At 32.9% G+C, this 72,089-nt stretch overlaps 3 protein-coding genes, 1 long non-coding RNA gene and 1 other non-coding gene across 8 annotated transcripts; 3 read left to right on the top strand and 2 right to left on the bottom strand.

Moving 5' to 3' along the window:
* The first annotated feature begins 10,462 nt into the window (after positions 1-10,462).
* Positions 10,463-12,308, top strand: LOC107904021 (peroxidase P7-like). The gene is given in 4 exon segments (NM_001326929.3): positions 10,463-10,745; positions 10,858-11,049; positions 11,528-11,640; positions 11,643-12,308. Coding segments are annotated over 4 exon segments (948 nt in total). The 5' UTR covers positions 10,463-10,538; the 3' UTR covers positions 12,079-12,308.
* Positions 12,309-15,587: 3,279 nt separating this feature from the next.
* Positions 15,588-16,903, top strand: LOC121227958 (uncharacterized). Its single transcript, XR_005925474.1, has 2 exons — positions 15,588-16,117; positions 16,443-16,903. It is a non-coding gene; the product is annotated as an uncharacterized lncRNA (long non-coding RNA).
* A 705-nt stretch (positions 16,904-17,608) lies between these two features.
* On the bottom strand, positions 17,609-19,685 carry LOC107902398 (disease resistance protein At4g27190-like). The gene is made up of 2 exons (XM_041110928.1): positions 19,621-19,685; positions 17,609-18,879 (listed from the first exon to the last, which is right to left on the bottom strand). Exon 2 carries the CDS (start codon positions 18,162-18,164, stop codon positions 17,622-17,624), a length of 543 nt encoding a protein of 180 aa, XP_040966862.1. The 5' UTR covers positions 18,165-18,879; positions 19,621-19,685; the 3' UTR covers positions 17,609-17,621.
* A 5,030-nt stretch (positions 19,686-24,715) lies between these two features.
* LOC121227957 (uncharacterized) lies at positions 24,716-26,489 on the bottom strand. 4 transcript variants are annotated; one of them, XM_041110923.1, is made up of 3 exons: positions 25,854-26,489; positions 25,252-25,376; positions 24,716-24,947 (listed from the first exon to the last, which is right to left on the bottom strand). In XM_041110923.1, exons 1-3 carry the CDS (start codon positions 26,301-26,303, stop codon positions 24,782-24,784), a joined length of 741 nt encoding a protein of 246 aa, XP_040966857.1. In that variant the 5' UTR covers positions 26,304-26,489; the 3' UTR covers positions 24,716-24,781. The 4 variants fall into 4 exon arrangements, with proteins under 4 accessions (XP_040966857.1, XP_040966859.1, XP_040966861.1 ...); XM_041110925.1 differs by having other exon boundaries at positions 25,252-25,348; positions 25,854-26,487; XM_041110927.1 differs by having other exon boundaries at positions 24,716-25,348; positions 25,854-26,487.
* A 17,243-nt stretch (positions 26,490-43,732) lies between these two features.
* On the top strand, positions 43,733-43,839 carry LOC121228452 (small nucleolar RNA R71). Its single transcript, XR_005926028.1, has one exon. It is a non-coding gene; the product is annotated as a small nucleolar RNA R71 (small nucleolar RNA).
* Positions 43,840-72,089: the final 28,250 nt, after the last annotated feature.

Genomic DNA, 72,089 nt, shown 5'->3' with positions numbered 1-72,089 from the left:
TCTCGACCTTGCACCTAAGTAATTCGATTTACCAAAGAGAATTCCTTCTCTAACTAGGACAGTGCATAATTCCAATAATCTTTATATCAATCCGATACTTTACTGGCTCTGACTTTACTTATCAGCTCATTTTCAATCTCTGATCATACTTATAATTATTCTATCACTGAACTCTTTGGGTTCTCAACCGGAAACTTATTCAATACAAATCTCATGAAATTCCATTATAAGTACCACTTTGGTAAGGGGGAGGGGTTGTAGGACCTCTGACTCGACTTTCTTATACATACACATATGACACAACTTCCATCATCATAGTAACATCATCAAAATCATGTCATTCATTCATGTTGGCTTACACCAATTTTCCTATTGTCCCATTTAGACAATATACTTATGCATACATTCTATGTTTCCTAGACAGCTTTACTTATCCATTCATTTAATTTAATTAATTCATGCTCATGACATTATATAAGGCCAAACAAACATAGATATTTGCATCAAAATCACAACTTTCATTTCGTGCATCATCATGTACATATCATTACAATCATATAATTCAGTCCAACAATTTAACATAGATAAGTTCATTTCATTATAATCCTTTATCTCATAAAAATTATATATTATTAACATTTATCAACATACGACGTCCAAATCAAGACAAGGACATTTTCACTCGTATCATAATATTATGACCTTTATTCATACCTCTACTACTTTCTATTTATTCCGTTCATCTTATCAAGTAAGCCACATACACTACATCATATGAGCATTAAGCAAATATGAATATTTATCACATATGTATCATAAACCTTTATTCATACTTTTCTGAACCGAGACTTATCATAATCATAATTTTACTCAAATACCTTCACATAACATTGAACATGGTCAGCACAGCTCGGTTGGAGAGTACCCTGTCTTAATAAGACGGTACTCATACGCGTCGGAAGACATCACACTATCACAAATCAGTGGCATGTATAGCTAAACTTTTACACATGCTCGGTTAGTCCGAGAACCGACTAAACCTGCTCTGATACCACTAAATGTAACACCCCGAACCCGATACCGTTGCCGGAGTCGAACACGAGGTGTTAACGGACTTAATTCATTAATTAAACAGCTCATACAATTCATTTTAAAATTTCCAGACAAGCTGGCTAACTGCATCACAGTCGCTTTAAAAATCATATATCGAGTTACGAAACTCGAAATCCAATTCCGTAAATTTTTTATGAAACTAGACTCATATATCTATCTACTAATTTTTTCTAGAATTTTTGGTCGGGCCAATTAGTACAGTTTATTAGTTAAAGTCTCCCCTGTTTCAGGGTTTGACTACTCTGACCTCTGTGTATTACGAATCAGATATCTCCCTCTACAGAGCTTCAATGACTATGCCGTTTGTCTCTAATAAAACTAGACTAAATAAGGAATCTGTACATATAAATCATGACTTCTAATTATCTTTGTAAAATTTATGGTGAATTTCCAAAGTCAGAACAGGGGATCCAGAAATCACTCTGGCCCTGTTTCACAAAAATTTAAACATCTCATAAAACATAACTCATATACCTGTTTCGCTTCTTCCATATGAAAATAGACTCATCAAGCTTCAATTCCATAACTTATTCATTATTTAATTCCATTTCTACTATTTTTAGTGATTTTTCAAATTCACGTCACTATTGCTGTCTAAATCCATTTTATGGTAAATTTTACCTATTTCATGGTTTCCATGGATTAGCTAGCAAATTTGACATACATAACACCAAATATGATCATGATTAGCCATTCCAATGGCTAATCATTACCAAGCATTTCCATACCACTCAATAACCATATCATAAGACCATATATACAAAATGATTATAATGCTATACATGCCATACTCAAAATATACAAGCCATTATGCCAAGATGGTATACGGATAGTGTGAGTGGGCCTCCGACCGTTCCCGATTTCCGAGCTGGCTTGTCAAAACTACAAGAAATGAAAAGGAGGGAGTAAGCATAAATGCTTAGTAAGTTCACATGCAAATAGCAAGTAACATAACTATATAAGCAAACATAAAACATCATTTACATAATCATCACCGAGACATTCATATCACATTTTCTAGATATCATTCATCATCTTACGATCTTACCGTTGTTGTATCTATTTCCAACCCGAGGGTTAAGAACATACCTGTCTAAAGTGTCCATTTCACAACACTTACCAATACGTCCCTTTCATCTCGAGTATTCCTCCGCTTGAGTAGAATTTTACCCGTTGAACACATCGGAATATAATTCGGATACATGGAAAGTTTGCACATAAGTGCCACATATGTAGCCAAGCTACCATGTAACCCGCCCATAAGCGAACTCGGACTCAACTCAACGAGCTCGGGCGTTCGCATCCATAGGTGAACTCGGACTCAACTCAACGAGTTCGGATGCCTAGTTACATCTCTCGAACTCGGACTCAACTCAACGAGTTCGGACATTTGCATCCATAAGTGAACTCGGACTCAACTCAACGAGTTCGGATGCTCAACAATCCTAGTGACATGTCACTTGTATCCTAATCTATTCCTAAGGTTCAAACGGGATTTTCCTCGAACACATCTCCATGCCATCTTCCGTAAAATACCGAAACCAATACTCGGTAGCACTTTATATTTAACAAATAATTCACATAATTTGCATTTTATTCGAAAATAACCACAAAGCATATATTTCATGATAAAAATCAGCATATCATATAATTAACATTAATAACTTAAAAATAACATTTATGCTACATTATTTACACATGAACTTACCTCGTATGCGAAAATGGCTATTTTTACCATTTCGTCCACAACTTGGTATTTTCCCCATTTTAGCCCGAGTTTCAGTTTTCCTTGCTAATCGAGCTTGGAAGCTTGAAAAACCCTAGCCATGGTTTCTCCTTGCTATATTCGGCCATGGGGTTGAAGATGAGCAAAATTGGCTTTTAATTTTGTATTTTAATTCATTTTACCCCTAAATGACCAAAATGCCCTTACTACTAAACTTTCCAAAAATTCCTTCCATGTCCTAATTTTGTCCATGAACTTAAAATTGGTAAAATTGCTATTTAAGACCTCCTCATTAATATTTCAAAACAATTTCATACTAGAAACTTCTAGAATGCAAGTTTTGCAAATTATTCGATTTAGTCCTTAATTTAAATTTAAGCACTTTATGCATAAAATTTCTTCACGAAATTTTCACACAATCATGCAATCATATCATAGACCTTAAAATAATCATAAAATAATTATTTCTATCTCGGATTTTGTGGTCACGAAACCACTATTCCGACTAGGCCCAAAATCAGGATATTACAGTCCCCAATGTGTAAGCCCAAAACAAAGAAAGATGGTTACTGGACTTCCCTAGTGGCGTGATCACTTATGATAGTATAGTCGGGTCGTCCACCTTCACTCATAATAGTGGAAGACTTAAAAACTTTCATTCTAGCCTTTTTTGTTTCTCCGATTTAGGATATAGACATCGTCATCTCACAAAGTTCTATTGACACCGAGTCAAAAAGAATTTATTGATTCAGTATTGATAGACTTATAGTTGGAAGAACATATATGATTGTTTGTCGTTTTGGTCTACCGTAGAACAAAAGGGTGTGTCCAATTAAGTAGTTTGGTTGGATCCATTAACGAAAATAGCAATTGGATATAAACGACTCGCGCGATTGAGTCTGTTGATTCGAGTTCTTCTAGTTCGTAAGGCTATCATAAAGTTAAATTATGGACACATGGTTTGTGGTTGTTCTTTTGGTAAGGGTTAGTTGTTGGGCATTTAATTAATTTACACACAAAAATAATGTTGGTTTGAGGTCCCTCGATCACTATAACTGTAACAACCTGATTTTGGGTCTTGTCAGAACAATGGTTTAGGGACCACAAATTCGACGTAGTAAAATTTATTTTTATTATATTTTATGGTCTACAATTTTATGGAATGATTTTGTGAAAATTTCGATGTTTGGACACTCAATTTAGTTCAAGTGACTAAATTACAAAAAGTGCAAAATTTGAGTTCTATATGTTAAAGGTGTCAAATTGCTATGAGATCTTAAATTAGAGGTCCTTAGATGGTAATTAGACCATTGGTTAAGTTGGTGGACAAAAATGGACATGAATTAGAAACAAAATAGGTGTGTTAAAAAAGGGCATTTTGGTCATTTGGTAATTAAATAATTAAATAAGCCAAATAAAGCCAAAATCTTGTCCATATTCTTCTCCCATGGCCGAATATCACTAAGGAAGACATAGCTAGGGTTTGTTCATCTTTCAAGCTCGATTGTAAGTCCGTTCTTTCCCCGTTTTTCATGATTTTTATGTTTTTGAAGTTGTCTCAACCTAATCTAGCCTTTCCAAGGACTAATTTGAAGAGGGATTAAAGTCTAAAATTTTACCCATGTTGAATATGTGTGTATTTTGATGTTTAATGGTAGATTATGCAAATTTGATATTGGATAAACAACTTTCACTAAGTGATTTTTGATGAAAATGCCTAAAAAGGACTTATTTGTAAAACGTTATAAAATATGTAGTATAAGTTTGATTAAATGAAAAATGTGGGTTGGTATGAGTATGAAAATGGTTTGGCTAGGTTTGTGTATTAAAGAAATTGAACACATTTCATTTTACAAGCCTAGGGGCTAAAGTGTAAAATGTTGAAAAGTTAGGGACAAAAATGTAATTTTTCCATAATATAATTTTTAGGCTAAATTGAATAATTTGATTATTAAATGAGTTAAATTTCTATTATAGATCAAGAAAAACGAGGTTTGGGCCTAGATCGGGGGAAAAACAAGGTGTTTGATAATTAGGTCTATTTCTACTATTTTTGTACTGAGGTAAGTTCATATGTTAATAATTCAACGTTACATTGTATTTATAATGTTTTGATATTTCATGAATTGTATGATTGGCTTTATGGATGTAATTGACAAAGTTTCGACAAGCGAGAAAATCTCGGTGAACCTTAGGAATAGATTAGGATACAAGTGACATGTCACTAGGAACCCAAGTGAATATGTAATTATGTGATTTATGTGTCGCGGGTGCTGGTCTTGTACGTCATAACGGTGGCTAGGTATACTGGCATGTGTTGTGGATACCTGACAGTTTGTGTGAGCAGCACCGTGTAGCTACGTCTTTACTGACAGCTTGTGTGAGCAGGCCCGTAGATAGCTCGAGAGCAAGCCTATATATGTTATGAGATTTTTGGTAGCTTTGGCTACATATGTGGCACTTATGTGCAAAGTTGTCTGTGTATCCAAAAGTATTCCAAGTGGTTCAACGGGTATGTTAAAGATGAGAAAGTATTATGTATGAAAAACTCAAAGGAAATAGATTCGGTATATGATGAACTATTGGTAAGAATATGATTGAGTAAGTTATGCTCATGAAGTTTTAATGACATTTATGTTGATATATGTTATGTTATTCGTACGACAAATGTATAATTAATGTTGTTTATTATTTGCATATGAACTTACTAAGCTATATAGCTTACCCCATTTCTTTCCTTTATCTTATAATGTCACCAAGCTAGCTCGGGATGGGAGATCGTCGGAGATCCATTCACACTATCAACCATTATTTTGGGTACCAATGAAATGTCAATATTTTGAGTTATGGCATGTATAGGGACTTGGTCATTTTGTTATATGTGCCATTATGATTTGACCAAAAGTATTGGTTTGTAATTGATAAGTGTTTTATTTTGTATAAGGCCTTGAAAGATGGCCTATCTTGGTTAAATGGGTTGTGCTTGTGGTATGTTTGTGTTTGGTAAATTATGATGTTAAAGCATATTAGATGTTAGCATGTGGATGTGATGTTAATGCCTTGGTTGTGATTGTTTTGGCTGGTAGTATATGCTTGAATTGATGTTATATGATGTTGTGTAGGTATGAGCATGGAAGGGTGGCAAATGGCTTGGTAAATAGCCTTATTTTTGTCCACACGGGTAGACACACGGGCGTGTGTCCAGGCCGTGTGTGACACATGGCTTGCCCCATGGGTGTGTGTGTATTGGCCGTGTGTCTCCTGCACCTTAATTTTGAGAAACAAAATGTCCAGAATTGACTACACGGGCAGAGACATGGGCGTGTGTCTCAGCCATGTGTGCTACACGGCCTAGAACACGGGCGTGTGTCTTGGCAGTGTGAAACCTGCACCTAATTCGAATTAAATTAATTTACCACATGGCCTAGCACACGGGCGTGCAGCACGGCCGTGTGGCATAAGTCAGAGAGCACCCTAAATCGAACACTGTCTGAAGCACGGGCGTGTCCCAAGGTCACACGGGCGTGTCCTAGGGTCACACGGGCGTGTGAGCCCTATTTCTAGCAAAAATTTTCTAAGTTTTATAAAAACTCCCTAAGTTCTTGGTTTAGTCCCGGACCACTACTAAAGCATGTTTTGGGTCTCGTGGGCTCGTATTAGGGACTTTATGATTGAATATGAATGGTTTTAATTTGGACGCAAATTTATGACTAGATTTATATGATTGTTTGTGATGAAAGTTCGGTAATGCCTCGAGTCTATTCCGGCATTGAATACGGGTAAGGGGTGTTACAATAACTGACTTCTCGGTTGAATGAGAAGACTTGTTATCAATGGTTGGTTCGAAACCGGAGCAAAATCAAGCTTGAAGCTAGAATATCATATTAATTTATTTAATTTAATTTCGTTTCTGCCTATTTCACTATTATTTTGATTTCAATTATTGTTACCTTTATCAGATTTAAACCAATCTTTTTATTTTTGCACAAACCGTCACACATCATAGACACGACGACGTCTACCTAGACGCGTAACCTAGTTAAAACAAACAACAATTTTAGATATCTCATTGACCCTACTCCTTGCACTATTATTTATTTATTGTTTAGATGTAAAAATATTATTTTTGATGGATTTGACACCTATCACTGAACATAATAAATTTTAAATATATTATTTTGAAATTATAATATTCTAATTAAAAATAAAGAAAAATACAGAGTTGTCCACGTGACAATAAAATAAATTGTCCACATGCCAATTAAATAACATGTCCACATCAATTGGGATTTTAGACCTTATAATATAATATATATATATCAATTTTAAAATATAAGTTGATATTTTAAATTTTATTTTAAAATGATTTATTTGCATAAATAAAATTCACTCATGTATGAAATGAGAAGTAAACTAGTTACAAAAATACTTTTAATACTTTTTAATATTTAAATAGTAAAATAAATTTATAATTCCAAGTCTAAATTTAAAAATACTTGTGGAACCAAGCCCCGGAGAGATCTCATATGAAGTAGACAGATATATTGGAAGAATTTTTTGTAAGGTGAAAAATATTGAATAGCATGATGAATGGTTATCCTTCCCAAATGACTGTCGATGTTGAGAACTGAGCTTTTTCTCAAATCCAACTTGGAATCACAGGCTCAGTCATGAGCTTGTTGCATATCATTAATGCTCATCTACCTCTCTCTTTCACAGCAAAATGTCAATGTTTTGAGTTATTCAATTTTAGTTAGCTGATTTATATTAATATTATATACAACACAATTTGTATACTTCTTCTTTAACTTGTGAGTAATTTGTAAACTTCTACCTCTCAATTTCAGGTCCGCTTTTGGAGATAATGTTTGAGAGTACAGCCGCTAGGGCCCAGGACTAGAAGAGGTTTAACAATTTTTTTTGTGCATTTTTTTTCAGCCTAAGCTTTATTGCAGCAGGAAAATAAAAAGAAAAACATAATTAAAGGGGCCCAATTTTATTTTATTTTATTATTAGTTTATGTTTTTATTTTATTGTATTATATTTTATAATTTTTTTAAAAGTGCCCTAATTTATTATTTTGTCTAAGGTCCAAATATTTCAAGAACGCGCTTCTTCACATTCTCTTATCATAATTTAATTTTTTTAGAAACAAATATATTTATTTAAAAATTTCATAAAAATTAATTAATTCTTTGGTTATAATGGGAAAGTTAATTATTTGTTATGTGTGGTGTGTCTTGGGTTAAAATCTTTATTATGATCGAATTTTTGTTGATTTATTATATAAAAAAAAAGACAAAAACACTTTCATACAAATATAACTTAATTTGTAATGAAAGGGTATTTTAGTAATTTCATAACTAAGTTGGTTTTTATCACACGTGTATGTATGTAGAGATTACAAATTTAAAATATAAGTGTGCTTTTATAAATAACATACAATAAATAATGAAACGTACAATTTGAAACTAATAATAATACATACGCAATATACATATACAAAATTAAAATAAAAATAGTTAAAATTGTGAGTAAAAGGAAATTTAAATAGGTAAATACATCAAATTAAGAATATTAAATGCACTGACTTGTTTATCATGACATTTCATTTTTCTTAAATTGGTATTGAGTTGACTTATGACATCAACTTAGTCTATGACATTATCAATATACACAAACCATGTGGGTCAAACAATTTGTGCAATAACATTAAAATGTATAAAAATATTAAAATAAAGCTTTGGTTGATTTTATAAAGAGAAGATTTTATAAATGTGGGTGATATTGAGTTAGTGTCACCTATTAATCAAATTGAAATCAATTAGGAAAATTATAGAAATATCCTCTCATAATTAAAATTAGTTATATTCAAATAAAGTATGCATACTATGGTATTGGAATCTACGTCAATGGAATTGGTAAAACTTTAAATTTATCACTCAACTAAAGTTTTATTTTAATGTGTTCTATATGTTTTTATTTTAATATGCATAATTAGTTAATATTGTGCATATTTCACATGTTATTATAATTAGTTAGTTTCAAATTATACGTTTCATTATCTATGATAAGTTACATTCGTGTTCTAAAATCTTAGTTTTCTCACTCATAATATTTCTAATTTTAAATAGATATATATATATATTTGTAAACATGACGAATTTTTCATTTATATTAAAGATCACGTGTCACATATTTTATTTTCATTAAGTAATTTTTTAATTAATAAAATGAAAAAAGAAGAAGAAAAAGTTCAGAATTGTAAGTTTTAAAACCTTCGCTTTCTATTAACACCGACCTTGATTTCATTTAAAAAAACCAGGGACTTCATTGGTCCATCTTTTACTATAGGGACTTATTTGCTTACTTCTTCACAGTGGAGGGATTTCCATGTCCTTTTCACCAAATCCAAGCTATTGTTTTTTTGTAAAAGGATTAAGAGAAGTCAAACTCGAAGAACTTTTCAAAGTATTGTTCAATTATAGTTAACAATCCCCTCAATAAATTGGTATTATTTTTAGGTTAAATCAAAGTTTTGTCTTTCTACTTTGATGAAAGTCTGAGTATATTTAAAGAGGTCAAAACGAGAGCATCGAACTGCGTATGGCATGTGACCACTTATTAAGGGGAGATGACTGTTTGTACATGGTGAAATTTGAACCTTTTACCTTTTATATAGCATCTAAGGACACATATACTTCCACTTGAGCATAATACTAATTTGTTGAGAATTCGTTCGATTCCAACTCTCCATAAAAGAAAAAAAATGGAATTGGATTGGATGATAAATTATTGTAAATTGAAATGGAAATAAATATGAATATTGAAAATCTCAAAGTCATTTTGTATAGAAAAGGACTGAATCAAGTTTTCCCACAATTCCTGAAAAACAGATATTAGTTGATATGGATTTTGTAATAAGTCAATCATGCATTGATTAGTACTTTAGACTTTTGTTTCGTTTGCATGCAAGTCCCTTGCATATGCATACCTTTTCCCTCAAAGTAAACGCATCTAGAACCGCGTTTCGGTTCGCAGCAAAGTTTGAAACTTTAGGTACAATAATAGGTCTGATTATGCTTTCACTTCAATTTTAGTCCTTTTTAACTTTTAATTTTTGAAGTTTAATGTTTCTATTTGTTCGATTCAAAATTTGATGTCTAATTGATAACAATGTTAACTAAACTCTTTTAAATCTAAATATATATTATTAATTAGATTTTACTTTTTATATCAGATTTTTAAAATTTTGAAATGACACAAATTCAAATTTAATGGGAATTTATTAAACTTTAAATTTCAAATCAGATTAGTATAATGATTAAATTTTTGAAAATAAAAGTTGAGAATTTGAGGCTCTAGAAATTTTGAGATCTCATGTTCGAGTCTCATATTATATAAATGTGTGAGTTCTCTCCCTAATTTATTTGGGTTAATTAATTAGTTGTGAAGTTAATTTTTCAATATAATATTTATAATAAAAAAATAAAGGGACTAAATTTTAAAAGTTAGAAGAGTACAGCGACTACAAGCATAATTAAACCCATACAATACAAAGCAGGATGCCACTAGCCAAATTATTTTGGCTATATATACCAAGTCTCAATGCATGGATTATTCACCGCTACCAAAGAAATATCTAATTGATCATATTTTATCTATTTCACTTTGACAGCTGCTGCTTTCTTTCTTTCTAATGGCCTCCACAATTCCCATTGTCACACTACTTATTGTGCTGCTTTCTTGCCATGCTGCCAATGCTCAGCTTTCTCCCAACTTCTATGCAAGCTCTTGCCCCAACCTGCAAACCATCGTCCGGAATGCCATGAGTCGGGCCGTTAACCGAGAGACCCGAATCGGGGCCTCTATTCTCCGTTTGTTTTTCCATGACTGCTTTGTTAACGTAATTATGTTTATTGATTTTGAAGCATCATCAACATTATGATAAATATGTACATTGCTAATAGGACTGATGTGTGGATTATTTTGTGTTTGTATGTGTTATGTTAATGCAGGGTTGTGATGGATCGATACTGCTGGATGACACGGCGACGTTCACGGGCGAAAAGAATGCAGTGCCGAACCGAAACTCGGCTCGAGGTTTCGAAGTGATCGATACCATAAAGACTAATGTGGAGGCTGCTTGCAGGGCTACTGTTTCTTGTGCAGATATATTAGCACTTGCTGCTAGAGATGGTGTTGCCCTGGTTAGTGGTTAATAAGCTCTCCCATGCTGCTTATAGTAGCTATATCCATATGCATGCACTTTTAACAATTTTATATTAAAAAGTAAACTCTTTTACTTTCCAAATTTCGACCATACACTCTACTTCTTTTGCACAACTAAATTATTAAAAAAATTCTATCCATAGTTTAGTTGTAAAAAAAAAATGAATTCAAATGTGTTTGAATACAATTTTTTATTATTTTAAGAATTAAGAAAGATTAAATTGATTGAATTTTAGTTTAATTGGCATAAATATTGTTGTCAATATAAAAGACGTGAATTTGAGTATGTTAAAACGTACTATCCTGTTATTTACGAGTTGAGAGGAACTATAAATAATTTTAGTTACATATAAAAAAAACTGATATCGCATAAAAAAAATTATAACCCGTGTCAAACAACATACATTTCCTTAATTGTCTTAAATAAAAACTTAGTTTTATATAATATGGTGGCAGCTTGGAGGACCTACATGGCAAGTACCCCTAGGACGGAGAGATGCAAGAACAGCCAGCCAAAGCGCAGCCAACAACCAAATCCCATCACCATTCGCCAACCTCGCAACTCTAACCTTTCGTTCGCCGCCAAAGGCCTAAGCACACGAGACCTGACCGCCCTATCCGGTGGCCACACGATCGGGCTGGCTCGATGCACCACTTTCCGTGGTCGCATCTACAACGACACTAACATCGATGCGAATTTCGCAGCCACCAGACGGGCCAACTGCCCTGCTTCCGGTGGTGATAACAACTTGGCTCCTCTTGATATACAGACTCCAACTCGGTTCGACAACGATTACTTCCGTAACCTCGTGGCTCGAAGAGGGCTGCTTCACTCGGACCAGGAGCTCTTCAATGGGGGATCACAGGATGCTCTTGTTAGAACCTACAGCAACAATCCTGCTACTTTTTCGGCTGATTTTGCTGCTGCCATGGTGAGGATGGGGAACATTAGTCCTCTTACTGGAACACAAGGGGAGATCAGAAGGAACTGCAGGGTGGTCAACTGATTGTTATGCCCATATCCAATTATCGGTTATTTCAATAAGTTCCATGGAATGAGTTGAAGACTAAATTATAATGGTTAAATTCTGGTATTAGTCCATATACTTTAAGAAAGTTGTGGATTTCATTTGTGTACTCTAATTTGGTTATTTTTAGTTACCATAATTTTAAAATTTTAAAATTTTAGTCTTTATCAAATGATAATTGTTAAATTTATTAAGTCCTACTATTTCTCTGTTGGAACATTTTTAAATATTTATAGTATTGCAATAACTATAAATGAATGTGTGTAATTAATCAAAAGATGAATATTTTGGTCATTGGTCAAAAGTTATATCATTTAATTTTTGAAAAAGAATTATATCTATTCAAACAATATTACTTAAATAGTTATAAAAAATTAAATGAATAATTATTATTATTTATTTATTCATAAAGACACCTATTAAAAGATGTCTTTACGAAAAGACATAAAAATTCCTATAAATAGGAATGAGATTTTATTTGGAAACCGCATCAACAAGTTCTAAAAGTTGTTTCTATCATTCCTTATTTTTTAATATTATTAGATTGTTCTATAAATAGTTACTGCAGAAATTCTTTGTAGAAATTGAGTTTTTTTATTATACATGGCTTAGTGCTTAGTGGACTATTCTTGTCAATGCAAAATGCAAATAGTCATTGGCTTCATTGTATCCTCGAGGTTAATTTGCTTGGAACTCATTTGCACACCGAAGATAGCTGGGGCGAATATAACCTTAATGATAGTGGCTTGATACACGCATTAGAGTCTTGTCCTATTTCTTCTTTTTTCTATTCGAGTTCCGTTCGTGTGTTCAAGATTTTCCTCACCGGAGATTTATACTAATATTCCCAAATCTGATGAGACAAATATATTATTATATGTTTAATATCATGTCAGCTTGTTATTCTCATATATTACTCGAATATAATGAAGAAAAATTGATCGATGGAGGTGGCTTATATCAACCTTTGAAGACATAAAATCTAAAGGTGACCGAGAAATGAGTCTCTCTTAATCTTTCTCTTTTGTTTTATTTAGAATTGGTCATGTATTTGAATAATTTATAAAAAGAATATAAATTTAATTATAGCAAACAATAATAATTTTAAAATTTTAAGTAAATAAAAATAAAATTATATAAGTATGATAATTTGTATAAAATATGAGCTCGATACAAAAACAACTAAAATATCACATAATTTACAAACTTGAAATATTTATATTAATAGAAGAAGGAACACGAGTTTGGACTCTGCATTTTTTAGAAAAAAGTAATTAGAGAAGCAACAGCTTTTTGCTCCTCTTATTGTGTTTGTTGGTTAAGGTCATAGATATATATGTTCACTGGATGTTGCTTAAATGGATTCTATTACCCAATTGTTTTTCATGCAAATTTTGTTAACTTTCATATTTTGCTTTTTGTTCCTTTCCTTTTTTTATGATGTTTATCACTGTCGGTCTTCCAGGTTATGTGGAATGAAGCCTTATTACATACTTGACTTGTGAAGCTGAGGTGAGCCTTTGTGTTTGTTTATACCTCTTCTCTCTTCTGCCCTTTATATTTCATTCTTTTCATCAACCTCTTTTAAATATATTTGATTGCTTTTCTAGCTATGAGAGTCTTATGATTTCAGGAGATTCAAAAGATTGTAGTCTTCAAAGGTGTGTCGTAACCATTTTTTTTTGAAAACGGGAATCGACTTGGTTTGAAAGCGAAGATTAAAACGGGAGTCGCCACCGATTTTTATTAGGTGTGATCGGATCACCTTTGTTTTAATAAATCAATTGTAGTTTACTAAAACAGTGTCTTTGGTCTACGAAACTTGAGAGAATGAGTTCGGGAGTCGGTTACGTGCGAGGAAGGATTAGCGCCCTCGACATGCCCAAAAATTGGTACCGAATTGATTAGTTAGTGTCTTAATGTCGAAAATTGAAAATCGGGAAGGGATTTGAAATGCGATCTTTTCTATTAATATTGATTTTAAAATTCTTGAATTAGCTTGAATCGATTGTTTAAAGATTTCCTTATTCTCGAGATATCGGAGTATCACATCCCGTACGTTAGGACACAATACCATGAATTCCCGAGCACAAGGTCGTCTTTTGATTTAAATGAGAATTTCATGTGTTTTAAAACTCGAAAAGGATATTTAGCTATTTAGAAACAACGAGAAAATCGAAACCCCGTAAGTTAGGGCACAATTCCTCGACATTTCAAAATGCATAACATTGCCTTATTTGGAAAATTTTGTTTTTGAATAGTAGTGAATACAATATTTAAACGACGTGTATTTGTTAGATTAAAATAAAATGATTTATTGGATAAATGTATTGGGCTTAACGTATGATATGACTTGGGCTAGATAAAACAAAGATATATCGTAGAGCATGGGATAATACAACATGAATACAATGTTATACAAGCAAATGACAATGATGAAAATACGAATAGACCAAATATAATACACGCAATGGTAATATTCACATAACATATATCGCTTAGATACTAATCATTAATAATCAAAGACAAATGAATAAAAAAAATATTATAAAGCGAATTAAAATGAATAAAACGTAAAGCAAATTTAAAAATGACAAGAAATGAATTTAAAATAACTAATAAAAAGAAATATCAACGATGTGCAAGCCATTTTAAAAGAAGAATATATGTATAAGAGATTTTAGAATAGATATTACAGACCAAAATTTAAAATAAATAATATATGGGAAAAGCTTAAAAATGAATAATGTGTAAAATAATTTAAGATAAATGATACCTAAACAAGTATAAAATAAATATTATGTAAAAGAAACTTAAAATATGTAATACTCAAGACATCTAAGAAATAATTAGTATGTATATGTGTACAAAATAGATATAACGATTTGAAATTGATAATACATATAAAATTTTACAATAAACAATTTAAAACGAATGATGCACGAAGCAAATTTGTAAAATATATAATGTAGAGAATTTTAAAATCTATATTACATAAAGCAAATTGAAAAAGATTCATACGAATAATTTTAAAGTAAATAATATATATATATATATGTAAAAGTATGAAAAAAATATATAAAAATATTTTAAAATAAATAAATAGGGTTATATAAGGCATGAGAACAGTTTTAAAATGAACGATGTGCATATAGATTAATTTAAAAATATACATATATACATAGAGATGAAAACTTGAAATAAAAGGGGGCTTAAAGAAAATAATAATAGTAATAATATATACAAAACTGTCACTTTGTTATATGTATAAAAAATAATTGGAAATAAACTATATGAATGATATGTGAAAAGTATCAAAACCATATAATATAACAAAATAGCCTAGTACATTCAATATACAAAAAAAAAACGTTTAAAATGGATAATAATTCAATTTTTAATAATCAATGTTAAAACAAGTTAAAATAAATCATATACATAAATAATCTAGTAGCAAACAGTATGTAAAATATTTTAAATAGTACATAATAAAACATTCTAAAATTAATAAACAATAAAAGTAACAAAAAGGATGCAGGACGTGATTGAAAGTGGGCCAGAATTCAGGGTATCGATTGCAAATGAAAAGAGAAGGTCACTGGGGGCTAATTCGAAACATGCTTAAACTCGCGGGGATTAAATGGGACAATACCCCAAACCCAAGCATATGTGTGCAAAACGGCACTGTTTTGCATGGCTATTAAAGCCAAATTTTTTTGTTTATTTTTATTTTAACTTCATTTTCTTTCAAAAAAGGCAGAGAGCCTTCCTGCTCTCTCTCTCCCTCCTCCCTCTTCTCATTTGGGTAGGGTAATATACCCATCATCGCCGGACCACCGCTCCTCCACCGTAGACGGTGGTCGGGGAGACGTAAATTGGTCCCCTTAGCCTCGTTTGAAACGCCTTTGAAGGCTAGGCTACCAAAACTCAAAGAATCGAAGGAGAACCTCAACCCCCCCTTTTGGGTCCGATGTCGGCGATGGAAAAGTGTTCTCCGACACGCGACCAAGAGATCCAAGTGAGCCCCTCCCTTTTCTTTTTTATTCTTTATTTTTTTATGCTTAAAATAGATATCTAAAAAATGAAATAAAATGAAAAAACGAGAAGATAAAAGAAACAAAAAATATTAAAACAACGACCTTTCTAATTTTTATTTTGCGTTTTGCTTTCTAATCTCCGTGTTACAATCTTTCTTTTTGTAAAAAATAAAAACCCCCCTTTTCAAAATACAATCCCTTTTCTTTCAAAATTTCTCCCTTCGGTTTTATAACCGATTACAATAACAATAAAAAATGCTCTTATTCCTCTGTTGTGGCTGCTGTTTTTGTTGTTTGTGTTTGCAGGGTATGGGCGTGTCAGACGCATGGAGGGAGCATATGCTGGTGGTGGTGCGCGAGGCGGCCATTGGTTGGCCGAGTGTGCTGTTGAGGCTTGAGGGCTGCTGCTGTTTTCTCTTCTCTGCAGGGGGCTAGGATTTGGGCTTTAGGGTTTGTATTTAATTGGGTTTGGTCTTTTAGTTTGGGCCGGGCATAATTGGGCCTATACAAGGTGTGTTTGATAAAAAAATTTAGTATAATGGAGGAGGAAAGAGGTTCTGATGGGTGTGGTCATGCAGGTGGTTCATCAGAATCAATTATCGACCTCATTGAACTTGTTTTGGCTTGTTTGCTGTTAGAGCAATTATTTTATTTTCCTTTTTATTTTTTTACTTCTGTACATTCGGTTGAATGTTGGATGTGTTCATTTCAACTTTTGTAGTGAATATTCAACCTTTATTTTAATTTTAATTTTAATTTTAATTTTATATTTTATCTTTTTAGTTGTATTTAAAGCATAATTTCTATCCTTATTCATTGAAAATGTTTATGAAAATATATTAATATTGAAATAATAAAAAATATAAAAAATAGCCTTAGATGTGTCTATCCCAACATTTTATAAGGATGACTTAGACCTATTTATCTCAACCTATATAAGGTTGCCTTAGGCATGTTTATCCCAACCTTTTAAAGGTTGCCTTAGACGGGTATATCTCAACCTTTTAAAAGTTGTCTTAGACGGATCTATCCTAACCTTTTTAAATCACCTTTAACATGGACATGAGCCAACTCTTTAAAGGGTTTACATATTTATGCTTTATTCCGACATTTTTTTCGTTGTCTATTTCCACCTATGCCAACATTTTCTAAATGTCGACTTTGACTAGGTTTTTGCCAACCCTTCAATAAAGGTCGGCTTATGTTGAATTATGCCAACACTTTTTCAAAAGCGTTGCAGAACCTATACCAATTGCACTATAGACGGCATTTTCGGAAGCGTCGGGATGACCTATACCAACTTTTTTTGCGTCGTCTTAAGTAAAAAAAAAAATTGCGATAGACTTGTTTTATTGTAGTGATAAAATTCCTTTTTGAGTTGGTGTCACCCTCAACTGGGTCACTAATTCAATTAGGGAAATTAGTAGAATGTCATTCTATACTTAAAATATGTTATATTATTTGAGGGTGTTTTAGCTTTTTCACTTAAAAAACCAATAAAGATTTATCATTTTCTTCATTAACATCTTCAATTTCAGTTAATCTACTATCTTTGAGTCTCCGATATGCCGCTTTCCACTCGTGACAACTTTTACCTTTCAAAGCACTTCCCAACGAAACTATAGCAATGGGCAAACCTTGGCATTTTCTGATGATTTTAGTTGCCACCTTTCTAATAGCGTCATCAGCAGAGCCATTTAGACTTGCTTTCATTGCAAACAAATTCCAAGCTTCATGGCCATCCAAACAACCCAGTTGTACCACCTTTTGACAATCCATAGCAAGACATACTTGTTGACGGCGTGATGTTAAAAGAACTTTGCAACCTTTATGATCTTCGCCAGTCGGAATTCCTATCTTCTCCTTTAAGTTGATATTTGTCCAAATATCATCAAGGATAATAAGAATCCTCTGTTCCTTCTTCTGTCGCAACCATAGATCTTGCACTGATCTTCTTTCTTGTTCATTCTTCATATTAAAGTCTATGAATTGTGCAATTTGATCTTGAATTACTTGGAATTTTGGCATTTGAGACACAGTTGTAATCACAACTTTATTGAACAAATTCAGCTTTTCGGCTTGATTTCCAACTTCTCGAGCCAAGGTGGTTTTGCCCACACCCCTCCCATCCCCCACAATCCAATCATGCTGATCTTGTCATCTTGTAGGGCTTCAATGATTTGATGGAAAGCAATCTTTGAAGATTCCGAAACCACAAATTCCTTAGAGCATAGGAATTCTATGGTGGGAAGGGTACTAGGAGCACGGTAACCGACTCGTCCAGGTTGACCAAATTTGTTGATCTTCTCCAAAAGCTCAGATATATCCAGAGTTTTCTTCATTGCTTTCTTACTTAATCGTTATCTCCAACCCCAATTAGGATACCAGTTGAGACACCTCTTATTCTGTTGAATTTCCATTTCCAAAGTTTCCACATTCGATAGGATTTCCACTGCCTTCATTTGCAAATCCCGTACATCATCTTCAGTATGTAAAAGCTGCTTTTCAGCAACCTCAGTCTTATGCTGCAGAAGAGTTCGTGCCCTTACAAGTTCACCTTTTTTTTCCTCAAGCTTTTCAACATTGTCATGAAAGCGGCGGACATAATCAAGTTAACGTCCCACCGGCTTTACCACATAGTCCGCAACTAGTGTTCCAACGGAGTTAGCAAGAGCAGACTCGCAAATTCACAACCCATTGTTGACAAGCTCGATTGAAGAATACGATTTTCCAAGTTCAAACACTGTAGCAGATCATAAGAGTTATCTATTGAAGTTGGCCTGCATGCAGCATGTGAAGAAGCCAAAGTGTCAAGAAGCAGCCCGAGCCATGCATGCAGCTGTAAAAAAAGAGATCAAACTGTCGTACTATTACAGGGTGAAGTATGCATATTGAACCAGAAAAGGTAGACATGCAGCTTGAGACCAATAGACAGAAGCAGAAGCTTACTGATGCTGTCCAATTTCAACTCATTTTGGTTACCTTAAATTCATAGTTTGTAACTTAGTTCTTTTAGAACTTAGTTGGTAAACTTCTTGATGTATTTTAGATGTTGATTGACTGAAAGTTCAGCAAAGCAACTTGTGCAAGCTAGTTTAGCAATTTTCAATGTTTTAAGTGATGTTAGGTAAATGTTTAGGTAGCATTTTGACTTATAATGATCATCTCATGTTTGATATATGTAATGGCAATTTGCCAATGTCAAATTAATGAAAAATCATCATCTTTTTCATTCAATATCCTCTCCATTTCCTTTACATATTTTCTTTGCTTTTCAATTCTGTTTTTGTTTTGCTTAAAAACTCCAGACCTGATTCTCAAGTTTTCCTCATTCTTCATCCGGATATATTACTCTGTTGTTTAAGATCCAAATTGAAGTTCATATTTCATTCGGATAAAGAGTGTCAAACACCAACATTATCATTAGAAAAAATATTAAAGAATTAAAAAATGTTGAAGATGAACACCTACGTCTTAGACATACCACGCAAGGTGAAAGACAATTCCAAGTATGAAAATTAATCGGCTTTTATTCGATTCAGTCCAGCTGCAGACAAAACACAAAAAGTGAATACTGTGATAAACTTATATCGACAGTAGAATTGATATGATGCAAAACTAAAAATAATTTTATACCATAGAAATTTTGTAAGTATGGTACAGAATTGGTGAGATAAGTAGTAAGAAAGAAGACTTAGTTGAGAAGCTTTTATTACATTTTATTTGTTGCTTATCAATTCATACTAGTTGACAAAATCAAATATATGAGTGTAATGCCATCTAATTTTAAATTAGAAAGATATTTTTAATTACACATAGAGAAATATAATTCTAAAGTTTTTTTTAGCTGCCCCTTGAAAATGCAAAATTGTAAATTAATATATAGTGATATTGTACTTTGGCCTCAAAAAAAAAAAAAAAAACAAAATTTTAATTTTTTTTTAAAATGATAAAATTATATTTTAACATTTCAAAAATTCATAATTAATTTTCGATCCTTCCTAAACAAATTTTTAGATTCGCGGTTCTACACCAATATTATAATTCAAAAGTAATAAAATATTTAAAGTTGATGCTATTTAAATAGGTAATTCAATATTCTTTAAAAGTTTACCCTCACACACACTAATATTATGCATATAACAATGGAAAACATAATAAACATTCCCCTCTTACCTCTTCAAAATGAAAGTAATAATTCCAAGTATGTGAGTGCAAAGAAAATTAATTCCTTCAAGAAAAAAAACATAGTAAGTGATTATTAGATCAAGAAATATATATATATATATAAACACAATTCAAGAAATGAAGCATATATAAAAGACCTTTACCTCACTTGGGAACTTGAAAATCAAAGCTGAGAAAATGCTCCACTAGTTGAAAATAACCAAAAGGATTTGAAGATTAGGTTTTTTTTTTTGGAGGACTAATTTGGAGTAAAAGAAAGTAAATAAAACTGAACACTTTATTTTTTCTTTAAGGAAAGGGGAAATAGAAAACAAGAGAAATGTAGGTAGCACTAAAATGATGAGAAAACTTGACAAAGAAATTGGAGTTTATCTGCTTGCAAAATTCCAACACTCAAAAATATAAGCTAGGATTTCTTAGTTTTGGTTTAGCCAAAGGATTTGTGTTATGAGATTACTGCAATTGTAAATAAAGTTTCAACAAACAATCAAGATTGGGTCAAATTATTGGTATTTGCTTTAATCAATTGTTTATAGTATAGTGGATTGGCAAGGCAAGAGGATTTTACTTTTGCAATTACTGGGTAATTTCTTTTACAATTAATACCCAGGACTTGGAATGAAAATCAAATAAAATATAACTCTTTATATTTAAAAATAAATGAAAGTCTTGAGAAGAAACTTGTGCCGTGTACATAATATTGTAAAGCAGACTACAAAATGATAAGTCTTTGCTCTCACACTTTTCTTGAAATTTCAATAACCGATGTTTCAATTTTTCTTTTTTCTTTCTTTCTTTTTTTTTTATTTAAGATTTTCACTGCATTTAAAAATATGTATTTTCTATTGACAAAAATAAATCTATTTTCTTAATTTTCATTTGCTATGGAATATGAAAATTAGTTGTTCCTTCATTCATTTTTATTCATTTAAAGTGAATTTTTTTATTGTTTTGTAAAAATATAATGATAACTTTAACCCTTAATATTTATATTTCTTGTTAATTTGGTCATTAATTTTATAAAAAGAGTCAAATTTGATCATCAACTATTCAAAAAGAGTCAAATTTTATAGATTAATGTTTTTTTATTATACATGCCAAATATTTTGGATTTATGTTGATTAGGGTTTTAATTTTTAATTTTCAATTTGATTATTTATGAAAATAAGTGTGATTATCTATTGTTGTCGAAGTAAACTTTATATAATAAATAAATATATAACAGTTTGTGCAGGTTTGGATTTCATTAGAAACTATCTACGATATATATTATTTGTGAGATTAAATGTTTGGTTCTTGTATAGTTGTTTCGTAAATTTGAATGGAATGTTTTGGTGCAACGTCAATTAATCTGCTTTTTTTTTTTTATGGACACAAAAAGCAAACTTGAAGGTTTATTATTATTATTATTTTTTTTTTTTTATGGAAAGGGGAAATAGAAAAGAAGAGAGATGAAGGTAACACTAAAATGATGAGAAAGCTTGACAAAGAAATTGGAGTTTATGTGCTTGGAAAATTCCAACACTCAAGAGTGTAATGGGTAGGTGGTAACTAACTAGTATACTTAGTACTTAATTACAAAGAACTAATCCCTAAATACTAGGAGCTGTTATAACAACTTATTTACCGAATTCAACACTCCCCTTCAAGTTGAAGGGTGATATATGTCTATCACTCCCAACTTGGATATTAAGTGTCGATGTTGTGGTACAGCTAGTCCTTTGGTGAGAATGTCTGTAAGCTGTGCCTTTGTTGAAATGTGTTCAATTTTCACTAAACCTTTTTGTATACTTTCTCTCACAAAGTGGCAATCGATTTCAATGTGCTTGGTTCTTTCATGGTAGACAGGATTTGCTGCGATTTGAATTGCAGCTTGACTGTCACAATAAAGCACGACTGGCTTACTTTCTTTGATCTCCAATTCTTCAAGTAATCTTTTTAACCATTTCAACTCTGCAACATTAGATATCATGCTTCTATATTCGGCTTCTGCTGAAGATATTGAGACAGTGCTTTTTTTTATTTTTTTTTATTTCCAAGAGATTAAGGAACTTCCAAGTTTTATACAATACCTCGTTATTGATTTCCTAGACATATGGCAAGATGCCCAATCTGAATCATAGTATGCAATTAACATTGGATCTCCATTGGAAGCAAGCAGAATTCCTTGTCTTGAATTGCTTTTAATGTATCTCACAATCCTCAATGCAGCTGCATAATGAGACTTCTTAGGCTTATGCATGAACTGAATCAAGTGTTGCACACCATAAGCAATGTCTGGTCTAGTGTTTGTCAAGTATAACAATCTCCTAATTAGTCTTTGATAAATTGTTGCATCTGCTAAAACTTCACCATCATTTTTCACCACCATTTTTCAACTGCAATGTTTCATCAAATTCTACTGTTGTAAGCTTTTGATTCTACTCTAATGGAGTGACCGTTGATTTTGCTCCTTTTAAATCGACATCTCCAATTAATTCGAGAGCATATTTTCTCTGATTTAGCACAATGCCTTTATCCAACTTTGATATTTCGATCCCAAGAAAATATTTTAGACTTCCAAGGTCCTTCACCTTGAAATTGTTGTGCAATATACCATTTAATTTGCTAATCAATTTACTGTCATTTTTTTGTAGTCAACAGATAATTAACATATATTAACATGATGACTTGTTTGGATTCTACACTTTTTGTGAACATGGAGTAGTCATGTTTACTCTAAATGTATCCATGTGAAACCAAAGTTTCAGTCAAGTTCAAATTCCATTATCGTGAAGCCTGTTTCAGGCCATAGAGAGATTTAAGCAACCTGCAGACCTTATTCTCCCCCTGGTTGCAAAATCCCTCTAGAAGAGTCATGAACACTTCCTTTTGTAAATCACATTGTAAAAAGGCATTGAAGACATTTAGCTAATAAAGTGGCAAATGAAAGAGGGCTGCAAGAACAATAACAGTATGGACGGTGACTTATTTTGCTACTAGAGAGAACGTGTCTTGAAATTCAATACCTTCTTGTTGATTGTAGCCTTTGGCGACAAGGCAGGCTTTGAACCTTTCAACTATGCCATTAGAGTGATATTTGACCTTATACACCCATTTATAACCAATGGAAGTTTTTTCGTGAGGTAAAGAGACTACTTCCCGAGTGCTATTGGATTTCAAAGCTTGTATTTCCTGATGCATAGCCTCTATCCAACACTTATGTTTAACAGTCTTAGAATAAGATTGTGGTTCAACCAGGTGTGATATGGTGGCAGTGAAGTGTTGTGTATGGAAAGGTAAATGAGCATAAGAAAGAGTAAGAGGATATGAACCTTGTATTGCAAATGAAGAGGATGAAAAACATGGAGGAGAACATACAAAGTCTTAAAGCCAATATGGTCATTTAGTGGTTCTTGTGGATCTTCGAAGAGGAAGAGATAGGTGTAAGGTGGAAATGAGGAAGGATCCAAAGTAAAAGAGGAAGAAGAAAGATCGGAGAAGGTAATGTGAGAAGGTATGGGGGGTTGGAAAAGAAATGTGAGTCTTCTATAGGACCAAAAGTAGTGATAGGAAACATTGGAGTAGTAGGAAATGAAATTTTGAAAGGAAAAATAGTCTCATGAAAGGTGACATTTCGATTGACAAAAAATTTCTTCGAAAGAAGATCAAAGAGAATATACCCCTTTTGAACGAGAGAATAACCAAGAGAAAATTAGAAGGAATGACTTTAGGGGAAAGCTTATCATGATAATGAGGTAAGGTGGCAAAACATAAGCAATCGAAAACTTTAAGATGATCAAGAGATGGAGGAGTTTTGTGGAATTTTTCATAAGGAGATTTCCAAGAAAAAATAGAGGTAGGTAAACGATTGATAATGTAGCAAGCTATTAGTACACATTAGCAAGCTATTAGTACACATTCTCCCTAAAATTTAGAAGGCAAATGAGAGTGAAATTTCAAGGCTTTGGCAAGTTCAAGAAGATGGCAATGTTTGCGTTTAGCAACCCCATTTTGTTGTGGAGTATCGATGCATGAACTTTGATGGATAATACCAAGAGAGGTGAAAAAAGGTGTGCATGTAGAGTTAAAAATTCAGAACCATTGTCACTCCGAATGACCTTGATATCAGCTGAAAATTGTGTTTTTGCAAAGGTAACAAATAGTTTAAGAGTTACAGAAGCATCATTCTTAGTTCGTAGAAGGTATACCCAAGTCATTCGAGTGAAATCATCAACTATAGTGAGGAAAAAACGATGACCACTATGAGTTGAGATTTTATAAGGTCCCCATAGGTCAATATGAATAAAGGCAAAAGCACTAGTAGTTTGAGTGTAACTACGAGGAAACAAAAATTTAGTTTGTTTAGCTAGTGGACAAATAGAACAAGAAGATAATTCATTAAGATCATGTAAAACAGATTTTAATTGAGCAATTTTTTTCATTGTAGAAATAGAGGTGTAACCAAGGCGAGCATGCTATACATGTGGATCATTATGTAAAGCCATAAAAGAAGTAATAATGGGAAAAGAAATATTGACAAATTTGTGAGGATGACTAAGACTAGAAGAGAGCTGATGTGGGTGAAAGTAGTACGACCAACATGTTCTTACCAATCCGCAGCATCCGTCCATTGCAAAGGTCCTGTAAAAGGTAAAAAGAAGGGTAAAAAGACACAAAACAATTGAGGTCTTTAGTAAACTGAGAACCAGAAAGCAAATTATAATTAAAATCAGGTATGTATAAAACATTAGTTAGCTTATAAGTGGGGGAACTGATATGATGGTCAATATGAGTAACAGAGCTGATTTCCCATTAGGCAATTGAACACAAGAGCTGTTAGGAGCAAGAGCAGCAGAAGAATTCAAGCATTGAAAATCAAATGTCATATGGTTGGTGGTTCCTGTGTCAAGGATACAACCAGATGATGTAGAGTAAGAGACCGTACCAGCCATGTGAGCAATAGTAGAAATAGATGAATCTTTCTACAAAATAGTTAGAAGTTGCTGGTACTGTTCCGATGTTAAAGTAGGAGCAGATGAAGCCTGAACAGAGGATGGAATCACAGTTCAACTGAATCAATCGAAGAGGTGACATTAGTAGCAATTGATTTCTTACGAGTGAACTTAAAATCAGGTGGGAAACCAATCAGTTTATAACAGTTTCCACATTTATGGCCCCGGACATGACAATGATCACAAGTGCCATTGAATCTACGCTTGGAGCTCCTAGTGGTAGTAGTCGAGTAGTAAAGGGTAGTAAGCTTAGATGCAGAAAGCAGTGGAGAGGAGATTTGACGTTGAGATTCTTTCTAAACAAGCATGGAGTAGGTTTGATTGACTGAAGGTAGTGGTTGCATAAGTAATATTTGACTACGCATAGCAGAATAGGAATCATTGAGGCCCATTAGAAATTAAAAGAGTCATTGAAAAAAAAAGGAAGATGTGGTTCGAGCATTTTCACAGTCACATGGAGAGCAAGGCACTAAAACTTCATACTTGTCCAATAAAAGGTGGAGCTGTGCGAAATACGTGGAGATGGAATAAGTACCTTGAGTGTGAGAAGAAATAGTGTGATGGAGATAATAAATTCTGGACCCATCAACTTTGCTGTATTATTCTTAAAGATCCTTCCAAACAAGACAGGCACTCGAAGCAAAAATAATACCAGCTGAAAGTTCTTGGCAAACGGTGTTGAGGATCCAATAGAGGATAATAGCATTGCAATAGTCCCATTGAGGATGAAGATCAGCTGGAAGATTAGCTTGTGAACAAGTACCATCAACAAATCCAAGTTTGTTTTTGGCAAGAAGAGCAATTTCCATTGATCGACTTTGTTTTTGGCAAGAAGAGCAATTTCCATTGATCGAGTCCATATATTATAATTCTCAAAGCCAAGAAGCTGATGAGAGACCCGTAGAGTGCTAGGGGTATCATAGGGATGAAGATAAAGAGGGTGATGAAAGTCAATGACAAGAGAAGAAGATTGATGGACTGCCATTGAAGAAGATTATGAAGAAAAAAAACAGGGAACCAAGAAAAAATTGAACCTGACTCTAATACCATGTTAAGATATCGATTGAAAAGATGAGAGAAAATAAAATGTTTCAAGTCTGTCATTCTTGTTGCTACAACTTGATTGTAATATAATGGGTAGGTAGTAACTAACTAGCATACTTAGTACTTAATTACAAAATTACAAAGAACTAATCCCTAAATACTAGGAGTTGTTATAACGACTTATTCACCAACTTCAACATTAACGTTTTTATCTTGTCAATTTGGTCATCAATCTTATAAAAAAAGTCAAATTTGATCATCAACTATTCAAAAAGAGTTAAATTATTGTTTTTTAACATAAACACTAACTAAAACATTAATTTTTTTAACATAACAGACCGCATGATAATTTATATGTGCTTTATGTTAATTTTTATAATTACTTATCAATTTTTATTTAATTTTTTATTTTTTATAATTTTTAAATTATTTGTTGATGTGATATATAAGAAAAATAGTGTCATATCAACATGAAATACACGTGTATTACATTGCAAGTTGTCATGCCAATATATTAAAAAAATTAATGTTTTAGTCAGTATATCTGTTAAGAAAAAACGATTTGACTCTTTTTAAAAATATTAATAGTCAAATTTAACTAAAAAATAAAGATAAAATTGACCTAAAAAATATAAATATTAAATATTAAATCTATCATTATACGTTTTAGCAAAATTCTAAACATGTATATTGATAATGTATTCAATTTTTGTTATTTCCTTTTTGTATATTGATAATGTATTTAATTTTTGTTATTTCCTTTTCCCTCATTTCTTTTCATTCTCTTTTTCTTTACTTGGTCTCATGTCAAAAATCAAGAAAAACGAAACAAGTGACAAGGTCATTCTTCTACAGTCCCACATGTATTTTGTTTTCGTATATAGTTATAGACTTGCCTTGTTGAATATACTATTTATTTTTATTATTTAATAATTTTTATTTGGTGCAATTAATACAAGTAATTACTAAATTATAATACACTTAAAATATAAATAAATAATTTTATAAAACAATTAATATAAAAACCAAATAAAATTTTAGTTAAAATGGTAAAATTGTGACAATGAAAACTCTAATAACTAAGTTCAAATCTTATCTTTCCCAATTACGAAAATGTAATTTTTTAGTATCAAAATATTAAAAAAATATAAATACATTCAAGTTCTTTTTATAAAAGTAACGAGTCTTTGATAATTTTATAATTGAGTCAGGACTCGGTTGAAAAACACTCAGTCAAATATTATATATATTATAGATTATTAAAAAAAATTTGGGCCGGTTTCAACTTTTAAAAAAATTGGGTTTTAGTTATTATTATTATTATTATTATTATTATTATTATTTTGGGCAAAAAAATTAGATTAAAAATAAAAAACCGGTTCAATTGGTTTTTTGTCGTCTATCCAATTTTTGGTTCACATTCCAAAGTCGGTTCTAACTGGTTCGCAATTCAATCAATTTTTTATTTATTATAAGATCAATATATTAGCTGGTTCTAGTTCAATCAGTTTAGTTCCAAAAACAATCTTTAAAAATGTTGGATGCTAATACATTTATGTGCTAAATTTAGTTTTATAACATGTTATCAATACGATTCTCAAATTTTTTTTCTAAACCCACCTTATTTTTATTTTTCATTCGACAACCCCCCCCCAAAAAATGAAACCCATACCTTAACTGCTTTATATCCTTTTCTAATCCCCCGTTGAATTACTTTCATTATTTTTCTTACCTAGCATTCAAATTGGTTGATTGGCTACCCAAAAATTGACAAAAAAAGAGGGGTTCAAACTTGTGCAACGATTTGCTTAAAGTTCTTGGGAGGAATCGAATTTAATTTCTCTATCGACTTAAGGTAATCCTAAATTTTATATCACAAATTATTTTATGTTATTTCCTATTTTTTTCTTAAATACTTTATTATAATTACATTTGACAAATAATATGATTACTATTCTTTTACTAATATTTTTTTAGTTTTTTTTAGTGATTATAATGTCAAATCTTGCCAAACTTGAATTTGCCGCCTTAGACATCTCAGACAAAAATTATTTCTCATGGGTGTTAGATGCTGAAATTCACCTAGATGCTAAAGGTCTAGGGAATACTATAGTAGAAAATAAAGAAGCATCTAAACAAGACGAGGCAAAAGTAATGATTTTCATCTTTCATCATCTACATGAAGGATTAAAAGTGGAATATCTCACTGTGAAAGACCCTCTTGAGTTGTGAAAAAATTTGAAAGAAAGATTTGACCATCAGAAAACGGTGATCCTTCCTAAAGCTCATTATGGTTGGATGCACTTACGGCTGCAAGATTTTAAGACTGTAAGAAAATACAATTCAGAACTTTTCAAAATTAGTTCTCAACTGAAATTATGTAGAGAGAACATAACTGATAAGGATCTATTAGAGAAAACCTTTTCAACCTTTCATGCTACTAATGTGCTCCTGCAGCAGTAATACCGTGAAAAAGGTTTTAAAAAATATTTTGAATTGATTTCATGCCTTTTAGTGGCTGAACAAAATAATGAGTTGTTGATGAAAAATCATGGAATTCGTCCCACTGGTACTGCACCACTCGCTGAAGTGAATGCTGCAGTACACAATAAATATGGAAATGAAAAATACAAAGGTCGCAATCATGGTTGTGGTCGTGGATGTAGTGGGGGAAGTGGTCGAGGACGCACTAGTAATCGCTATCATGGTGTTCATAATAGTGGCATTTCTAACCACTAGAAAAAGAATAGCAATGAAGGACAAGAAAGAGGTGGTCAAAATAATCCTTCAAAGGTTATTGAGAATTTATGTTACCGATGTGGTATGAGGGGACATTGGGCATGTACCTCTCGTATGCATGATCATTTAGTGGAACTTTATCAAGCATCTATTAAAGGGAAGAAAAATAATATTAAGACAAATTTTATATCCAAAAATGATGAAATGGAGGCAAAAAAGGAGGGTGATGTAATTCATGGCCTCAATGATATAACTCACCTTGATGTGATAGATTTCTTTGAGAATCATTAGAATAGTTGGTGTTATTTTAGCATTATATATATATTTTTAAGTATGTTTCATTTTCTTGCATAAGGAATAAGTTGGTGTTATTATGTTATTTTAAATATGTTCATTTTCTGGATTAAAAAGAAAGTATGTTTATTTATTTACTTATTTTGCAAGTTATACATATTTAATAAATATTTGCAACGTTTCTAATGTTATATTTTATTTATTTTTTTGAAGAATATGAATGATCAACAAAATTTTGTTGGATCCAAAATCAATGGAGACATATGTCTTCCTGATAGTGCTACAGCACATACGATACTCAAAGAGAAAAAATATTTTTCTCATTTAACAATAAGTGATGCTCATATTAATACAATCTCGGGTAGTTCAAAACTTATTGAAGGCTCCGGAAGAGTAATTTTATTATTACCTAAAGGTACAAAATTTTTCGTTGATGATGCTTTATTTTCCACTAAATCTCAAAGAAATTTAGACCTTCACCAGCTAAAGTTAGGATTGAATCTCCCACATTTCTGGAACGTATTCAAGGTGATATATGTGGGCCTATTCATCCACCATGTGGATCATTTAGATATTTTATGGTATTAATTGATGTATCTAGTAGATGCAACCTGGCGTTTGCGAGACTACTTGCTCAAATAATTTGATTAAGAGCACAATTTCCAGATTATGCAATAAAAACTATCTCTCTTGATAATGTTGGTGAGTTTACATCTCAAGCTTTCAATGATTATTGCATGTCAATTGGGATAAAAGTTGAACATCCTGTAGCTCATGTTCACACACAAAACGGTTTAGCTGAATCGTTTATCAAACGCCTCCAACTAATAGCTAGACCATTACTTATGAGAACAAAGCTCCCTATTATAGCTTGGGGATATGCTATTTTGCATGTAGCAGCACTTATGCGCATTAGACCAACAAGTTATAATAAATATTCTCCATTGCAATTGGCTTTTGGTCAGGAGCCAAATATTTTCCATCTTTGAATTTTTGGATGTGTAGAATATGTTCCAATTGCTCCACCACAACAAACAAAGATGGGTCCTCAGAGGAAGTTGGGAATATATGTTGGTTATGAATCTTCTTCTATAATTAAGTATGTTGAACCATTAACTGGAGATTTATTTACTGCATGATTTGTTGATTGTCACTTTAATGAAACAATATTCCCAACATTAGGGGGAGAGAATGTAACAGCCCATTTTTAGTCAAATCAGAGTAGTGATTTCGAGACCATAAATCTGAAGTCAAAATAATTATTTTATTATTATTTTAAGGTCTACAGTATGATAATATGATTGTGTGAAAATTTCGTTAAGAAATTTTATTGTTTGAGCGATTAATTTGATAAAAAGGGCCAAATCATGTAAAGTGCAAAAGTGGTGTTCTTATAGCTAAAGGTCAAATAGCTTTGATTTTTAAATATGGTGGTCTTAAATGGTAATTAAACCATTTGAAATTTGGGAGGACATTTATGGGCATGGTTAGGTGAATTTTTTTATGATATTATTAAGGTTAATGTTGTAAATTGTAAATAAAGGATATTAAATTAAAGAAAACAAAAGAAAAACCTTTATGTTCATCTTTCTCAACCGAATTTTGAAGAAGATAAAGCCATTAAAATAGCTTCAAGGTTCGGCCACCTATTGTCCATACATGTAAGTCTGTTTTATCCCGTTTTTAATGATTTCTACGTTTTTGAGATCGTTGCAACTTAATCTAGCTAGCCCAAAGACTATTTTGTAAAATTGTTAAAGATTTTGAGTTTTTCCATTGATGAATTTATGTGTGATTTGTTGTTTGATGATAGAAAATGCATGATTGTTGTTAGATAAACAACATTTATTAAGTGATTTTTAGTAAAATGTCCAATTAAGGATTATAATGAGAAATGTGAAAAGTTTGTGGGTAAATTGTGAAATAAATGAAAAATATGGTCTGCAAGAGACCTAATTGAAATTCGGCTAGCATGAGTTGTGATTTAATTGCAAGAATTTGTGATCTTATGAAATAAGGACTAAAGTGTAAAAATGTGAAATTACTAGAGGTAAAAATGTAATTTTCCATAATATGAAATTTGGATTAAATTGAATAGCTTGATGATTAAATAAGTGAATTTGATTATATATAGATCAAGAAAAGCAAGATTCGGACTTAGATCGGGGGAAAAATAAAGTGTTGGACTAAACGATCTATTTCGTCGTTTTTGAATTCGAGGTAAGTTTGTATGTAACAAGCATTGTTATAATTATGCTTTAAATGCTTTGATATTGTATAAATTGTGTATATGAGACTACAGTCGTGTTCGATGACGATTCGGCTAATTATGGGCACTTAATGTGCAAAATCAAGATAGCTTTAGCTATATATTTGCACTTAGTGTGCGAGATCGAGATAGCTTCGGCTATATATATATATTGGCACTTAGTGTGATACAGCTTCAACTATTTATTTGGAACTAAGTGTGCGAATTTTCCAAGTATCTAAAAATATTCTGAATGGTTTAACGGATATGTCAAATATGTGAATGAGTATGAGTTAAATACAGGAAGGTACAGGTATGTATAGGAACTGAGTCATACACTGAAATGATGAAAATTATGGAAATTACATCTAATTTGGTGGATGCAAATGTGGTAGGTTGATGATTCATAATGAGATATGTTATTTATGTTTTTCGCTTAATTTGAGTATATATGATGAGTTGATATAAATGCTATACGAACTTACTAAGATATAAAGCTTACTTTGTGTATTTCTCTGTGTTTTATAGGGATTTCAAAGCTAGCTCGGATTCAGGGATCGTCGAGATATCGTCACACTATCCAACTATCAATTTGGTAGTTTTGAGTTTATGTTTTGAGTATATGGCATGTATAGGGACTTTGGTCATTTTGGTTCATGTATTGATGATGAATGTAGCCATTTGAGTTGGCTTGTAAATGTTCTAAGTTTGGTTTAGTGTATAGCCATATAAGTTGGTTTAATTTGGTTGTTTTGGATGTATATGCATATATGTGAAAGTGGCCGATAATGTGGTTCATAATTGTTTGCAAATGGTTTGTAGTAGTTTAGAATTTAAGGTAGCTAATGTTTGGAAATGGTTATTGTATGTTTGTGATTTTAGGCAACCTAAAATGTTTGGTTGAAATAATGCATATAGATGTTTTGTGAATTTGGAATTGTTATGATTAGAATGGGAACTACATGGTAATATGAACATGTAAATTGTTGGTATTGAAGTAGTGAATTAAGCTTGGTTGGAGTTGTGTAGGTGTGCATAAGTTTGGGTGGCAAAATGGCTTGGTAAATAGTCTATTTTTGTCCACACAGGCAGAGACATGGATGTATGTCTCAGCCGTGTGTGACACAAGGTTATGTACACAGCCGTGTGTCCCCTGTTGTTGAAAATAAAAATCAAGTCAGTATGCTCCACACGGCCTCACACGGGGGCGTGTGAGATGGCCGTGTGGCATAAGTCAGTATACCTTACAGGTTTGACACGGCCTAGCACACGGCTTGCCACATGAGCGCGTATGGCCATTTGTAGGGCACACGAGCTAGCCACACGAGTGTGTGTGTTGGTCGTGTGACCCAAGTCAGAGAGTTACACAGGGTCGGAAACGAGCTAGGACACGGCCTTGTGCTCCCATTTCAAATGTCCACATGGCCTATGACACGGGCGTGTCTGTTAGCCGTGTGAGACACGGCCATGTGCTCCCATTTCCTAATAAGGTTTTAACGAGGCACATTATCTACTAATGGACATCCAAGGGAGAATGTTATGAATATTTTATTAAGTGGATGTCTATCATGATAAAGATAAAGTTTTGATATACTTTAAATTCTAATAATTATTAGAATTAGATCTCTATTCCTTTTATACTTCTTATCCTTATAAATAGAGACTCTGATGAAGCATTGTAATCATCCATTTTGATCAATAAAGTTCATTATTTGTTGCTTTCATTTTTTATTTTTTCTTTACTCTCTTCATCTCCCTTTATTTTATAATAGTTTTAATTATATATAATTGTAACATTAATTAATTAAATTATAATTATTAATATAAAATAAGCTTAAATTTAACATTTGGTACTGAAACTTACACTTTTTTTTTATTTTGATAACTAAGCTTTTTTATTGGTCCAATTTGGTAACCAACTTAACACTTTTTTCTAATTTGGTATCTAAACTTAACACTTTTTCTTAAGTTGGTACTTAATCTTTTAGGGCCAATTTGGTACCTGAACTTGACTCTTTTTCCTAATTTGGTACCTAATTTTTTTGTTTGATTCGGTGCTTATTAAATGTTTTACAAATTACTCCAAAATACTAAAAATGCTTTTTATGAGATACCAAAAATAATCAATGTATGACCGACATACAGATGATATGATATTTTTTTTGCATTTTATATGTCCAATTACTTTTTGTTTTATTTATTTATTTATTTTATTAATTGAAAATAATGAATTTCTTTTAATTTAAGATTTTACAAATATTTTTCTTATTTAATTTAATTCGTTAAGTATAACTCAATACCTATTCTTTTAACATGAATTTCCTCTAATATTAACAATATTTTTGTAGCATAACAAAATTTTTTTTAACACCGTTAGTATTTTGCATAATTGTATAACGTTTAATAAATTTAGGTACCAAATTGGGCCCAAAAAAAGTTTAGGTACCCAATTAGGAAAAAAAAATTAAGTTCAAGTACCAAATTGAGCCAAAAAAAAATTTAGGTTCCAAATTAGGAAAAATTATCAAATTTAGGTACCAAATATTATATTAATCTTATAAAATAATAAGTGTAATTTATCACTAATAAAAATAAATAATTGATTAATAGAATTGCTTAATTATTATAACTGTTTACATATTAACTAAGGTTGTTGTTTAATATTATGATTTATACTATAAGATAATTAAATTAGATATGTTACTTGTTTATTTATTGTTAAATTTTTTTGGTGAATTACAAGAGAAGGGTAAAGCCCTAATAGCAACACAATTAGCGCAACTCAAACTCAGGTCATACCTCAAGTAGAGAACACTTTGACCATTAGGCCAACACACGAGGTTCTTATCCTTATATATTTTTTAATTATTGTAAAATATAATTCTCACATTAATCACTAATTATTAAGTGAGAGTTCTTTAAATGATAAAAGGGAAAAAAACATCCCTGGAAACAAATATACTCTAGGAATGTAAATAATAAAGTTTATATCCACTCACACCAACATGATGTCCAATAAAAACTACTACTAATGCCCTTGGAAGAATTTTATCCCTCCAAGACTTCAATGAAAGAATAATTAAGTAGTGTTGAAAAGTAACTAATGAGGGGATTTTTTTGCCTTGACGAGGTAACATTCCTACCAAAATTGAAGTGGAACCTTAGGCTGAAAATAAAGAGCCCAAGCCACGTTAAGAGTAAGATTATGTTAGAATCGTAAAATAATATCTGATATAAAAATTAACAAATTATAAATCAAGATTTGTCATGTCAAATCATCAAGAACAAATCAAGAACAAAATTAGATACGGAAGCATACCTGAATTCATCGATTTCTTGAAATCTACGGATCTTGCGATTTTGATCTTTCAAATTAGCACATAAGTAATCTAGAAAATGTGACTTTCACTTTTCTAAAGACGAGATATTAGAAAAGTTACTTATATGTGTGATTTAGGGACTATAACCCTAATATATAACTTTTGCATATTAACCTAATTTCTTATCAGCCCATTATCAATTAGAAATTAGTTACTAGAGTATCAACACATATTTGGTCAATACTTTATTTAATAACTAAAGCCCAATAAACCTTAACCAAATTAGACCATTTTTAATTTGGGCTAACCTTTTTATGATAGTAAATAATAACATGTAGTTACTCTTATTAAATATGTGATGTCCATATTTTCTAACAATCTCCCACTTGGAAAACATATATATACTAATTATTCTATAATTACATATCATTATATAACCGTATGAGCTCAAAACTTTACAATCATATCCAAAAGGTATTCCAAACAATCTTATCCATTAATTATGTTAACATAGAACAAAGACGACTTTCGTTTTATATATCATAACTAAATCCATCCCTAATCATGTATATTAACACAACCAAATGGCATAGATGAAGTATGAATGTGTAGTATGGAAATTACATGCAATATGATCCAAACATGTCTATTTCCAACTAGTCCTCCTTAAATCTTAGAAAGATCAAACCTTACCAAATTCAGAGTGTGAATAAACCAAATAAACTTTATTTCTGCAGAAAATATACTTAATATCCATAAACTAAAATAACTGAAAATTTTTCTATAATAGAAAAACATTTTAAATTACACACTCCCATTAAAACTAGATATCTTGGAATGACATTACACCCATATGAGTAGTGTGCTATTATAAAACCTTGGGTGTAGTCCTTTAGTAAGCAGGTCTGTAATCATGGAGTTTGTCCTAATATGCTTTATAAGTACCTAACCATTTTGAACTTTTACTTTAACAACCGAGAACTTAAAGTCTATTTGTTTTGACTTTGATGTGTTCTTATTGTTATTGGAATAAAAGACTACCAATTATTGTTACAATTTGCACCCTAGTGACAAAATTTTGCATCAATATTCCATCAAAATTGGAGTCTATATACCTGATGATCTCTAACTTATCAGACCTCTGATATGTGAGCATTTAATCTTTTGTTCTATGAAGATACCTTATAACCCTCTTGGCTGTTATCCAGTAGTTCATACCAAGGTTGCTTAAATATCTGCCTAACATTCCAATAATGTACACAAAATCTGGATGCGTACATACTTAAGCATTCATTAAACTCCCCACTCTTGAGATGTATTAATTATCTAATTAACTAAGATTACGACAGAGATTAAAGCTGGAAAATACTTTTTTAGAAAACCGATGAAGGAGACAATACCCAAGAAAGAATCCACCTAGACTTCATTTATTACTTCTGAATTAGACGATTTATTCACTAGACTTAATCTGTAGAAATCCCTGATTTATATTAATACTATTTCTAGATTAAAAACAACTGACTCTAGGTTGATTAATTGAAATCTCTTTCTAATTAAAACCTCTATTGTCGTATTAATTCGATCTATGGATTCCCTTATTATATTTGACTCTAATCCGACAGATTTATGTCATTCTATCTCTAGGATTGCATGCAACTCCGCTTAATTATGGAATATCTACTATTAAATAGGGATTTTTGCTCTACTGAATAAGCATATCAAAAACCTGAATAATATCCAGGAATATTAAAGTAGTTACTAAAACTCACAATTAAGAATAAGAACAAGTATTTATCATATAATTCAAATAGTAATAAAATCTATCTTAGGTTTCATCTCCCTTAGGTATTTAGGGAGTTTAGTTCATAATAATGGGAAACATCTCAAAATTGGGAAAACAACAAAACATAAAGAAACCCAAATAACTTCTAAGGAAATTGAATGGAGATATTCAGTCTTGAAGTAGATCCTGCTTCTGAGCTGATTCCGATGGCTATCCTTGCGTATTTTTTGCCTTCTACTCTGCATGTCCCTTTTGATCCTCTTCTAGAGTGTTTATATACACTTTGGAATGCTTAAAAACCCTCAAAATTAGCCTTTTTTGAGTAGAATTAGACTTGGGCTTGACAGGGACACGGCCGTGTGGCGGTACGTTCGTGTGAAGGTGCTCAATCCGTGTGTAATTCTGAGTTGGTTTTTAGTCGACACAACCATGACACACGAGCATGTGCCTTGCCCGTGTGTCTCACACGGGGGGTGTGGTTTACATATGTGAATTGTGCCTAGGCCATGTGAAACACTGAATTAGGGCAATTTTATCCCTTTTTGACCCGTTTCTTGCTCTTTTCGCCTTCCTATGCTCACCTAAGTATAAAACATGAATTTAAAGGATTAGGAGCATCGAATTCAATGAAACCAAGGAAAAATCATCCATAAATATGCCAAGCATGGGATAAAAATATGTATACATTATGGCTTATCAAATATCCCCACACTTAAGCATTTGCTTGTCCTTAAGCAAAATTCTCAACTCACAATTAAAATGAATTCTTCTCAACTTATAATTCTCATCAATAATGTTTCAAAATAATCCACAAGCAATCATACATTGAGAATTTAACTAAAAGAACATTAAAGTTTCAAATAATCAAAGTTGAGCATTTTAATCATAAAATCATAGGTATCCCCCTTTATCTAAATAATTACCTTTAATTCTAAAACGACGAGGGTTAACATCCTCACTAAAGATTCACTCAAATCACTCAAAGTGTTTAAAGTTCAATAATTAAGCACTCAATAGTCAAACATGAAAAGTTATTACCATAGGCTTGCATGAAAATCAAATCTCCACCACTATAAATGAGATGATACACAAATCAAAAGGTCTTTAACAGGGTTGTAATGGGGCTTGGGTTAAAGGTGTGGATAAAGGCTGAAAAAGAGGGCTAGAATCGAGGTTAATGTAATAAATTACCAAACTTAGAAAAATAAAGCTAATTACTGAATTACAAACAAATGCCAGAATTAACACTATCCAAAACTAATGAAGTGAGCTTATCTCTCAATAAAATAATTTTAACTTATCCAAGCGCTTTATAATATAAATATAAATATACTTTTTTTAAGAATAAGAACAATAATGAAAAATACTTAGTATGGAAAAATTCAACAACTGAAATGAACGAAAAAAATTAGGTAACTAATCAAATCAAATCTCGATAAAAAAGGAGTCAATAAAAATGAAAAAAATTCTTAACGAATCAAAAAGGGTTAAGTTGTGGGTTAGCATTAAGGGAGAAATCAAGAAACAATGGTTAAGGCTCAAAGGGGTTCACTAAGGGTCAATTATGTGGGTAGGCTTTTTATAGGGTAAATGGGTTAAAATCTAAGTGCCTTTATCATCTCAGTATATTAAATCAAAGGTGTGGTCTTGACATGCATAATCGAAGCAAATTCTAGAATAACAAATCAATGCTGACACACTCATAACCAATAAAATCAGTTAGCAAGAAAGATATATGCTCTAAAAGGCTCAAAATCTCACGAAAATTATGGGTATTTGATGTCAATCCTGTCAATTCAAAACTTTAAGATAATACCTCAATTCAGGGAAACAACCTAGCAATTTTGATTCTCAAAAGTCAACTTATCATGCTTGATTCTCTAATGCCTTTACAGTTTAAACAATCAATGCACAATTACCCATGATTTACTTCAAAACATATAAATAAAAGTTATTAATCAATCAGAATTCACTTTAATAATAAAATGAGAAAATCATTTGAGAACGAGATAAAAATTCAGGGATAATAAAAATAACCTCCCCACACTTAAGATGTACATTGTCCTCCATGTACAAAGATAGATAATAACAATATAAGCATAATATCAGAAGATGGAGAAAGAAGCGATACTGCCCTGAATTTCGAGATGAAATACGTGAAATATTGAGAGCGAAAATTGTAGATATGGCCAATGATGTGCATGAGTTTGAGCTACTACAAAGAAAATAAACACAACTATGAAGAGAATTAAAGGGTTACTCGATAATAACCATAAAGATAAACATAGTTTAAAAGTATAAACGACAAGTCTTTTAAAATAAACATAAAATAAAAATAAAAATAAAGCGAAAAATGAAAGATAAAAAATAAATGGACTCAAAAGTGCTCATCAAAAGATGGATCTTGAGGTGGTAGTGGTGGAGGTGAGATGTTGAAGTGCTGGCAAATCTACTGCAGAGTCACCTCGATGCTGTCGAACCTCGCAACACACTATTACTTGAAGCGAGTAAGTCGCTCGGATATATCAGTCACGGTGGCAGCAGAAGGTTGGTGACTCGGTGGTTGCAGTGGGTGTGTGTCCTCATGAGGGGGAGGGACATCATCAGTAATGTCCTCTGGATCATCATGAGCATAAGAATGGATGAGTATGTATTGAGGGGGGTCAAATCCACGGCGTCACTTTATCATCCTCATGTGGATCATACTAGATATTCCTTGAGGAGACATCTGGCCTACTAGTGTGAGTGTCGATGACATCTCTAGAGTGTCGAAGAGGCCAAAGTGTCGGGCGAGGCGAGTCACGTAGGGGCTAAGTCAAATGGGGCCCTTCCTATGGCGGTCTGTCTGGTGGCGAAAAGTAAGGGTGATAAAATATGCCAAATCAAATACATGACCAGTCATCATGCTCCATAAGAAGTAAGCATCGGTGGTGCTAACGGCGCCGGTGCTCTCTCTCCTCCTAGTCAAGGTATGAGCCAAGATAGCATGGATGTAGCGTAGTGCTGGAGGAAGAGAAGTCGCCTTTGAGCGACTTGCGTCATAGGGAACAATACTCGCCGTAAGGTCGATCCAACAGTAGGAGGGCGAGTAGAGTATGTGACGGTGAAGATGTATAAAATTCTCGGAAGCCATAAACTCTTCTGTGTAGAGGCCCAAAACAGCTCCAAACTCTGGTACACACATGTGTCGTACGAGTCCACCCAGCCTAAAAATGATAGGACCGGCCTCGTCATGGGTATTCATCACATGTTGTAGATGAAAAGTAGTACAAAACTCCTAGGTAAGCTCCGAATAGGTGGGCTCGATAATCGTAAAGAACCTATCCCAAGAGGTAGTGGTGAGATGAAATCGAACCATCTGAGCAAGATAGACCTAGTCCAAGGTGGTCCAATCTATGGAACGGCCCACTCCTAATGGTCGTACTCGAAGAAGCTGAAACAAGTCACCTTGTGGGCTCGACGAAAATCAAAGCAGAGGGTGACGAGCTTCGATTGAGGCACTCAAGGAGGTTGCGCCAAGACCCTTCATCTTTTTCGATTCGGGGACGACAGTTTTCTTGCCTCGTGTATTTGTCATAGTATTCCTAAAAAATAGAATATTCGAATATTAGTAAAACAGGAACAAGTATCACCAAGCAAACATAGCTAGTAATTTAGGAGTAGTTATGTGAATAAGACAAAAATGTAATATGAAGGACTTAGTGTGATAAAAGAAAAATGGTTGAGATGTAGAACCTAATCCTATATGCGCCAATAACCAAACATGCGAAAATAAAAAATTGACAGTATGTGAACCTAAATTAAGAGCATATGAATTAAGTGGTCATAATAAGAGTAAAGAGAAATTGCAACTAAGCTAACAAGACAACCCACGGGACCTAATAAGTGAATAGGAAAGAAAATCCTACGATAAGTAACGAACTACCAAAATTAACTAGAAGTAGCATGGTCGAAGGTAGAATAAGAGTGAAACCAAAAACATATATAACCAATTAAATATGATAATGAATCCAAAACTGAGAGAATTAATAATAATAATACAAAAAATGGCAAGAATAAAAGAAAAATAGAAAATAAATAAGATAAAATATAAGCAAATGAAAGAAATTAGAGGAAATGGGGAAATGAGGTAAACTGACACCGAGATGAGTGGTGGCCGAACAGAGGTGGTGTGGATGGGCTCGAGTCGTGTGGGTTAGGGCGTGGTGTGAGGGCGAGAGTGGTTTGCTTGCAAGGGAGAGAGGGAGAAGTGGCTGCGATTTGGTGTGGGGTTAAGGTTGGACGGTGGTGGAAAAAAGTGGCCGAAGTAGGGGCAAGGTAGGGGTAGCCGGCGGTTTAGAGGGAAAGAAAATTTTAAGAAGATGACCAAAAGAAATTAGGGTTTAGGGGGTTGAATTGGACATGGTCGTGTGAGGCCCGTGTTGGGCCACACGGCCCTGTCACATGCCCGTGTGGCTCTAGTTTAGCCTGTGCTCGTCGTAAAAATTTAATGACCATTCTTCACACGGCCTTAGACACGCCCGTGTGTCTCGTCCGTGTGGTTTACACGGCAGTATTGCACGACCATGTGCTTTGTTGTGAGCTTCTCCCACGCCCGTGTGGTATCCCACATGCTCGTGTGTCTGAGCACACAACCGTGTGCCTTACCCGTGTAACTCTCTGACTTGTTTAAAATTTAAAAATTTAGCTCCAGTTTTCAGACGGCCTAGGACACGCCCGTATGTCCAAGCCGTGTGGTCTACATGGTCGTGTCGTAGCCCATGTAGATTTATCACAAGCCATGTGCATGTCAATTTTTGGGAAATTTTAGCCCTGTTTCCACACGACCAAGGACACGTCCATGTGTTCAGGCCGTGTGGGTCATTGTTCCTGCATAAAAAAACGAAAAATAGATAAAATAAACGGGTTTGTGGTGTTAGTACTCGGGTTGTCTCCTGAGAATCGCTTATTTAAAGTCTAAGCTCGACTCACCTCATATTTGCACGGTCATGGTGGTTCGAGAAGTTGAGACCCCTCTTTCTCACTGTCAATTCTATTATCCATATACAATCTAGGTTGAATAATAGTTACCTTGAAAGTGTCGAGTTTAAAATGATGTACCTCAACTGTGCCGTATGGGAAAACATTAAGTTCCATAAACGGAGTAGCTCTGTTTGTATTGAGCTCTGAAATAGCAATTCTAGGGTCCATTTCATCTAACAATACTTTGTCTCCGACCTTAAATTACTTTGCTCCATCCCTACGCTCATTGTAGTGTCACTTGGATTCATCGTGTACTTTTGGTTTCTCCTTGACATGTGTTCGCCATTCGTCTAGTTCATCGATCTGAAGACTTTGTTCTTCGTGAGTCGCTCTATTTTTGTTGCATGGATTGGAATGAGGCTCTATCACGTTCTTCTTACGGGATTCCTGCAAAGAAGTTTGTGCCTTAACATTACTCAAGTTAACAAAACTTAAACAATCGTCTCGATTACTAGATATATTAGCAGAATCACGAGCTTGAAGTTTAATCGTATCGTCTCCTACATGAAGTATCAATTCACCTGTGTCAACATCGATGATAGTTCTAGTAGTTGCTAAAAAGGATCATTCTAAATTTATAGGTGTGTCACTATCCTCATCCATGTCTAAAACAACAAAGTCTACTAAAAATATAAATTTGTCAATTTTTACGAGCACATATTCAATTATACCCCTAGGAAATCTAATGGTTTTATCAACTAATTTAACGCTCATCCTAGTTTGTTTGGGTTTCCTAGGACCTAATTGTTTAAACATTTTATAAGGTATAACATTAATAGTTGCCCCTAAATCAGCTAAAGCATTGTTAACATTCAAACTACCAATTAAACAAGGAATTGTAAAACTCCCTGGATCTTTCAGTTTGTTGGGTAGCTTGTTTTGTAGAATAGTTGAGTAGACTGCATTTAACTCCACATTTGATGACTCATCTAACTTTCGTTTGTTTGATAAAAGCTTTTTTAAAAATTTAACCGAGTTGGGCATCTACGAAAGAGCTTCAATAAACAGTAAGTTAATATGTAACTTTTTAAGTAGTTTAAGGAATTTACTGAATTGTACGTCTATGTGGTATTTCCTTTTTGCATTAGGATATGGTACACGAGGTTTATATTCTTTGCTTACCGTCTGCTGTATACTATGATTCATCTCATCCTTACCATTACTTACCACAACTTTGTGCCTTGTTTCAAATTTAGATTCAACTAGCCCTTCTTCGTCGCATACAGTGATGGCATGGAGTTGCTCCCTTGGGTTAGTTTCTGTATTACTATGCATGCTAGCTTGTGGTCGTTCTGAAATCAACTTAGCAAGCTGTCCTATTTGAGTTTCGAGCCCTTGAACCGATGCTTGCTGATTCTTAAGTGCTGTTTTGGTATTCTAAAAATGAGTTTTTGACACCGAGATGAATTTTGTGAGCATCTCTTCAAGGTTCAGTTTCTTCTCTTGTTGATAAAGTGGTTGTTGAAAACCTGGAGGATGTTGTGGTCTTTGATTTCCTTGACCACCCCATGAGAAATTGGGATGGTTTCCTCCAACCTGCATTATAAGTGTTACTATACAGATTATTTTGAGATCTAGAATTATTACCTATATAGTGGACTTGTTCCTCCTCAGTGCTAGAGTTGAAGGATGGATAATCTGTGTTGTGCACTCCTCCTCCATTTGAATCACACCTCATTACTGGATTTACCTAAGTAGAACTATACAAACTATCAATCTTTTTATTTAAATGTTCTACCTGGTTAGATAGCATGACCGCGTCGAGGTTGAAAACACTAGCTGCTTTTGTTGGCTTTGTTCTCATGATTTGCCACTAATAGTTATTCAGTGACATCTCTTCAATAAATTCGTAAGCCTCTTTAGGTGTTTTATTGTTTAAAGTTCCACCGGCAGTTGCATCAATCAGTTATCTTGTTGAGGAGTTCACACCGTTGTAAAAAGTCTGAACCTGCAGCCATAGAGGTAACCCATGGTGGGGGCACCTTCTCAATAAGTCCTTGTATCTCTTCCATACATCATAAAGAGTTTCTAGATCCATCTTCACAAAAGAAGAGATATCATTCCTTAATTTAGCCGTTTTAGCCGGCGAAAAATATTTAAGTAAAAATTTTTCGGTCATTTATTCTCAAGTAGTGATTGACCCTCGTGGTAATGAGTTCAACCACTGTTTAGCCTTATTCCTCAATGAAAAGGAAAACAACCGAAGGCAAATGGCATCGTCAGAAATGCCATTGATCTTAAAGGTGTCGCAGAATTCCAGAAAATTTGCTAAATGAGTGTTTGGATCTTCGTCCTGCAAACCATCAAACTGAACAAACTGTTGTATCATTTGAATAGTGTTAGATTTCAATTCAAAATTATTTGCAGCAACAACAGGTCTAACTATACTCGACTCAGTTCCTGTTAAATTGGGCTTAGTATAATCATACATAGTATGAGGAGCAGGATTTTGATCTACTGGATTTGCAGCAACCACGGGAGGTAACAGATTATTTTGATTATTAGCCATCTCCTTGGTTGTAGTACGGATATCGCCCTCTCGCTCTTCCTCTATGTATTGTAGGCCTTGCCTTATTTCTCTCCAGTTTCTGCTAGCTGTGCTCTCAATCTCACTGTCAAAAAGTAGAGGTCCTGACAGGTTTCTTCTAGTCTTTAACTATAAAAAAAACTTGTCAGAAGTAAAGAAAAGAAAATTTAGTGATTAAAATTAAAAAAAACAAAATTAAATTGCAATAATAAAAAATGCCTAAAGTAATACAAATTAAGTGTTCCTAATGTAACACCCTCTAACCCCGAACCGTCGCCGGAATAGAGTTACGAGGCATTACCGGACGTATCAGACAACTTATGAATAATTCATAAATAAAATAACATTCATAGCATAATTTAATTACTAAATCCCTATATTGAACTATTCAAATCTAAATCATACATTTAAGTGAAACGGGACTCATTTAAGTACTCCAATTTTATTATTATTATTATTATTTTTATAAATTTCGACAGTATTTCTGCTTATTTTTACATAAAACCCCTGCAATTAAACCATATTCATTTCAAACATAACCAATTCAACCAATTGATTTCACACATTCATTTTCTATTCTAAATGCCTTCTAATCAACTTAATCAATATAATATCAATTTAAAATTATCATTGTACTAATTTGTAACACCCCTAGCCCGAGTCCGATTGCCGGTTTAGGCTATGAGGTATTACCGAGCCAAACAATTAAATTTTTTTTTGTCCATATAATCAATCAACAAAGACAGAAATTAAGCTGAGTACATACTGATCTTTAAGTTATATAAATGCCATTTTCATATGGCTAAAATATTTACAATACAAAACATAACCGTCACCGGCCTAACCTATACATGCCATACAAAAGCCAAAATAAAACTGTACCAAAAAGATCGATAGTATGATGAACTGCTGATGATCCCCGAGTTGGTGGCCAAAATTGACAATCTATAAAACAAAGAAATAAAATAAAACAGAGTAAGCTTTCGAGGCTTAGTAAGTTTTAAGTGTTTCAAACAATTAAAACGTATCATTTAAAATCTAACATTAAGTATCACAAGAACCCAAATTTAATTTGTAAATTACTTGGCCAAAAACTCACAAGTACATTAATTATAACCTGTTGGCCGAATATATATATATATACATGAATACACAAGAAAATTCTCAGTACATATTTCACTATACTATATGGTTCATAAAAATTCTTTAAGACACATGCTTTTACAATGACATACATTGACCAAATAAGTCATTCTCTTATTCATAAATACAGTATTCATTCACATACATATACACACACTCACATATATTATACCATTCTTTGATACTAATAATTTGTTTTGAAGTCAATTCACTTATGAGTACGTAATACGTACCTTAGCAGGTATAACATATATAATACTTACTCGCACGGATATTCAATGTCGTAATCATACTTAACTTACAACACCGGTCCTATCAAGTCTTAGGACTCGAAACACATATCTAGCACAGCTTGTAGGTTTTTAACACGGATGTCATTCCAGCACGAAGCCTGCGGGTCTTTAAGCCCGGATACAATTCCATCACGAAGTCTGCGGGTCTTTAAGCCTGGATACAATTCCAGCACGAAGCTTGCGGGTCTTTAAGCCCGGATACAATTCCAGCACGAAGCCTGCGGGTCTTTAAGCCCGGATACAATTCCAGCACGAAGCCTGCGGGTCTTTAAGCCCGGATACAATTCCAGCACGAAGCCTGCGGGTCTTTAAGCCTGGATACAATTCCACATCAAATTAGATGTCTTTTTTTTTTAATCGTATTCTAACACATTTTATAGAACATTTCACATTATTAGTAGCCATTGGCTACATTCAGACATGAGCTTCTTATGAACACCATTATTTCATTTCAACTTAAAATCATGCATGAATATCACACGTACCTTTCATCAATCAAGCTTAACCCTAATTTACCATTCAACTATAGGTCATACACTTAGATTATTTACCATTCAACTTAATTCAAATATAACCAAAAAGATCAAAATTCATGTAGTATATATATGTCAAGGCATTATAAATTTTATACTAAAGGCGATTACTCAAAACTTACCTTGTATCTTTCTGAACAAATTTCGGGTTGGCTATTCCGCGACTTTAGCTTTTCCCTTATCCGTGGTTGCCCCTCTATGCTCTTGAGCTTTAATCCAATAAATTTTAAACTAATCATTAATCAATTATTCAAGTATTACTTTCAGAATATAATACATATATATTCGAATTTCACACATACAGATTATAGTAAGCTTATAAGAAATCAATAAGCAATTCGTTTGCAAAATTTTTCTTTTATCAATGTTTACTATATAATCACAATTTCACTATAAGTTGAATTCCTGAGCAACAGTCATTAAATTACTTATAACTGGAGCTACGAAACTCCAAATCAATTTCCGTAAATTTTCCTTGAAAATAAACTCATTTATCTTTTATCCATAAAATTTTCATAATTTTTAGTCTATCCAATCAATACCAGATTTTTCCTAAAGTTTCCCTTGTTTCACTGTTTGACAAATCTGACCATTCTTCACTATGAAATAAATTTCTCATTGTACAGAAATCAAAATATATTGTCATTTATTTCATTTGAAACTAGACCCACTAAGGAGTCTAAGCATATAAAATTTATTCTATGACCATTTTTATACATTTTATAATAATTTTATAAAAACAGAACAGGGGATCTAGAAGTCATTTTGACTCTGTCCCACATTACTTCAAATATTTCATGACCGGTAATTCTTTTACTTTTACGGTTTCTATTATAGAAAACTGGACTCATCAAGATTTAATTACATAATTTATTCAGCTTCTAATTCAACTCCTACAATTTATGGTGATTTTCAAAAATCACCTTACTGCTGCTGTCCCAAGTAGATTATTACCAATTCACTCTTTCACACATTCTTTGCATACATATTATTTAAGCATGTATCTCACCAATCAATTTCATCATATATATATATATCTATAAATTTACTTATACATAATATCAATACCACATTGTGCTCAAATCATTTTTCAAGTTCAATTTCACCAAGCTTCAACCTAACTTAACCTATAATAGTTCATAACACATTTAAAGCACATACCTTACTAAATTTTATCATAGTCCACAATCAGCCATAGTACATTCGGCCATAGCATAGACACAAATACATTTAACTTGATTTCTTCATGAAAAATTAAGGCTATAACCGAATAGTCTTTAACCATTTAAACTATAAAACACAATTTATAACTTAAATTTTACAAGCTTATATCATAAGAGTTTCTCCATTAAAATTTTCAATGTATATTCGGCCATAACACAAACACTTAATCTTTACAATTACAAATTCAAAAACTTAACATACTTTTATAATCTCAACCAAATAGAGTACTTTTATTGATTCACAACAAAACATCAACATAACATTTCTAAATGAAAAATCCTCTCATGACCGATTGCTCCTATAGCTACCAAAATGAAAATTTGCACATGGGTTATGGAGGAATTAAGAAACTATCCTAAAACACACAAGAAATTTCTATCAAAACACTTCAAACATACCTTAATCAAGGCTAGGAAGGGGTAGCCAAATGTTTGTTTTCCCCCCTTCTCTTCTTGAAATTTTCGGCCAAAGAAATCAAAGGATGAACCAACTTTGGTTTCTCCTCCCCACTAAGCCATTATTCTTTTATTTTTATTCTTTAATTCATTTAGTTTAAATTAATGTTAATAAAATATACATATAATATATATGAATCAACTACATGGCCGGCCACTAAGGAAAAATGGATAATTTGACATGCAAGTCCATTTTTTTTAACATGCATTAGTAGACCATATTTAAAATTACCTATCACATTTCACAATTGTCTCACATAAGTCCTATTTAATAAATTTTACATACAATCGACAAAATTAAAGCAAGAAACTTTCACACATGCAAGTTCACATACAATAAGCATAAGATATAACGGTTAATTATTTTTGTGACTCGGTTTTGTGGTCCCGAAACCACTTTCCGACTAGGGTCAAAAATAGGGCTGTCACATAATTAAATTGAAATGGATAGAATTTTTCAGTATAATTCTTAGACTTGTAATACTAATATTTTAAACCATTTATATTCAAAACATAATAACCTTTACACACATCCTATGTACATGCCACATTACCAAAAGAAAATATATATAACAAAAAAGTTTGCTGAAGTCGGGTCTCGCTTTGGATGCTGGTTCAGTACTTGACTTCTACAACCTGCGCATGGAAACAACCGTACGCTGAGCATGCATATACTCAGTGGTATCACTATAATTCAGTTTATAATTAAATACATTAAATCGCACACATACTTTTACATTACAATTATCATCACTTAATGAACAATTTAATCTTTTTATGTTATCATTCGATTATATATATACCATTATTATTTCTTTATTTCAATTCTCAACTTTCACATATGCCATATCATTCAAATTTAGTTTTATCAGTAGATTTATTTCATTTTTCCCTATTAACTTGACTCGGACTCGGTGGATACACGGATTCCAACCAACACACCAGTACGGCACAATGTGCCTTAACGGTACACAGTACCTAATCAGTAATCAGTAACGGTAGCAGTAGCAGTAACGGTAACAGTATTCAACACACAAAGTGCTGAATCTGTAACAGTAACGGTAACAGTATTCGACACACAAAGTGTCGAATCGGTAACAGTAATGATAGTCGGCCCATAAGTGCCTGATCAGTAAGCCGGCAAAACCCGTACTCTTCCATATCCTATGGCATGCCAACTTTATCCGACTAGCCCGACTAGTTAATAAGGTATTTAAATAATTTTTTTAAGTACAATTTCCATTTCGATTCAATATTAATTATAATTTATCATTTTGATCAATTTTCGCAGTAATTCAATAATTCACTTCATTAGAAATTTTACAGTTCAATGTAATATACGTAACATTATTCAGTAATTTCACAGTTCAATTCAGTATTCAAAACAATATTCAGAATCCCATAATTCAGTTCAGTATCAATAACAATTTTAATACCCAATCACAAATTTTATCAGTTCATTAAATACTTACCTTAAAATACTTACCACATATTCATATTAAATTAAACACATATTAATTATAAAGCTTGAGTTATAGTGATACAAACCAGAATTCTCTTCGGATTTAATCCTCGACAATCTTTCCTTTTCCTTTTTGGGCCGATGCTTCAGGCTCGATATTAGCTACGAACAATTAAAATAATTTCACAATTATTAGCATAACACAATTTAAACGTTGAAATTTTTATCTAACTTTTACTTTAATTCCAATTTAATCCCAACTAAACCTATATATTTTTCTTTCTCAATTCATACCTTTTTGCTACTCAATTTCTTGCCAAACCCACATCTAACTATTTAATTTTTATCATATTTCATAATTTCAAATTTATTTCAATTTAATCCCTAAAACTCAAAACTTATAGCTTAGTTTACAATTCAATCCTGTATTCAATTCTAACTTATAATTCATTCAATTAAATCCCTAATTCATTATTTTGCTCAACATGAACTATGTTCAAGAACCTAAAAACTTTCAAAACCTTAATTTCAACAAAACTTTGTTCTAAAGCTTCTAAAACCTCAAAATTAACTAAAATGGACTTAATTGACTTACCAATCAAAGTTTCAAGCTTCAAATCTCTAGTTTTTCCTTTTTCTTTTTCTTTCCCTTTTAATTTCTCTTTTTCTCCCCTGTTTTCTATTCTGTTTGTTTAGTTTCTATTTATTTTATGCTTTATCTTCTTCTTTTTTTGTTTTTTACTTTATTTAATTTATATTATATTTAATTAATAAATATCTATTTAATAGCAATTATATATATAACAATTGTACACACACATGTTTGACATTTGTCCAATATCACCACCCTACATTTGTCATAATTTTATTTAATTATCACATAAAAATCTTATTTTATAATTATTTAATTAATAGATATCTCTTAATTATAATAATAATAATAATAATAATAATAAATATCTACTAATTTAAATAAAATATTATAATTGTATAAATATTATCATTACATATGTATATTTTTATCACCTCACACTTGTCATAATATTTTTATCACCTTACACTTGTCATAATCATACTTTATTTAACATATAAAAAAATCTTATGATATAATTATTTAATTATCAATAATTTAATTTAATCTAATAATCTATTACTTTAATATTAAGTAACAAATTATTTTATAACAAGTACACATGTATCTATTTATTACAAATATACCAATATTTTTATTACCGTACAATTCTCTACTATTTAATTTATTTAATAATAATAATAATAATAATATAAAACCATAACAATTAATAATTATAATAATCAATTATATAATATAATATAATATATATAATCTAAATAAAATCTTAGATTTTTAATATGTTTATGCCGCCTCAATCATTACTTAATGGCATATTTTCCATTTTGGCCCTTTTTACTTTCTATTCTTTAGAATTAAACTTTTACCTCTTATTCAATTTAATCCTTTTTACTAATTACTCTAAATTAAGCTAAATTTACTTAATTAAAATCTAATTAGACACACCACTAGACTCATAAATATTTTTAATAATTATTTTCGAACTTATTTCACTAAGACGGAGGCCCGATAACACACTTTTTCGGTGCACATGGATTTTGGGTCGTTACATTTCCTCCCCCCTTAAAAAAAATTTCGTCCTCGAAATTTTACCTGAAAATAAATGAGGATACTGTGATCTCATAGTTTCCTCCGGTTCCCATGTTGCTTCTTCTACACTATGGCTTCTCCACAGTACTTTTACCAGAGGAACTCGTTTGTTTATTAACTCTTTCACTTCTCGAGCTAGTATTTGAACTGGTTCCTCTTCATATGACAAATCTGGTCTAATCTTAATGTTTTCAGTAGAGATAATATGAGATGGATCCGATCGATACCTTTGTAACATGGAAACATGAAAAACATCATGAATTTGTTGTAATTCCGGAGGTAAAGCCAATCGGTAAACAACTGGTCCAACTCTTTCTATAACTTCATATGGTCCGATAAACCGAGGACTTAACTTTCCTTTTTGGCCAAATCTTAATACTTTCTTCCAAGGAGAAACTTTGAGAAACACTTTATCCCCGACTGAGTATTCAATGTCCCGACGTTTCAGATCAGCATAAGATTTTTGTCTGTCAAAAGCTGCTTTTAATCTCTGTTGAATCTTCTTGATTGTTTCTTCTATTTCACGAATCAATTCAGGTCCAATTATCTTCTTTTCATTTAATTCTGTCCAACATATAGGTGATCGACATTTTCTACCATATAGAGCTTCATACGGAGCCATCTGAATACTAGACTGAAAACTGTTATTATAAACAAATTCAGCTAACGGCAAGTAACGTTCCCAACCAGATTCAAAATCAATAACACAAGCTCGAAGCATGTCTTCCAAAATCTGAATTACTCACTCAGATTGCCCATCAGTCTGTGGATGAAATGCTGTACTGAAATTAAGTTTAGTACCCAAAGACTCATGTAACTGTTTCCAGAATCTCGATGTAAATCGAGGATCTCGATCAGAAATTATAGAAGCCGGTATACCATGCAACCTTATAATTTCCCGAATATAGGCCTCTGCAAGTTTCTGAAGTGACCAATCCGTTCTGACAACTATAAAATGAGCCGATTTTGTGAGTCGATCAACTATTACCCATGTAGCATTTTTCTTACTTACAGACAATGGCAATCCTGTAATGAAATCCATCGTAACACGATCCCATTTCCATTCTGGAATAGTAATCCGCTGTAATAATCTAGTAGGAACCTGATGCTCTGCTTTCACCCGCTGACAAATCAAGCATTTACTGACATATTCAACTATATCTTTTTTTCATCCCTGGCCACCAGTACAATTATCGTAAATCACGGTACATCTTTGTGCCTCCAGGGTGTAGAGCAAATGGACCGTCATGTGCTTCTCGAAGAATTAATTCTTTAATCTCTGAATTGATTGGAATACAAATCCGATCTTGGTATCTCAAACAATCATACTCATCAATACTAAAATTCCCTGCTGTGTCACTTTGAACCATTTCTTTTTTCTTCATTAGCTTATCATCTTCTAATTGAGCTGACTTGATCCGTTCAAACATCACTGGTTTAATTCTTAATTCAACCAATAAACCTCCATCATCACTAATACTGAGCTGTACAAACATCGCTTGCAATTCAATTGCTGCTTTCCTACTCAATGCATCAGCTACCACGTTAGCTTTACCTGGATGGTAATCAATAACACAATCATAATCTTTTAGAAGTTCTATCCATCGACGCTGCCTCAAATTCAACTCTTTCTATGATAGAAGATACTTGAGACTTTTATGATCTATATAAATGTAACATTTTTCACCGTATAAATAATGTCTCAATATTTTCAAAGTAAATATCACGGCTGCTAATTCCAGATCATGTGTCAGATAATTACGTTCATGTGGTTTCAATTGCCGAGAAGCATAAGCTATCACTTTCCCATTTTGCATCAGTACACACCCGAGCCCATTTAAAGAAGCATCGCTATATACAATAAAATCTTTTCTTGATTCTGGTAAAGTCAAAACTGGTGCCTCTGTCAGCATCTGCTTCAATTTCATAAAGCTTTCTTGACATTGATCATTCCAAACAAACGAAACATTCTTTTGCAATAATTTTGTCATCGGTAAAGCTATTTTTGAAAATCCATTCACAAACCTTCGATAATACCCAGCTAATCCAAGAAAACTACGTACCTTTGACATATTTTTGGGAGTCTTCCACTGAACGATTGCTTCAATCTTCTTTGGATCCACTTTAATTCCATCTGTTGATACCACGTGACCAAGAAATACCACATCTGATAACCAAAATTCGCATTTACTCAATTTCCCATATAAATATTTCTCTTGTAACGTTTGCAAAACAATTCGGAGATGTTGCTCATGTTCAGATTCGGACTTTGAATATACCAAAATGTCATCAATAAAAACTACCACGAACTGATCCAAGTACGGCTAAAAAATTCGATTCATAAGATCCGTAAAAGCAGCTGGGGTATTTGTTAACCCAAATGGCATCACTAAGAACTCGTAATGACCGTATCTTGTACGGAATGCTGTCTTTGGTACATCACTTTCTTTCACCTTTAACTGATAGTAGCCCAATCTTAAATCAATCTTTGAAAATACTGAAGCTCCTTTCAATTGATCAAATAAGTCATCAATACGTGGTAATGGATATTTATTTTTGATTGTCACCTTGTTCAATTGCCGATAATCAATACACAATCGCATCAAACCATCTTTCTTTTTAACAAATAACACTGGAGCTCCCCACGGTGAGGTACTAGGTCGTATAAAATCTCGTTCCAGTAAATCTTGCAGTTGTACCTTCAACTTCTTCAATTCAGTATGTGACATATGATATGGAGGTATCGATGCTGGATCTGTACCCGGGTATACTTCAATTGAAAATTCTACTTCTCTGTCAGGTGGCAATCCCGGTAGCTCTTCAGGGAATACGTCTGGAAATTCACATACAGTTCTAATCTGACTACACTGACTTCCGACTGAATCAGAATTAATAACATATGCCAGATATGCTGTACAACCCTGATGAAGTAACTTATTAACTTTAATAGCTGATATGATTCGAGCTAACCCACTGGTACGAATTCTATTTACCTCAACACTATCACCATCTTCAGTTTGAATGCTAAATTTCTTTTTATAACAGTCCAAAATTACCCCATGTTCAGCTAACCAGTCTATACCCAGTATAACATCAAAATCTCCAAAAGGAATTATTAATAAATCCACCGGAAAAGTTTTATCATATATCATTAGCGGGCATCTCGGGCACACCTGATTAACTAATATTGTTTGCCCCAATGGACTTGATACTTCTATTGAGACTTTAGACATTTCTATTTTTAATTTCCCCGACTCTACTAATTTTGAATTAATATATGAGTGTGAAGATCCAGGATCAATCAAAGTATAAATAGGCTCAGAATACAGTAAAAATATACCTGTCACCACATCGTGACCATTTCCTTCTTCCTGGGTTTTGACTATATAAGCTCTAGCTGGAGCTCTGGCTTCAGATTGCTATGTAGCTATATCACTGCTTCTACCAACTCCACTTCTCCTCGAAACAGAACCTCCTCTGAACATTTCCTCTACCTCTGGCAGTCGATACCGATCTCTGAGATGTGGCAGGTGTACTATTCTGAGTTCTCGGACAATCTTTAACAAAGTGTTCAGTAGAGCCACAGTGAAAACATCCTCTAGTTTTCTTCCAGCATTCACCAAAATGTCTTTTCCCACAATAATCGCATTCAGGATTTTCACTTTCTCGGGGTAGAGCTTTAATACTACCAGTGGAGATAGTAATATGTTTTCCTCTACTTCTGTCACTCCTATCAGACCGAAAGTGAGACAACCCTAATTAGACCCTAGTCGAAATGTGGTTTCGGGAGCACAAAACCGAGTCACAAAAATTTATTTTAATTTTAATTGCATATATTTATGTGTGATAGTGTATGTATGAAAAATTAAATGTTTTAAATTAGTCTTAGGAATGTAAATTTTTCTTGAAATGACTTAGTTGAGAAATTGAGAAAAGATGATAGGTAATTTGTAAGGATCCAATAATAATAAGGTGAGAAAGCTTGGGTTTGCATGTCAATTTACCCTTAATGCATGTAGTGGCCGGACATGAAATGATGTTACTCTACTAAGTCTAATTAAATACATTTTAATATGGTAAATGATAAAATAAAATTAATTAAAAAAAAGGAAGGTAAGAGAGTGTTCATCTTCTCCTTGCAAAAGCCGAAACTAAAGTGAGGGAGGAAAGAAAATTTTTGAAGACATTCAGCCAACTTAGGGGTTGATTAAGGTAAGATTTCATGCTATTTTCATTAAATTTTATGAGAATTTAGTTCATAGTTAAGTTCATATTCCAACCCATATGTTGATTTTCTTTATTTAGTGACAAAATATTCATACGGTTACTATGGTTAGATGTTAAGAGATAGTGTTGAGGCTTAGGATGGATATATTAGAAGGTGAAGAATGAACTAGCTAATGGACATATGTGTTTTTGAATAATAGCATGAATAGATGAGGAGTTTTGTTAGTTAGAAATATTTGGTCAATTTGATATGTGGTAAAAAAAAATTAAGTGTTAAATGAAATGAAAATGATATTATATTGGAGTATGTATATTCGGCCATATGAGTAAATACATAGATGATGTTAAATTTGATTATGTATAATCGGCCATATAGGGTACACATTTGTGATATTATCTTTAATTCTCTATAATTGATCAAATGGGTGATATTGGCTTATACGGTTGAATTTGATTCATGAATATGTACATTGAAGTGAAATATATCACAGGCTACGTTATTTTGGAAGTAAGAATGCAATCGGCCTTGAGACACTTTATAAGTATTAGTTAAGGTTTTAATGTTTTGAACAATAATGGTTGTAAGATGAAGTGAAAATCAGTAAAATATATATGTGATTAATTAGCAAGGGTGGTTGCCGTGTATATATTATATATATGTGTTTATATATGAGTGTAACTAAAGTATTGATTGGATTATTGTTAATAAAGTGATATTAGGTGGTTGGTAGTCAAATAGCATAAAAGCATAAGGTAGAATGATAAAAATTTTACCGTGAGTTTCTTGTGTTATGTAATCATTAATATTATTGGAGATAAATAACTAGCAAGGTAATTAAACTAGTTAATGTATTTTGATTAAGCTTAAGAACTTAAAGGAGGAGAATCAAGCAAGGGCAAGTCGAAGGACATCGAGTAGCTGATTAGGGTCGTTTTATTCGAAACAAGGTAAGTCTATAAGCAATTAAAGTTGTTTATTTTATACATAATTGGTATATGCATATCATGAAAGAATTACCCTCATAAAAAAGAAATCATTTGATTGAAAAGAGTAATGGCCGATTCTATTTAGTTAATTAAATCAATCATTTTGTAATAACGAAATGACTTGGCACTAAGTGTGCGGAAATTATATGGCACTAAGTGTGCGGAAATTGTATGGCGCTAAGTGTGCGGAAATTGTATGGCACTAAGTGTGCGGAAATTTTATAGCACTATGTGTGGGAATATATATGGCATTGGTGTGTAGAGTTAAACTGTTATTTCGCATGTGGATTTCTAAAGAACCATATGTGAGAGTTAATATGGTATGATGGGTATAAGAATTTCTTATTCGAGCACTTCTTGTGTGAAGTTGATTATATAATACTTAGATTTAATGGTGATAGTTGACTAGTAGTGAATTGATAATTTAGACATTATGTGAACCTTTTGATTTCTATTTTTTTAGTTAGTTAACTATTACATTTCATTGCTTATGACTTACTGAGTTGAATACTCATATTGTGTGTTTGCTTGTCTCCTATTTAGATGCTCTGACCCATTTTGCGTGCTTTGGACCATCGTCGAAGTCATCACACCAACTTGCAACATTTTGGTACCCTCTTCTTAGTTGTCTAAGTGAACATTATGGCATGTATAGGCTAAAATGTGTTTTGTTTGAATTTTGATATGTATACTTCCAGCCATGCGAATATGGCTTAAATATTAAGTTTGAATTTGGTTATGTTTAATCATGGTATTATTCATCTTGGTTATAATGTTTAATATTAAAAATGCATGATATAAAAATATATATATATATATATAAGCTTGAGCGCTGATAATGTTAGAAATATCGAATTTATGTTTGGAGTGGTTCGATTGTGATACATTTATATAAGTGAACAATTGTAATTTGACTATTGTATTTGATCTTAGTATTTTAATTTGAGATAGCGTAATGAGTCATCTGGTTATGTTGGAACATAACATCAAATCTTTTAATACGGTTGTTATATGTCGTTAACTTATGTGATGGTTTAAAGTACCTAATGAAATGACTATGATAGAAGTAGATGCATGAAAATTTATGAAAAAGTATTTGGTTCGGTAACATCTCGTAACTTATTCCAGCGATGGAAACAGGTTAGGGGTGTTACATTTTATTGGTATCAGAGCTACGGTTTAGTAGGTTCTAGGACTACCGTAGTGCGTATGAGTCTAGATATACATGCCATAATGCTATTAAATGATAGTGTGATGACTTCTGATGGTTGAAATTATGGTTTTGATTAGTAAATGGAATCCCCTCTGGAAAGAGCATTAGCGGATGATGTGGAGAGTGTAGCTCTTGCTCCCACGCAAGGGACAGTGCCTCTTGAACCTCAACCTTCTGCGAGTAATCAAAATGATGGGGCTAAGCAAGCCTTCTTTACCATGATGAATGAGTGGGTTGCACAATATGCTCGAACAAACCCGGTTGCTCAACCATTTCCAAATTTAAGTAATCCTCCTCCGGTGCCTATAATACCAGTAGCTACTGATCCTTTGAGGTTGAGTAAACCTCCTGTTGATTTGATAAAGAAGCGCGGGGCCGAGGAATTTCGAGCCACAGCTACTGATGACGTTGAAAGGGCTGAGTTTTGGCTTGATAATACTATCCGTGTTTTCGATGAGCTGTCTTGCACACCTGATGAGTGTCTAAAATGTGCAATATCCTTATTACGAGATTCAGCCTACTATTGGTGGATAACCCTGATTTCGATTGTTCCAAAAGAACGAGTTACTTGAGACTTTTTTCAGACGGAGTTTCGTAAGAAGTATATTAGTCAACGATTCATCGATAAAAAACGCAAAGAATTTCTGGAGCTTAAACAAGGCCGTTTGACGGTATCCAAATATGAACGTGAGTTTGTAAGACTCAGTCGTTATGCCCAGGAGTGTGTAGCTGATGAAATTGGCATGTGTAAAAGATTTGAAGAGGGGTTGAATGAAGATTTAAAACGGCTGGTGGGTATTTTAGAAATAAAGCTAGAGACAGCAGGAATTTCTATTAAGGAACGACCATCAACGGACTCTCGAGCTACTTCGGTTGCTAGTGTGGGCAACAATCGGCAAGAAAAACCTAAATGTCAACAGTGTGGAAGATGACATGTAGGTGAATGTTGGGGTAAGTCTATTAACAGAGCCTGCTATAGATGCGGTTTGCGAGATCATTTCGTTCGAGATTGCACGAAACCTGATGAGAAAAATAAGGTACAAGGTGCGAGATCGAGTGGTACAACGATTAGAGGTAGACCACCGAGAAATACTGGAGGTAGGGGTGGTAGTCAGAGAGGTACCTTCGATACAGCTGTTCAATCAGAGACTCGTGCTCCTGCCAGAGCTTATGCCATTCGTGCACGAGAGGAGGCATCTTCCCCTGATGTTATCACTGGTACATTCACTCTCTATGATACTAGTGTACTTGCTTTAATTGATCCTAGTTCAACTCATTCTTACGTATGTGAAACATTAACGTTCAGCAAGACTCTACCTGTTGAGTCTATTGAATTTGTGATAAGAGTGTCAAACCCTTTGGGTCGGTATGTGTTAGTTGATAAAGTATGTAAGAGATGTTCATTAATAATTAAAGATTTCTATTTCCCAGTGGATTTGATGTTATTACCATTCAACGAATTCGATATTATTCTCAGAATGGACTGGTTAACTGAACATGATGCTTTGGTAAATTGTAAGCGAAAGACCATAGACTTGCGATGTTCAAGTGGTGAAATGATTCGAATTGAGTCTAGTGATTTGAAGGGGTTACCAGCAGTGATATCTTCTGTGTTAGCTCAGAAATATGTGAGAAAGGGTTATGAAGCTTATCTTGCATATGTACTAGATAGCAAAGTATCAGAACGAAAGTTTGAGACTATGCCTATAGTTTGTGAGTATCCAGAAGTGTTTCCTGAGGAATTACCGGGATTGCCACCTGTTAGAGAAGTAGAGTTCGGCATAGAATTGGTTCCAGGTACGACACCTATTTCGATCGCTCCTTATCGTATGGCACCAACCGAGTTAAAGGAATTGAAAGCTCAATTACAAGAATTGACTGACAGAGGTTTTGCGCGACCTAGCTTTTCACCATGGGGTGCTCAAGTACTGTTCGTGAAAAAGAAAGACGAAACTATGCGAATGTGTATTGATTATCATCAGTTCAACAAAATGATGATAAAGAATAAATATCCGTTGCCACGGATAGATGACTTATTTGACCAGTTGAAAGGAGCTTCGGTGTTTTTGAAGATTGATTTGCGATCTGGTTATTATCAGTTGCGAGTTAGAGATTCTGACGTTCCTAAGACCGCTTTCAGAACGAGATATGGACACTATGAGTTTTTAGTGATGCCGTTTGGGCTCACTAATGCCCCAGCGGTTTTCATGGATTTGATGAATCGGATATTCAGACAGTATTTAGATAGATTTGTAGTGGTGTTCATAGATGATATTCTGATTTATTTTCACAATGAGTCCGAGCACGCCGAACACTTGAGGTTAGTACTTTAGATTTTACGAGATAATCAGTTGTATGCAAAATTCAGTAAATGTAAATTCTGGTTAAAGGAAGTCAGCTTTCTAGGGCATGTTGTATCCGCTTCGGGTATTAGAGTTGATCCGAACAAAATTTTAGCCATTCTTGATTGGAAACCTCCGAGGAATGTTTCTGAAGTTAGGAGCTTTTTGAGACTTGCCGGTTACTACAGACGATTTGTAAAGGGTTTCTCGATGATAGCCACACCGATGATGAAACTACTTCAAAAAGATTTTAAGTTTGAATGGTCAGAAAAATGTCAGAAAAGTTTTGACCGATTGAAAACCTGTTTAACTGAAGCTCCAGTACTAGTACAGCCAGAATCCGGTAAAGAGTTTGTTATTTACAGTGATGCATCCTTACTTGGGCTGGGTTGTGTGTTAATGCAAGAAGGTCGAGTTGTGGCTTACGCGTCGAGGCAATTAAAGACGCATGAGAAAAACTATCCGACCCATGATCTTGAATTAGCGGCCATTGTATTCATTTTGAAAATATGGCGACACTACTTGTTTGGAGAGAGGTGTCATGTTTATTCGGACCACAAAAGCCTCAAATATTTGATGACTCAAAGAGATTTGAATCTGTGACAAAGACGTTGGCTTGAGTTGTTGAAAGATTATGAGTTCGTCATTGATTATCACTCGGGAAAGGCTAACGTGGTTGCCGATGCTTTAAGTCATAAATCGCTGTTTGCTTTGAGAGTGATGAATGTTCACCTATCCGTTTCATCCGATAATGTGTTAGTAGCAGAATTAAAGGCCAAACCATTATTGATTCATCAAATACTTGAATCCCAGAAAGTCGACGATGAATTGGTTGCTAAACGAGCTGAATGTGTTTCAAATGTGGAATCAAAGTTTCAGATTGACGACAATGATTGCTTGACGTTCAAGAGTCGATTATGTGTTCCAAGAAATTCGGAACTTATTTCGATGATGTGAGGTTCATAGTAGTTGAATGTGTGACAGCCCAAAACTGACCCTAGTCGAGAAGTGGTTTCGGGACTGCTAAACTGAGTCTTATAAATAATTAAAAGTTATATTCTGTGTTTATGATGTGAGTAAATGCATGTGTGAAAGTTTCATGCATTAATTTGATCATCTTTATGTGAATTTATTAATATGGACTTATATGAAACTTTGTTGGAAAGTGAGAGGTTAATTTTACAATGGTCTAATAGTACATGCATTGAAAGGAGTGGTTTTGCATGTCAATTTACCCATGATAAACATGGTGGCCGGCCAAGGAAAGAATATGCTCCACTAATTCAAAAATTAAAATAATTTTGTATTAACAAATGATTTAATAATTGAAATTAAAGGAATTATAGAATTAAAGGAAATAATATAATGAGAAGTGGGAGGAGAAACCAAAGTGTTTCATCTTTACTTCTCCATTGCCGAAACTAGAAGAAAGAAAGAAGAAAAACTCTTGTTGAATTTCGGCTAAGGTGTTTTGATACAAAAAGGTATGTTTTATGCCACTCTTGAAAATGTATGCATAATTTGGAGGATTGGTTTAAATTTTACTTGAATCTTGGATTGAAATTAGGTTATTTATGAGGGTTGAATTTCGGCCTAGGAGCTTAAAATTTTTAGTAGAAGTTTTGATGACATTAGATGGATAGTTAGGTTGGATGTGTTAAATTGTTAATTGTTTTAGCTTGAAAGTTAAGGTTAATATGGTTTATGGGATTGCCGAATCTAATTTAGGGAGAAAGAAATATATGTATTCGGTTATGCTATTGATTCTTGGGGAAATAATGTTTAATGTATTTTTGTTTATGTTTTATAAAAGCACTAGTAATTGAATTTGAGAAATTTTAACTTGTTGATGGGAGGTGTTGAACGTGATATTCGGATGTGTTTCAAGGAATGATATTAGGGTAACTAGAGTCTAAGAACTTTCGGTCAAGGACTATTGTGTGAGCAAATTCGGTATAAAGGTTTAAATGTTAATTGCATTGTATTTAATGTTTAAAGAATAGGTAGTAGCTAATTAAAGTTAAGAAGGCTAGAATTTCTTTTAAGGGAGTGTGACCTTAATTTGAACAAAATAGAATCGGCCTTAAGCTTGACTAAATGGTTCGGTTATTATTAGCTTAGAAGAAACCTATATGAAATTGTTGTATTAGGTCATAATATATAATTACATATGAAGGCTAAGTTTAAGTAGTAAGGCCGAATAGGTTATAAATTAATTATAGACGGTTCATATACATAGGAGTATGTAGGTATTTGTGTGTGCGGCATTGATGATAAATGGTGAATTGGTAATAATCTACTTGGGACAGCAGTAGTAAGGTGGTTTTCGAAAATCGCCATAATTTGTAGGAGTTGAATTAGAAGCTGAGTGAATTATGTCATTAAAGCTTCAAGGGTCTATTTTCTTACAAAAGAAACTATAGAAACAAAAGAGTTACCGATCTAGAGATATTTGAAGTATTGTGGGGCTGAGTCAAAATGACTGCTGGATTCCCTGTTCTGTTTTTAGAAAATCATTATAAATTGTACAAAAATGATTATAAGATAAAATTTATATGCTTAGACTCCTTAATGAGTCTAGTTTCAAATGAGATTAAATACAACACATTTGGAATTCTGAAAAGTGAGAAATTGGATTCGTAGTGAAGAGTGGTCAGAATAGTCAAACAGTGAAATAGGGGAAACTTTAAGAAAAATCTGGTATTGATTGGCCAAGCCTAAAATTCTGAAAATTTTATGGATGGAAGATATACGAGTGTATATTCAGGGAAAATTAACGGCAAGTGATTTGGAGTTTAGTAGCTCCAGTTATAAGTAATTTAGTAACTACTGCTCAGGAAAACAGCTCGTAGTGAATATGTGATTTTGTTGTAAACATTAATGAAAGTTTGCCGATGAATTATTTATTGATTATTATAAAGCTTACTATAATCTATGTGTGTGAAAGTCGGATCAATATATATATTATTCTGAAAGTAATACTTGAATAGTCGATTAATGACTATTTTAAATTTTGTTGAACTTAAGCTCAAGAGCAAAGGGGAACTAGATCCGATAAAGGGAAGGAAAAAGTAATTGAATAGCCGTTGAAGTCGTTCGACGACATTTGAGGTAAGTCTTCGAGTAATGACCCTACTTGAATTATATTGAAATGAATAGTCATACTATGACGGATAGTCGAATGTGCTTAGAGACTATCTTATAAAGCCAATTGAAATCGTGCTCTTTGTGTGTGGCTACTGAGCCGAAATTTGAAAGGTTTAATAAATGTTTTGTGTTTGAGCCTTAGTAACGAAGAAATGATATGGATGTGTTATGATTATTGATATATGTGTGCATGAGCATTGGATTATATCCGGGCTAAGACCCGAAGGCAATTATGCGAGTTGATATATCCGGGCTATGGCCCGAAGGCAATTATGCGAGATGATATATCCGGGCTAAGACCCGAAGGCAATTATGCGAGTTGATATATCCGGGCTAAGACCCGAAGGCAATTATGCGAGTTGATATATCCGGGCTATGACCCGAAGGCAATTATGCGAGATGATATATCCGGGCTAAGACCCGAAGGCAATTATGCGAGTTGATATGTCCGGGTTAAGACCCGAAGGAAAATGTGTTTGCGGCTGTATTCGGTTAAATACCGAAGAAACTTGGGTTTGAATGTGAGCGTTTTGTGCTGTAACTAATTTAATAAATATGCTTGACCAACCCGAATGATAAGGTATGTTTGCATGTGCATTGGAAAAGTCGATTCGTTTTAAATAGTATTCGTGCGATCGGCTAACGAATTTTCGGCTTTTAGAAAGGTTGATACCTTGTGTATATATGTTGATGAAGTGTGAAGTAAGTATGATTATGAGAATGTGTGTTAATAAAGTGATTTAGTTAGCTATGTGAATGTAATACTGTAGTCAAAGCCGATTTCATTACTTGAGACTTACTAAGCTTAAAATGCTTACCCGGTTGCTTTGGCTCTCTGTTTTATAGATTTTGTTCGTCAGCTATCGGATTCGGGATCAGCGAAGTCGAAGTCATCTACACTATCAAAGATCTTTTGGTACTCTTTTAGATGAACTCTGGATATGACATGTATAGGACTACCCCCTTTTGTTTAAGTTCTTATTGTGATGTATGTGTGTAAAGCCATGCGAAAATGGCTCATAGAAGTGGAGTACGGCATTAGACCATTTGTGTTTATGTATGTATATATGGTTTCACGATGTGACTATGGTTTGAAATGGAAGTGTTGGGCTAATGATCAGCCATTGGAATGGCTAAATATGATCACATGTGGACCTATGTATGGAAAAACCCTAGTTGGTCCATGGTAACCACAAAATAGGTAAAGTTTACCTTGAAAACAGATGCTGATAGCAACAGTGGTGTAGATTTTAAAAATCACAAAAATTCGTAGGAGTGGAATTAAATAGTGAATAAATTATGTAATCGAACCTTGATGAACCTACTTTCATATGGAAGTAACGAAACAATCATATGAACAGTACAGTAATAGATATTCGGGTTCTTGTGGAACGGGGCCAGAACAGTTTCTGGATTCTCTGTTCCGCCTTTGGAAATTCACTATAAATTGACCAGAGATAATTAGGGGTCATACCATATATGCATGGTTTCCTATCTGAGTCTAGTTTCCATAGAAACAAACGGCATCCGTATTGAAGCTCTGTGCAGAGAGATATCCAAGTCGTAATGGGAAGAGGTCAGTGTAGTCGACCCCTGTAACATGGGAGACTTTGACTAATAAACTGTACTAATTGGCCTGACCAAAAATTTTAGAAAAAAATTCGTAGGTGGGGACATGAGTCTAGTTTCAGGGAAAAATCACAAAATTGATTTTCGAGTTGTGAAACTCAAGATATGATTTTTGAAGCGACTAGTACTCAGACTGGGCAGTGTCTGGAAAAAAAAATTTTTAAAAGTCTGTCAACACCTCGTATTCGACTCCGGTGACGGTCTCGGGTTCGGGGTGTTACAGAATGTCAGTCCACCCGGGTAGTACAAAAATGTACAACAATCTGAAACGTCAATTTTGGTGGCCTGGTATGAAACGAGACATTTCTGACTTTGTTTCAAAGTGTCTGATATGTCAACAAGTGAAAGCAAACATCAAGTGCCTTCGGGATTACTTCAGCCTATCATGATACCCGAATCGAAATGAGATCGAGTCACGATGGATTTTGTATTTGGTTTACCATTGACACAGAGTAAGAAAGACTCAATCTGGGTTATTGTTGATAGATTGATGAAATCTGCTCATTTTATCCCAGCCCGTACGAATTTCTCGCTCGATAAATTGGCAGAATTATATGTCTCCTAAATTGTTCTATTACATGGAGTACCTATTTCTATTGTGTCGGATAGAGACCTGAGATTCACATCGCGATTTTGGAAGAAATTGCAAGAAGCATTGGGTACCAAGTTGCATTTTAGCACCGCTTTTCATCCCCAGACCGATGGTCAATCTGAGCGGATAATTCAGATACTTGAGGATATGTTGAGATGTTGTATTCTAGAGTTTTGTCGTTCATGGGAAAGATATTTGCCTTTGATTGAATTCGCTTACAACAATAGTTTTCAATCAAGCATTAAGATGGCACCTTACGAGGCTTTGTACGGTCGTAAATTCCGTACACCGTTGTTTTGGACCGAACTTAGTGAAAGTAAAATCTTCGGGGTTGATTTGATTAAAGATGCTGAGCAGAAAGTAAAAGTGATCCGTGAAAGTCTGAAAGCAGCTTCAGATCGTTAGAAGTCGTATGCGGATTTAAAAAGAAAAGACATCGAATATCAGGTTGGAGACAAAGTGTTTCTTAAAGTATCACCTTGGAAAAAAATACTCAGATTTGGCCGTAAGGGCAAATTGAGTCCGAGATTCATCGGGCCGTATGAAATATCTGAACGAATTGGGCCGGTTGCATATAGATTGATTTTACCCCCTGAACTTGAAAAGATTCACAACATTTTTCATGTGTCAATGCTTCGACGTTATAGATCCGACCCATCACACGTAATTAATCCATCAGAGGTCAAAATTCAATCTGATTTGAGTTATGAAGAAGAACCGGTTCGTATTTTAGCTCGTGAAGCAAAAGAACTACGAAATAAGAAAATCTCATTAGTGAAGGTACTGTGGCTTAAACATAGGGTCGAAGAAGCTACTTGGGAACTCGAAGACACTGTGAAGAATCGATATCCTAACTTATTCGCTGGTAAGATTTTTGGGGACAAAAATTCCTTATGTGCGGGAGAGTTGTGACAACCCTAATTAGACCCTAGTCGGAATGTGGTTTCGGGACCACAAAACCGAGTCATAGAAAATTATTTTAATTTTAATTGCATATATTTATGTGTGATAGTGTATGTATGAAAAATTAAATGTTTTAAATTAGTCTTAGGAATGTAAATTTTTCTTGAAAGGACTTAGTTGAGAAATTGAGAAAAGATGATAGGTAATTTGTAAGGATCCAATAACAATAAGGTGAGAAAGCTTGGGTTTGCATGTCAATTTACCCTTAATGCATGTAGTGGCCGGCCATGAAATGATGTTACTCCACTAAGTCTAATTAAATACATTTTAATATGGTAAATGATAAAATAAAATTAATTAAAAAAAAGGAAGGTAAGAGAGTGTTCATCGTCTCCTTGCAAAAGCCGAAACTAAAGTGAGGGAGGAAAGAAAATTTTTGAAGGCATTCAGCCAACTTAGGGGTTGATTAAGGTAAGATTTCATGCTATTTTCATTAAATTTTATGAGAATTTAGTTCATAGTTAAGTTCATATTCCAACCCATATGTTGATTTTCTTTATTTAGTGACAAAATATACATACGGTTACTATGGTTAGATGTTAAGAGATAGTGTTGAGGCTTAGGATGGATATATTAGAAGGTGAAGAATGAACTAGCTAATGGACATATGTGTTTTTGAATAATAGCATGAATAGATGAGGAGTTTTGTTAGTTAGAAATATTTGGTCAATTTGATATGTGGTAAAAAAAATTAAGTGTTAAATGAAATGAAATGAAAATGATATTATATTGGAGTATGTATATTCGACCATATGAGTAAATACATAGATGATGTTAAATTTGATTATGTATAATCGGCCATATAGGGTACACATTTGTGATATTATCTTTAATTCTCTATAATTGATCAAATGGGTGATATTGGCTTATACGGTTGAATTTGATTCATGAATATATACATTGAAGTGAAATATATCATAGGCTATGTTATTTTGGAAGTAAGAATGCAATCGGCCTTGAGACACTTTATAAGTATTAGTTAAGGTTTTAATGTTTTGAACAATAATGGTTGTAAGATGAAGTGAAAATCAGTAAAATATATATGTGAGTAATTAGCAAGATATGTGTTTATATATGAGTGTAATTAAAGTATTGATTGGATTATTGTTAATAAAGTGATATTAGGTGGTTGGTAGCCGAATAGCATAAAAGCATAAGGTAGAATGATAAAAATTTTACCGTGAGTTTCTTGTGTTATGTAATCATTAATATTATTGGAGATAAATAACTAGCAAGGTAATTAAACTAGTTAATGTATTTTGATTAAGCTCAAGAACTTAAAGGAGGAGAATCAAGCAAGGGCAAGTCGAAGGACATCGAGTAGCTGATTAGGGTCATTTTATTCGAAACAAGGTAAGTCTATAAGCAATTAAGGTTGTTTATTTTATACATAATTGGTACATGCATATCATGAAAGAATTACCCTCATAAAAAATAAATCCTTTGATTGAAAAGAGTAATGGCCGATTCTATTTAGTTAATTAAATCAATCATTTTGTAAGAATGAGATGACTTGGCACTAAGTGTGCGGAAATTGTATGGCACTAAGTGTGTGGAAATTTTATGGCACTATGTGTGCGAATATATATGGCATTGGTGTGTAGAGTTAAACTGTCATTTCGCATGTGGATTTCTAAAGAACCATGTGTGAGAGTTAATATGGTATGATGGGTATAAGAATTTCTTATTCGAGCACTTCTTGTGTGAAGTTGATTATATAATACTTAGATTTGGTGATAGTTGACTAGTAGTGAATTGATAATTTAGACATTATGTGAACCTTTTAATTTCTATTTTTTTTAGTTAGTTAACTATTACATTTCATTGCTTACGACTTACTGAGTTGAATACTCCTATTTAGATGCTCTGACCCATTTTGCGTGCTTTGGACCATCGTCGAAGTCATCACACCAACTTTCAACATTTTGGTACCCTCTTCTTAGTTGTCTAAGTGAACATTATGGCATGTATAGGCTAAAATGTATTTTGTTTGAATTTTGATATGTATACTTTCAGCCATGCGAATATGGCTTAAATATTAAGTTTGAATTTGGTTATGTTTAATCATGGTATTATTCATCTTGGTTATAATGTTTAATACTAAAAATGCATGATATAAATATATATATAAGCTTGAGCGCTGAGAATGTTAGAAATATCGAATTTATGTTTGGAGTGGTTCGATTATGATACATTTATATAAGTGAACAATTGTAATTTGACTATTGTATTTGATCTTAGTATTTTAATTTGAGATAGCGTAATGAGTCATCTGGTTATGTTGGAATATAACATCAAATCTTTTAATACGGTTGTTATATGTCGTAAACTTATGTGATGGTTTAAAGTACCTAATGAAATGACTATGATAGAAGTAGATGCATGAAAATTTATGAAAAAGTATTTGGTTCGGTAACATCTCGTAACTCATTCCAGCGATGGAAACAGGTTAGGGGTGTTACAGAAAGCTTGATCTCCAACCACTTCTTGATTCTCTGAATCTCTTCGGTAATGGATTAGAACTGGTAGTTCCCACACGTTTCCCAGTTGATTTACCTATTTCTAAATTTTTATCCGGGCCTAGTACTTTTTCTATCATTTTTGCTTGCTCAACCAGATCAACAAGTTCAGTGATTCTGAGCCATACCAATTGAATCTTGATTTCATCTCGCAGTCCCCGTAGAAATCGTTTACAACTATCAGCCTCGGTTGGAACATATTCTGAAGCATACCTGCTCAATCTAGAGAACTCTCGCTCATAATCCAGTACTGACATATCCCCCTGTTTCAACACTAAAAACTCTTGCTTTTTCTCTTCGATACACAATTCCCCAATGTACTTATTCTGAAATTTTTTTTGAAACAAGTCCCAGGTTACCTAATCATCCGACAAATGTCTAACCGCAGATTCCCACCAGAGATAGGCTTCTCATTGTAACAGTGATACAACACATATCAGACTCTCTCGGGGAGTGCAGTTTAATTGTTGCAAAAATTTTTTTGTTGTTTCCATCCAATTTTCAGCAGCGGACGGATCAACTCCTTTTAATCCCTGAAATTTCGTGGCACCATATTTTCGTAGCTCTTTAATCGGGGCTTGTCTGACAGTAGGTACAGATGTAATAACAGGTATAGTTCTCACTATATGCTGTAATGCATCAGCTATATCTCTTAACAGTTGTGAGGCATCTCTTTCTCTTCCTACGTTAGGAGGTTGATTATCTAACGGATTCACACTAGGTGTAGCAGATTCAGTTTCTTCAAATTCTCGACTTCCAGTATACATTTCCTGTTCAACATTATCCATTCTTTCATCTGACATTTTATCTATAAAACAAAATCAAATAAATATATTAGCATCCAAAAACCAGACTCAGTTTCGACTAAAATGTGGCATGTACTTCTAGACTCATTTACGAGCTTGATTTAGTTCGAAAATCGGCTAAACCTTAGCTCTGATACCAACAATTGTAACACCCCCTAACCCCGAACCGTCGCCGGAACAGAGTTACGAGGCATTACCGGACGTATCAGACAACTTATGAATAATTCACAAATAAAATAACATTCATAGCATAATTTAATTACTAAATCCCTATATTGAACTATTCAAATCTAAATCATACATTTAAGTGAAACGGGACTCGTTTAAGTACTCCAATTTTTTTTTATTTTTTTATAAATTTCGACAGTATTTCTGCTTATTTTTACATAAAACCCCCTGCAATTAAACCATATTCATTTCAAATATAACCAATTCAACCAATTGATTTCACACATTCATTTTCTATTCTAAATGCCTTCTAATAAACTTAATCAATATAATATCAATTTAAAATTATCATTGTACTAATTAAATTGAAATGGATAGACTTTTTCATTATAATTCTTAGACTTATAATACTAATATTTTAAACTATTTATATTCAAAACATAATAACCTTTACACACATCCTATGTACATGCCACATTACCAAAAGAAAATATATATAACAAAAAAGTTTGCTGAAGTCGGGTTTGGCTTTGGATGCTGGTTCAGTACTTGACTTCTACAACCTGCGCACGGAAACAACCGTACGCTGAGTATGCATATACTCAGTGGTATCACTATAATTCAGTTTATAATTAAATACATTAAATCGCACACATACTTTTACATTACAATTATCATCACTTAATGAACAATTTAATCTTTTATGTTATCATTCGATTATATATATACCATTCTTATTTCTTTATTTCAATTCTCAACTTTCACATATGCCATATCATTCAAATTTAGTTTTATCAGTAGATTTATTTCATTTTTCCCTATTAACTTGACTCGGACTCGGCGGATACACACCAGTACGACACAATGTGCCTTAACGGTACACAGTACCTAATCAGTAATCAGTAACGGTAGCAGTAGCAGTAACGGTAACAGTATTCAACACACAAAGTGCTGAATCTGTAACAGTAACGGTAACAGTATTCGACACACAAAGTGTCGAATCGGTAACAGCAATGGTAGTCGGCACATAAGTGCCTGATCAGTAAGCCGGCAAAACCCGTACTCTTCCATATCCTATGGCATGCCAACTATATCCGACTAGCCTGACTAGTTAATAGGGTATTTAAATCATTTTTTTAGTACAATTTCCATTTCGATTCAATATTAATTATAATTTTTTATTTTGATCAATTTTCACAGTAATTCAGTAATTCACTTCATTAGAAATTTTACAGTTCAATGCAATATACGTAACATTATTCAGTAATTTCACAGTTCAATTCAGTATTCAAAACAATATTTAGAATCCCATAATTTAGTTCAGTATCAATATCAATTTTAATACCCAATCACAAATTTTATCAGTTCATTAAATACTTATCTTAAAATACTTACCACATATTAATATTAAATTAAACACATATTAATTATAAAGCTTGAGTTATAGTGATACAAACCAGAATTCTCTTCGGATTTAATCCTCGACAATCTTTCCTTTTCCTTTTTGGGTCGATGCTTCAGGCTCGATATTAGCTACAAACAATTAAAATAATTTCACAATTATTAGCATAACACAATTTAAACGCTGAAATTTTTATCTAACTTTTACTTTAATTCCAATTTAATCCCAACTAAACCTATATATTTTTCTTTCTCAATTCATTCCTTTTTGCTACTCAATTTCTTGCCAAACCCACATCTAACTATTTAATTTTTATCATATTTTCATAGTTTCGAATTTATTTCAATTTAATCCCTAAAACTCAAAACTTATAGCTTAGTTTACAATTCAATCCTTTATTCAATTCTAACTTAAAATTCATTCAATTAAATCTCTAATTCATTATTTTGCTCAACATGAACTATGTTCAAGAATCTAAAAACTTTCAAAACCTTAACTTAATTTCAACAAAACTTTATTCTAAAGCTTCTAAAACATCAAAATTAACTAAAAAGGACTTAATTGACTTACCAATCAAAGTTTCAAGCTTCAAATCTCTAGTTTTTCCTTTTTCTTTTTCTTTCCCTTTTAATTTCTCTTTTTCTCCCCTGTTTTCAAATGCTTCTATTTTCTATTCTGTTTGTTTAGTTTCTATTTATTTTATGCTTTATCTTCCTTTTTTTTACTTTATTTAATTTATATTATATTTAATTAATAAATATATATTTAATAGCAATTATATATATAACAATTGTACACACATGTTTTACATTTGTCCAATATCACCACCCTACATTTGTCATAATTTTATTTAATTATCACATAAAAATCTTATTTTATAATTATTTAATTAATAAATATCTCTGAATTATAATAATAATAATAATAAATACCTACTAATTTAAATAAAATATTATAATTGTATAAATATTATCATTACATATGTATATTTTTATCACCTTACACTTG

The sequence above is a fragment of the Gossypium hirsutum genome, chromosome A04, assembly GCF_007990345.1.
Source record: "Gossypium hirsutum isolate 1008001.06 chromosome A04, Gossypium_hirsutum_v2.1, whole genome shotgun sequence".
NCBI lineage: Eukaryota > Viridiplantae > Streptophyta > Magnoliopsida > Malvales > Malvaceae > Gossypium > Gossypium hirsutum.
The sequence above is the reverse complement of the archived record's forward strand: the minus strand, read 5'-3'. Positions and strand labels throughout refer to the sequence as shown.

Excerpts from the sequence above, each read along its gene's own strand:
- LOC107902398 (XM_041110928.1), bottom strand. The coding sequence starts at position 18,164 with ATGCCAAAATTCCAAGTAATTCAAGATCAAATTGCACAATTCATAGAC.
- LOC121227957 (XM_041110923.1), bottom strand. The coding sequence starts at position 26,303 with ATGGCAGTCCATCAATCTTCTTCTCTTGTCATTGACTTTCATCACCCT. Across the intron at positions 25,377-25,853 it reads TATTTCTTCTCACACTCAAG|TTGAACTGTGATTCCATCCT; the intron begins GTACTTATTCCA and ends CGATTGATTCAG. Across the intron at positions 24,948-25,251 it reads TACTATTGCTCACATGGCTG|GACCTTTGCAATGGACGGAT; the intron begins GTACGGTCTCTT and ends TACCTTTTACAG.